The 72089-nt window shown below is 36.0% G+C and overlaps 1 long non-coding RNA gene across 1 annotated transcript; it reads right to left on the bottom strand.

The window, feature by feature from the left end:
* Positions 1-27759: 27759 nt before the first annotated feature.
* On the bottom strand, positions 27760-64220 carry LOC116575172. Its single transcript, XR_004279629.1, has 6 exons — positions 64156-64220; positions 52591-52740; positions 51963-52120; positions 41993-42065; positions 28401-28492; positions 27760-27887 (listed from the first exon to the last, which is right to left on the bottom strand). It is a non-coding gene; the product is annotated as an uncharacterized LOC116575172 (long non-coding RNA).
* Between the last annotated feature and the right edge of the window lie 7869 nt (positions 64221-72089).

Genomic DNA, 72089 nt, shown 5'->3' with positions numbered 1-72089 from the left:
TCCCTTTATAGCTTTCAATGGACAAGGGGCTAATTTTCCAGCATCAGTTTTTGGCCCTCTTTATTTGTAAGTCATATGCCAGTAGTCTTTCTTACTTCATTTTATGTGGCAGAACAGGTAGAATTTGTCTGTGGACATCTGGTCGAACCTGAGACCATAAGAGTTCTATGTTAACATCAGTTACTCTCCTCAAAAGAGAAGAAACTGAATTCCTTCTTTCAACAATAAATCCATCTTCTTATCTCTAAACTCTTCATAAACTTCACTTTTTCACTGCTGGTTATACAACAGTAGATCTGTGATGAGGGTAATGACTTCCATTGTAAAGCTATGCAAATGAATTCTAAGTGTGCTGTCAGATGATGAAAGGAAAAATGATGACAATTTTATTCTACTTGTTCTAGAGTAAACATTGGTAAACTAATTACACGATACACCTTCACTGAATATCTATGAATGGAGCAAGAGTCTCTGATTACCGATTTTGTCTTTATTTCTATTTGATAAATTACATTTAATTATACTGTAATTAGATAACACCTTTAGCATTAAAAAAAAATAAGCCATGTAATAAGGTATAATTTCTGAAAACAGCATAAATTCTAAAGATTGTAAATAAAGAGACCACATGATAACTGTGAATTCATCAGAATAGTTTGGTTTATGTATTTTTTAAAAAGACTGCTTTGCATAATATGGAACTTTATTCAAAGTGTCAATTCTAGAATTCTTTATGAAAAAGCAATTGAAGAAACCAGTCTTACATGCAAATGCATTTTATAAAAGATAAAATTTACCTAGCTACTAAATGAAGCCTTGGAAATTAAAAAAAAAAATCAAATTCTCCTCTAATTGAAACAACTACTAATTAAATCAAGTGCTTAACTAGTTAATCAGAATTAAACAGTGAATTTCAAAGCCTCTCCTAGTTGACATTTACCAGAAATTATCTACTTTTCTCTCTTCAGTCCCCTCCCAGCACACACTGCTTTCCTGCATTTCACATCTAGATCAGTATGGTGAGTCATCTAGAAAAAACTGTCAGCAAGGTCCTTTTGTCCAAGGATATTTCAGTATGTTTTTCTGATCAAAACACAAGAAAACGACAGTGGCTGCTTTCACAACTCACTTCCCTATTCTGTTATGTAAAATGCCAACAAAGAGCAGACATGGCTGTTGGCAATAACAGCGGAGACACCAAATCTGGTAACTACCAGATGAGAGGCAAAGTCGCAGAGGAGGCACAGGTATCTTGGTAACTTTCATCCAATTACTCATCTAGAGTTTTCCTATCTATTATATATTTAGAAGAAAACTTTTACCCCAAGCCAGAGTAACATTTGGGGAACAGTGACAAAAATTCCAGAATACATCAGAGATCCTATCTTCCTTAGCAAGTCTTGGCACAAAAGTTCTAACATTGTTCTCTTTGATCACTTTCTAGTTATAAATTCCCCTTTTCATGCTACCTCTAAAAAGCATCCTTACTATATTTTCTCCCTTCAATTTTATCATTCTAGGGTGATCAGAGTCTCTACTGAAAATGATATTTAAAATCCATTTACCACAGCCATCTGGAATACTTGTCTCATTAACTGAAGATTTTTGGATCATGGCTGCAATCTCCATTCCAACTCCTATGTTTGTCTTAGATGATTCCAAGTCAGTGTTGATGATCCAAACGACATACCAGTCTTTCATTTCCATCATGTGGTCTCCAAGATCACCATTTTATCTCATCTAACAACTCCTTTGGACATATTCTGGACACTGCCATCTACAAAACTTCCCCAGCTTTGGAATACTAAGTTTAGACATCATCCTTCCTGAACACATCTTCCTATCCTTTCATCTTGTTTCCTGAACTACTTCTGCTACATCTGTTTTCCTATCACAGTGGGACCATTAATCCACCAACCCCTCTACTTTATTCCTATTATAGCAGCTCCACTTTTCATAATATTTTCCCTGCATAAAGAAGATGTGGTGACACGGCAGTAGTTCCTATTAAGATAAGACACTGAAGTAAGCATTTCTAGCTATTGAGAGAAGTAGCCAAGGAGATTGGGAGAAAATGAGAAGAATAAGGACAAAAGTAGACTGAACTGTCTTTTTCCCCCAACTAACCAGTGTTAAACTCCTTTATCAACAGGCCACCTGAGAAAGAAGAAAAGAGGCAAGACACATTTAGATGAAGAGAAACATTCACATCTTATACAATGACAGCCTCTTCTCTCATCCCTCCACTGTCCATACTTCCAAACTCCTCCTCATTCCCCAACACCATAAAACTTCTTTGTGCTGTTAGAAGACCCTCCTTACTTTACTGTTTTCTTCAAGGTCTTCTCATTTGCATATCTTTATGCAATGGAAGAGTAGTCTCCACAGCTGACAAAGTTCCAACCTCAGATTTAGAGGGCCAAGCTCTAATTTTGGCTAGGCCTTTAACTATCCAAAAATGGAATATTACCTTAAAACCATGTTAGTGTGTGAATTTTACTAATTATAGATTAAATACAATTTAAGTCACACATTTATAAACCTTACACATTCCACCATAGGGATCAACTTTCATAAGGTAAACACAGCAACCATGTATCTAAGTCCAGAAGGAATTTTTATTATTATTACCTTATTTTAAGAGGTATCTGATACAATTTATCAGTTTACCCTTTCCTGTATACTCATCCTTTTACAAGCAAACAAATCCCCTAAATCCTGTGACCATGTGACCGCACTCTCTCCTGATTTTTTCCTCTGTCTTAGGCTACTCTTTTTGGGTTCCTTTCTTAGCTCTTCCTCCTCAAATTGATTTTTAATATTTGATTTGCACAAGGCTCCAAACTAAATCTCATTTTCTTTTATTCTATCTTCTCTTTCCAGATGTTCTCACTCAGTCTATATGCTTTAATTCTTACCTATGCATGGATCACTCCCAGTTTTATCTATAGTCCAAATAATTCTTCTGAGCTCAGATCCACATAGAAACATCTCGAGTTCATGATCAAACTCAACATCAAACTCATCTCCCCCGTATTTCTTCTCCAAAAGACTTCTCCATTATTCTTTATTACACTTTATGGCACTAGCCTTTACCTCATTATTAAGCGAACAATCTGAGAAGTGTTGTTTCATAAAAACATGTGTGTATATGATAACAGAAAATGGGTTTTAAATATGAGTTACATTCAGAAAAATGTTTGAAAGCCAAATTTAACATATAAATTGCTTGGAAAAGTATCGGACACACAGGAACTACTCCAAAATGTTCATAATCATTACAATTATTGTCTTTAATCCATCATTCTCTTTCACCTGCCTCTCCATAACCAATCCATTACCAAATCCTCTTGTTTTTATTCTCCAAATATATCTTTATCTCACCTACTTCCCTCCAATTCTTCTGTGCTAGTCTATTCTAAGCAAATTTATCTCTCACCCAGTCTGTTGTAACATCTCCTTCCTAACTGTTCTTTGGGTATCCACTCTTGCCTTTCTTCAGATTTTTCTCCACCTTGCTTTCAGGGTGAGGTCTTCACGAGGCCAACCTGATCAAGTCAACATCACTCACTCCTTGAGTAGCATCCTTCAAAATATCCTTTATGAATATGGTCGATATGGCTTCCAAGTCATATGCATATAGATTTACTCATATCACTCTCCCACTTTGCCAATATATTCTAGCTTCACTGCCCCTTCTCTCAAGTTTCCTAAGCTCACCAAACTCCTTTCCAAATCCGGGTGAGTTTCCATACCTTCTGTTTTCACTGCCCAGAACACAACTGTATACCACCTCCCATAGCCTTTCTTTTGTTGGCTACCTTCCATTTATTTTTTTTGGCCCAAGTTTACAGTTTAAAGTTATATTCCCCAGAAGCTTTGTCTGATATCTTCTAATCAGTAATTTCTTTCTTTTTTTCTTAATTTATTTATTTGACAGGCAGAGATCACAAGCAGGCAGAGAGGCAGGCAGAGAGAGAGAGAGAGAGAGAGAGAGAAGGAGGAAGCAGGCTCCCTGCAGAGCAGAGAGCCCGAGGCAGGACTCGATCCCAGGACCCTGAGATCATGACCTGAGCCAAAGGCAGAGGCTTTAACCCACTGAGCCACCCAGGCGCCCTAATCAGCAATTTCAAACTATAAATCATGGCCTTTACTATGTTATGAAGTCAATTCAGTGTGTCCATAACCACTGTATTTCTTTGTTAAGTGGTGGAATGTTTTGTCAGGATATGAATTGGGATGGGATGGGATATATAAGGCATTTCATGTAGTTAAAGTACTATTTTATAAATTTGTGTATGTGTATGTTGGTGATATAAGTGTATTTTTCTCTTTTTTTAAATTTTTTATTTTTTATAAACATATATTTTTATCCCCAGGGGTACAGGTCTGTGAATCGCCAGGTTTACATACTTCACAGCACTCACCAAAGCACATACCCTCCCCAATGTCCATAACCCCACCCCCCTTCTCCCAACCCCCCTCCCCCCAGCAATCCTCAGTTTGTTTTGTGAGATTAAGAGTCATAAGTGTATTTTTCTTACAGTGAGTCACATTCAAACATAATTTGAAAGCACAAATTTATAAACCACTGTTCTAACATTAATATGTTTTCATAACACCAACACTTGTGTTTTAGTAAATTTAGTTTAGATTAGTAAAATGAACACACTCAGGCTGTTATCTGTGTATATGCAATGTAAGCATTTGTCTTATGTAAAATTTAGGCAATAAAGTAAGCTAAGACTTAACCTCCATTAAATAATGTATACAAACACATTACATAAATAAACATAATGTGTCAAAACCTCCATTGAATAATTGATTATCTTCTAAAATTGAGCCTACATTAATGAGGGTTTCTTTTCTCAGCATCTATCAGAAAGCTATAAAACGAGAAACATAATGATGGATCTTTTGCCACAGGTGCTGAAACCGCTTGTAATTTCAGGTTCAGCAACCATTATAAGGCAGACATAGCTGTATTCTGATGCCTTCTCTCCAGGGTACCAGTTTACAAAGTTTTGCAAGAAAAAATTCTCCAGAAAAAGTATCTTTACACAGCTCCTTGAAGTTTCTTGTTTTTCCTCATTTAGTTGCTGGAGATGACACTCCCTGCCTTACTGGGCTATACATGTTAAATGGTATAATGTACATCTAGAATAGTTTCTGTCAAGTGGTAGCCTTTTGAAAAATGTTGTGCCATTCTTCTTTTCTATTCCTTTTCCTTCTCCAATCTACAGACACACTTCCTTTTCTAAATACAATATGCATTCTGAGACTCCTGGCTCAGTCTCCTAAGAAAGGCTTTTCTAACATACATGATCATATTTCATATTGGTTTTCTAATGTAATTAAAATTGAGTTATTTTCAAGTACACTTCAAGTCGAACTAATGCTATCATGAAATGTTTCTTAATTTTTTTTCATCTTATTCATCTATTCTTCTATTGTCCTATTCATAGCCAAACAGTTCACCTGTTTAGTCCAGTCTCTCTCAGTAACTCACATTCAAATGTTCCAAGATATATTCAAACATTCCAAGTCAAGTCTGGAAATCTTCTATATAAATGGGGTTTACTATCTGATATAGGTATGCTGTCAGTTTTTAGAGGGTTATGTCCATAGGTTGAGGTAAAATAAAGCAGGTCTCAAAAGGAAGATTCTATGATAGCTGCACCAAAATATGTTTTATGAAATAATGGAAATGGATATCATGATTTGGTTAACCTAACAAAAACTTACTCTTTTACTCCACTTCAATTCAAGACTAAAGAGTCTGTAAGATTTTGTAGAATGTCCATGAAATTCTATATAGGTGATCTATTAAAGAAATGGGATGGGAAGAAGCAGTTAGGGATTTAACAATTCAATGGAAGTTGTAAGTCAAGAAGCATCTCTAATACTAATAAAAGTCCTATTATTAAAATGCAGATAAATGTGGTTAGGAACTTACATAAGGTGGGATGTTACAGTTTGATTCTCTTCTGTACATCTGAAACCACTGATTTCACATGTCCTTCAATGTGGAAGAGAACTGTAAGAAATGACCAAAGGTGAGTTAGCCCCACTAACTAACAAAATATCCCCAGAAATTCATATTAAAGCATCAAGTATCTATACCAATTCTTTAAAGATTTTTTTCTTGCCATTTAAGTGAAACTCTTTTCATCTAGACATGTCTGTGTTTCTGGATGTCAAAAAGAAAAAGAAAATTGAGAGTAATGGTTTTAAGAGACGTAACTTTGAAAGCAGCATCACCTTTTGAGCAATCTAGTCCTCAATTTATAACAATCCTGATTTCTAAATGTGCTTATTTCATAACATGTTGAAACATTTCTAAAACCTGGTAACAATATTTATCTGAGTAGATTCTTTATTTTAGAAAAGATTAGGCAGACAGTTTGCTCTTGAACAAGGTTACATATTTTAAAAGCTGCTGCACAGAGAATACATAATAATCATCATCATGATTTTATGCTAGACATAAATAACTTGATGTTTCATAATTTAAAGTATTTTTATTTTATTATTATTTTTTGTTATTGATTACCAGCAAATTCATGTGTGCTCTGAAATCCTTTATACATGAAAAATATAAAGATATATTCCTTGGATGATTTTCCCAAGAGACAAATTAAGTCCTATGCTCAGTTTTTTAAGTCTATAATAACTAAGCAGGTGTCAGCTCTGTGAACTGAATACAAAATTCAAGTTTATATAAACAGAATGTTTGGTTCAAATTAGAGAAAAAATTATGGTATTTTTTAGTTGATTTGTTAAATCACTGTCACTATAGAACTCTACCTGGCTTATCAACCTTACGTACTTTATTTCAGTTAAGTTCTCCAAGTTCTGTTATCTTATAATAGAAATCAAACAGAAATACCAGAATCATAATTCTAGATGGGAATTTGACAAAATTCTCTTTTGTAAAAATGTTGAATTTCAATATATATCTTCTCTGTTTTTATCTTATCCCAACAACTGAAAATTCAATGGAAAATCTCTTAATTTGTGAAAGAGTACATCCAATACAAAACACACACACACACACACACACACACACAATATTGATTTTGTTAAATTTTGATTTGCATTTTCCCACTGAGGGGTACCTGAGTGGCTCAGTTAGTTAAGAATCTCTTTAGCCATTTTGAGTTTATCTTTGTGTACGGTGTAAGAGAATGGTTGAATTTCATTCTTCTACATATAGCTGTCCAGTTTTCCCAGCACCATTTATTGAAGAGACTGTCTTTTTTCCACTGTATATTTTTTCCTGTTTTGTCGAAGATTAATTGACCATAGAGTTGGGGGTCCATATCTGGGCTCTCTACTCTGTTCCACTGGTCTATGTGTCTGTTTTTATGCCAGTACCATGCTGTCTTGGTGACCACAGCTTTGTAATAAAGCTTGAAATCAGGTAACGTGATGCCCCCAGTTTTATTTTTGTTTTTCAACATTTCCTTAGCGATTTGGGGTCTCTTCTGATTCCATACAGATTTCTGGATTATTTGCTCCAGCTCTTTGAAGAATACTGGTGGAATTTTGATCAGAATGGCATTAAAAGTATAGATTGCTCTAGGCAGTATAGACATTTTAACAATGTTTATTCTTCTGATCCAAGAGCATGGAATGGTCTTCCATCTTTTTGTGTCTTCTTCAATTTCCTTCATGAGTGTTCTGTAGTTCCTCAAGTACAGATCCTTTACCTCTTTGGTTAGGTTTATTCCCAGGTATCTTATGGTTCTCGGTGCTATAGTAAATGGAATCGATTCTCTAATTTCCCTTTCTGTATTTTCATTGTTAGTGTATAAGGAAGCCACTGATTTCTGCACATTGACTTTGTATCCTGCCACGTTGCTGAATTGCTATATGAGTTCTAGTACTTTGGGGGTGGAGTCTTTTGGGTTTTCCATATAAAGAATCATGTCATCTGCGAAGAGAGAGAGTTTGACTTCTTCATTGCCAATTTGGATACCTTTTATTTCTCTTTGTTGTCTGATTGCTGTTGCTAGGACTTCTAATACTATGTATAAAAGACCTCAACATGAGACAAGAATCCATCAGAATCCTAGAGGAGAACATAGGCAGTAATCACTTCGATATCAGCCACAGCAACTTCTTTCAAGATATGTCTCCAAAGGCAAAGGAAACAAAAGCGAAAATAAACTTTGGGGACTTCATCAAAATCAAAAGCTTCTGCACAGCAAAGGAAACAGTCAAGAAAACAAAGAGGCAACCCACGGAATGGGAGAAGATATTTGCAAATGACAGTACAGACAAAAGGTTGATATCCAGGATCTATAATGAACTCCTCAAACTCAACACACACAAAACAGGCAATCATATAAAAAAAAAATGGGCAGAAGATATGAACAGAGACTTCTCCAATCAAGACATACAAATGGCTATCAGACACATGAAAAAATGTTCATCATCACTAGCCCTCAGGGAGATTCAAATTAAAACCACATTGCGATATTACCTTACACCAGTTAGAATGGCCAAAATTAACAAAACAGGAAACAACATGTGTTGTAAAGGATGTGGAGAAAGGGGAACCCTCTTACACTGTTGGTGGGAATGCAAGTTGGTGCAGCCTCTTTGGAGAACAGTGTGGAGATTCCTCAAGAAATTAAAAATAGAACTTCCCTATAACCCTGCAATTGTACTCCTGGGTATTTACCCCAAAGATACAGATGTCGTGAAAAGAAGGGCCATCTGTACCCCCAATGTTTATAGCAGCAATGGCCACGGTCACCAAACTACGGAAAGAACTAAGATGCCCTTCAGCGAACGAATGGATAAGGAAAATGTGATCCATATACACTATGGAGTATTATGCCTCCATCAGAAAGGATGAATACCCAACTTTTGTAGCAACATGGATGGGACTGGAAGAGATTATGCTGAGTGAAATAAGTCAAGCAGAGAGAGTCAATTATCATATGGTTTCACTTATGGTGGAGCATAACAAATAGCATGGAGGACATGGGGACTTAGAGTGGAGAAGGGAGTTGGGGGAAATTGGAAGGGGAGGTGAATCATGACAGACTATGGACTCTGAAAAAAAATCTGAGGGGTTTAAAGTGGCAGGGTCGTGGGAGCTTGGGGTACCAGGTGGTGAGTATTATAGAGGGCACGGATTGCATGGAGCACCGGGTGTAGTGAAAAAATAATGAATACTGTTATGCTGAAAATAAATAAATTTAATTAAAAAAAAAAAAAGAATCTCTTTAGTTCAGGTCATGATCCCAGGGTCCTGGGATCAAGTGCTCATCTGGCTCCCTGTTCAGCAGGGAGTCTGATTCTCCCTCTGACAAATCCCCCAACCCCACTTGTGCTCTCTGGCTCTATCAGTCTGTCAAATGAATAAATAAAATCTTTCAAAAAAATAAATTTTTCCAATGAAAAACTAAACTAATCAAAGATAATTTTTTTAAATTATTTTTTCCACAACTCCTCATTTGAGGAATAAAAATCGGATCTCTGAAATATATGCTTTAAAATTTTTGTTTGAAAACAAATGATTAAACAATGTATTTTTGTTTCCTGGCCATCTAAAAGACAATTTTTGTTGTTTCTTCTTCGGTATGTTTGCAATGATCCGTCTTTAACCAAAACCAAAATATTCACTTACTCCTTATATTATTGATTATTAAGAAGGAGAGTAAAAACAGAGAGAGACTAACATCATGGGAATTTATAACTGGGAAATAGGCACTATGCTGGACACTTTATTATATTTAATGTTTTTGCATTATGACATCAGAAAATAAAAATTAATAAAATAATATGTAATATAAATACTTTTAAAAAATCATTTGCCATGAATTAGATTTTACACCAGATTTCTAAACTGTAGTCTCTCTCTTAACATCATTTCCATCACTGGTGACATATTTTGGTGTTATGCTAGAATCATGTATTATAAGTCATTTGCATTTATTGTCCTCAGTAGCTTGAAATGTGTATATTTTAAATTAATTATATTTCAATTAATTTTGATTTGCAGCTTCTTTTCAATCATAATGAATTTAGAAAATTAATTAACAAGATGACAATATTCAAGAATGGGATTAGGTAAAAGACCCATATCTAAAAACACATAAGAAATAAAATGTCAGCTGTCATTTTAATTTATTGTCCCTTACCACTTAACTATCAAAAGATATAGTTCTGACATTTAGAAGAAAGATGACGCACATAATAAATGTCAAGGCTTTTTCTTCCCCCTCCAAATGCAACTTTATTTTCAAAAAGCATAACAACAAAAATGCAGGTGTCATCTAATTTGTCCTTTTTTTCACACTATAAGCTTTGCCTAGAAACATGCATCAGCCAAACCTGATATCTGTTGCCTAGCAACCATCTGACAATTGTATGACTTAGATGACCTGGATATATTTCTGATTGTTAACCCTTACACAGCTGAGTTAATTAAACACTTAGAAACTTACAGGGTTCCCAGGTAAAAAACATTGAAGTGAAATTTAATTTTAACTGTCAACAATTTAGTTAGGTGATTTTCTTATAAAAGGAATTAAATAATTGAAATAAACATGGTAAAGTTTTTAAAATAGCAATAAATTATGGGGAAAAAAACAGAATAATGGCTTGAATCCTCTCATCTTATTAGACTTAAGAATAAAATGTACACTGTGTAAGTCTTATAATTGAAGCCTCAGTTTCTACCATTATCATCCAATTTATATACATGCTCGTTCTTTCAACATTTCAATGTCACAAAAAAACTCTGAAAAATAAAATCACTAACATTAGCTCAGTTTTGTCAATGACAGCCTTTTCCAGTGCTTAAAACAAAAATCATAAAGTTAAACAAAGAGACGTTAATCTGCCAAGCAATCAGGTAAACATGTTAATCTCTAATGTAAATATAGAACAATAAAATTAATGACTACATTTGTTAAATATAGTTATACTTCCATTACTGGATATATAATGTCTAGGCATTCATAAAAGATAAAAAGACAAAGAAGAGACTGAAAGTTTCTGCAAAACAGTGACATTTAAATAAAAACAATTTTGCCACATCTTGGGGCTAAAAAATAAATGCTTGCTGAACTCTCTGACACTGTAATCTTTAAAATGTTAATTTCCACTAGGAAGCAAGTGTTCAAAGTTCTTCTGAAAAATTCAAAGTAATTATAAATAGAATAACTTTTATCACATCGGTCAAACTATTATTACATTTTATATGAGTTGGAGTCAGCAAAATAAATTGTGTCTGCATGTCTGTGAAAGTACAGTAATTAAGAATAAAACTGAGTATTCATATATTTAAAATTTGAAATTATTAAGATTTGTCATTAAGAATATCTTTCTATTATAATTAAATACATTTATTATAAAAATAAATTTATAAAACCCTGAGTGAAAGAGTAGACCCATTTGTAAATGGGCTCATATTGCAATATTGACACATGACCTCTGCTAACTGCAGAGAAAAACTTTGATTCTCTCAAGATAAAATATAATACAGTTCACTGTAAAGGCTTATTTAAATATATGAGATATATATATATATATATATATGAATTTCCCAAAATTTAAATTGTATAATTTAGAAGGTGATAAGAGAAAAATTAAGATAACCTGATCTTCTAAAAGATTTGCATCAAATTGAAAAATAGAAGATGACAATTAAAAGAAAAATCAGAATCAAGACAAGATGTTAGTTGTTATTTTTATTATAGAAAGAAAAAAGAATATTCTTAAAGATAGAGAGAACAGGGCAATAATAACAATGAGGAAAAAGACATGAGTGACAGAATGGGACGATAATTATTGTGGAAGTAAATGTGAGAAAAGAAGGAAGGGAAAGTTTCCCAAATACAGGGGGGAAGAACATCATCTGGTATTAGGATTAAGGAGTGAAAGTTAATTTAGGTACACAATTTATATATTGAGATGAGCAGTGGGGAGGGAGACAATTATATATCCAGCTCAACAGTGGAGAGGGAGAAGTATGGAGATGTAAGGCAAGTTTCATCTTTGCTTTCTCCCTTTACCTAGATGTAGCCAGCTGGGTCTTCTCAGACCTTAAAGATGAATGAAAGATGAACAACTTTCCCAATAGAAATTCTCCAGGACAATCTGACCAAAGTCTGTTCAGGAAGGACTTTAGAGCAGCCAGGGCTTTGTTCCATCTCTGCCCAGGGTATGAATGCCCACCTGTGGAAGGGTGAGGAGGTCAATATAAATGAGACCGAGCCAAAGCAGTTGAAGCAAATATCTTTGCATGTCTGGTAGAAAGGCCTTTAAATTGTCCCTACCATGTTCCCCTAAACATTATACCCTCTGTGCATGTGCAAACATAAAGGACATAGAGCAGTAGACCACTGATCTTCAGGACAAGAAGGAGAAAGAAATGAAATTTTAATGGAGCCAGACTTTATTTTGTCTTAAAATCAGTTATGACCACTGAATTTTGGTATTGGATAAACCCAGATGCCAGTGTAGTCTTTGGAACCCCATAGCTGTGTAAACTTGGGCAAGTTATTGAATCTTTATGAAATGAGATTCTCTTTGTCAATTGAAAAGACCAATACTTTATTAAAATGAAATTAAACAACATATGTAAACAGTAAAATGAAATTAAACAATATATGTAAACAATATATGTAAAACAATATATGTAAACAAGGATTATGCTTGGCACAGTTTTTAAAATACTTTTGAAGCAAATACAGTTACTGTCACTTACTAAATGAGAAGCCCACTGTTAGAGTAGGCAGTTAGGTTCTAACAGGATACCTGGAGGCTAGCAAAGAGGAGATCATGTTCAGCTACTGGGTAAGTCAGAAGCCTGTCCTGGGGAGCACTCCACAAGAAGCCGGATCAAATTGGATGGGCCCAAGATGGCAGGTGCCATGACAGGAAGCCCTGATGAATAAAAAAGAAAAAGTACAAAATTCTGCATGCCCCAAGTAATATTCTGCCCCCTAGTTAACAACTGTCAATAAGACCTAAAAACCCAACCTCCAGAGTACATAGCTCTCTCTTGAGCTCTCCTGCTCACCTATCTTGAGAGTGTACTTTCCCTTTAATAAATTCTCCCTCTTGTGCCACTCATCCATTTTGTTGTTATGTCTGCCCTTGAAGTCTTTCTTATGACAGGACCAAGAATCCTAAGCAACACCTTTGAGAGGGGCTGGGTTGAGGCCCCAGAGCCTGGGGTCTCCCTAGTTCACCTGACAAGACTGTGGCTAAAACATTTTTTGTAACTTATCAGAGTTTGACTCATTTAGCAATTTTTAGAACCTATTTCATGCCCAGTATTTTTCTAGATACTCAGTATACAAAAACCAATAACTAAGTCAAAATGAAGGCAAACAACTCTAGTCTAACCTGGACTGTGTTTTACTCCAAAGCCCCTGCTCCTTTCCTACACTACTTTTTAATTTCAAACAGCTAAATTGAATGCCCTTTTCCCTGGTGGTGAGCAACAAAGAGAATTCTAACAAGGTAGCCACAGTTTTAATCAGCATAAAATATCTAAACCACAGATTGAGTGGGTTTAGTGTATAAATCCCCAGAGGAAAGTTAATGAAACCAGAATGTTGAATACTGTTACATATATATTCAGCCATAATTGGCCAGAAGTAAATGTTAGTTTTATATAAGTGATCAGGCTAAAATAATTATATTGTTTTAATATTAGTAAGAATTCAAGTTAAAGGTTAATAGAATAGCTCATACATTCCACATAAACTCATTAAGCACCTCAGAAGTATCAAAGTGTATTTCCTAATTCCTAAAGTAGGAATTACAGAGGTAAGAATGAGCAAGATCTTATGTCTTGTATGGACATAAGTAAATAGGCAATGGTGATATGGTGTGGTAGGTGCTACGACAGAGAAAGACACAGATAAGAGAATAAAAATGCAATCTCATCAGGACTTGTGGGATTTGGGAGAGAGGAGATGGAATTTTTCTTGAAAAAAGTTATCTAGAATGAGACCAGAAGGGTATGATGATTAATTTTGTCAACTTGACTGGTCCACAAAGTGCTCAAATATTACACTGGGTGTTATATGCAACTAATGAATCATTGAACACTACAACAAAAACTAATGAGGTACTATATACTGGCTAATTGAACATAATAATTAAAAAAAAATTAAAAGAAAAATAAATTAAAAAAAAACCATTATTCTGGATGTGTCTGTGAGGCTATCTCTGGATGAGATTAACATTTGAATTGGTAGACTGAACAAAGCCTATTGCTCTTCCTAATCTGAAGTGCCTCATCCAATCCATTGAAGGCCTGGATAGGACAAACAGGTAAAGTAAAGGAAAATGCGTTCATTCTTTCTGCCTGTCTTTGAGCTGGGACATTGGTTTTCTCTTTTGGACTTGGACTCAGACTGGAATTTATACCATATATATTCTATTGACTCTGTCTCTCTAGAGAACCCAAATAATACAAAGGGAGAATAATAAAAATGGAGCAGAGGAAGGCATGTCTTAGGCAATGAATATGGCAGGGTAAAACCTCTGAAGCAGGACAGTGAATGAGCTATTCCAGGAACTGGAGGTGTTTTGGTGTGTAGCAGGGAATGTCAGGGAGGAAGAACCAAGAGATAAGGCTAGAGTAGATGGAACCAGACCATAAAGTAAACTGTGACCCATGTTTAAAAGTTTAAACTTTAATTTTAGGGCAGAAGGGAGCCATTCACATGTGTAGGCACAGGAGTAACATGAAATAAGTAGCTTTGTCTGCGTTTGTATTAATGCAAGAAGCAGGCTAACAAAATAGGATGCTGTTGCTGTCAACTGGGTAGATGATGCTGATGGCTTAGAAGGGCTGCAGAGATGGAGAGAAGGACTGGATTCAGTTAAGGAGGCAGAATTGAGAAGATAACAGTAATTGAATGGATGCAGGTCTGTTTATGGAGAAGGAACCATTTGGATGATACCCAGTTTTTGCTTTTGTTTTCAGAAAGTAAGCAATTATATGGGTGGTGATGTCTTTCCTTAAGATTTGTGTGGAAGAAAATTAATGAGTTCAGCTCTTCATAATTATTGTTTAAATGTCTGTAGCAGGGAACAGTAGACAGTTTAGAATGTAGACACAAAACCCAGGAACAAGACCCAAGTTGGTAGCTCAGACCCACAAGTCTTTGGAACAATTTGCGAATGTGTAATTACAGCTCTTGCAGAGAATGAGATCTTTCCAGGTGAGCGTATTCACATGGCATCCATATATAATAAGCTGAATGAATATTAAAAATATGTGTAAGGGTCAATAAGGCATCTCATAAAAATACTTCCCATTTTTTATGCAACATTGCTGGTTAAAGAGAGGTCCATAAACAATGAATCTTGGAACACTGAAAAATAAAATAAAATTTTCTAAAAAAGAGAGAGGATTTCATGTAGACTGGAATCAAATCTGAAAGTCATTCTGTGACAACAACTCATATAGAAAAAAAAAGAGAAGGGAACAGCCAGCACTGATAAGAAGATATAAAAAATTATTATACCTAATATTACCTAGAGCAGGTATTCAAGAATATACTGATATCAAATAAGATGTATTTTCTGTTAACTTCGTGTAATTTAATGAACACACAAGTAGCCATGATTTATTCCTTTTCTTTGAAATGTATTTGAACAATATATCTAGCTACCTGTAGTGAACTGACTACACACTTCATCTCAAGGTGAAATGTGAAGTTCTCATTTCAAAAAACTTCATCATTCATGAAATAAAATTGTATCTTGATGGTAATCACACAGCAGATTTCATGCATCATGTTACATTCAATTACTGTTAAATTGGTCAAACACCAGTATGTACTAATAATACAATGGATCAGTCAAAAGGCCAAATAGTGAGTTTAAAAATATCAGTATCACAACAATTCATTATTGAGTGCACATTGCTCTCCAAAAATTGTATTTCTTAAATACTATCCAAATAAGGCAAATATAGCTTTTTTTTCTTTTTTTTTTTTTTCCTTTCTAACTTTCCCTTGTTTCTTAATGTTCTGGCCCACTTACCTTTTCTCACTCCTCTTTCCACCTTTAGGAAATTAGCCTCTTGAGAATTATGGTAAACAATCCAGTTCCTAGACAAGAACTTTCTCAGCATATATTTAAAGAAAAGCAATAAATATATTAGCTATTTTTAAAAAGACTTATTTGTTCATTTGTCAGAGAGCGATCGAGCACAAGCAGGGGGCAGAGGGAGAAGGTTCCCCTCTGAACAAGGAGCCCAATGTGGAACTTGATCCCATGACTCTAAGATCATGACCTGAGCTGAAGGCAAACACTTAACCAACTAAACCACTCAGACATCCTAATATATTTGCTATTGAAAGCATAAAGTACTTCACAGGAAATGGAAATTAAAACCAAAATTACAAACAATAAAATGGTTCAGAAAGAATGGTGGCCAGAAATAAAGAGACAGAACATACTATATCTTGAACACCAACACAGTACCAGAATCTTTGTTCCTTTCAACAACCTTATCAAGTAAAAACAGGATACAAAGATGGGTCCTCATGCTTTCCTCTGACTCTGCTGCCTTTACCTGTGTTCTGTAGCTTCATGCGGAGGGAGAGATCCTGGACCTAGACCTAAGGTAGCTCTAAATCCTGCTGCTAGGGAAACCAACAAGAGAGAAAAAATATTTTGGAATTAAAAAGGAAAGACTGATTTAAAACAAAACAAAACAAAACAAAAAGTCAAGCAGAGAGAGTCAAGTATCATATGGTTTCACTTATTTGTGGGGCATAACAAATAGCATGGAGGACATGGGGAGATAGAGAGGAGATGGGAGTTGGGGGACATTGGAAGGGGAGGTGAACCATGAGAGACTATGGACTCTGAAAAACAATCTGAGGGTTTTGAAGGGGCGGGGGGGTGGGAGGTCGGGGTACCAGGTGGTGGGTATTATAGAGGGCACGGATTGCATGGAGCATTGGGTGTGGTAGAAAAACAATGAATACTGTTATGCTGAAAATAAATTTAAAAAAATAAAAAAAAATGCAACAAAGATGTCAGAATTGATGGCTTACTAAATAAAGGAAAACAAAAAAGGACCTAGTTAGTGAAACAGCCAAATTAAGAACCAATGAGGAATTTTCAGTAGTGAAAAATGAGGTGCTACTGTTTTGAACAGAAGCATAAATGTGCTCATATAACCTGAGACACTGAAGGTCATCTTTATTGACAAACAAGGGTCTGCAGAAGGAAAGCACCTGGAAGACACACTGCTAGCTAGCCTCTTTCTATAAGAGTAAAGTATTGTTAATATTAAAAAATACTGGACCTTTCAACAAAATCTACCATATATATTTTAAATGATCTGGTAGTAGTTTGAAATATGCAAATATGGTGATTTTTAGTTGCATTTAAAGCACAAGTGTTTAAAGAACTTGGCCTAAAATAAGAAAAAAATACAGCTAAAGTCCAGGTCTTGTCTTACATAGATGTAGAAATATCATATGATCTCCCTGATATGAGGAAGTGGTGATGCAACATGGGGGCTTAAGTGGGTAGGAGAAGAATAAAGGAAACAAGATGGGATTGGGAGGGAGACAAACCATAAGTGACTTTTAATCTCACAAAACAAACTGAGGGTTGCTGGGGGGAGGGGGTTTGGGAGAAGGGGGTGGGATTATGGACATTGGGGAGGGTATGTGCTTTGGTGAGTGCTGTGAAGTGTGTAAACCTGGTGATTCACAGACCTGTACCCCTGGGGATAGAGTATTATGCCTCCATCAGAAAGGATGAATACCCAACTTTTGTAGCAACATGGACGGGACTGGAAGAGATTATGCTGAGTGAAATAAGTCAAGCAGAGAGAGTCAATTATCATATGGTTTCACTTATTTGTGGAGCATAACAAATAGCATGGAGGACATGGGGACTTAGAGTGGAGAAGGGAGTTGGGGGAAATTGGAAGGGGAGGTGAACCATGAGAGACTATGGACTCTGAAAAACAATCTGAGGGTTTTGAAGGGACGGGGGGTGGGAGGTTGGGGTACCAGGTGGTGGGTATTATAGAGGGCACGGATTGCATGGAGCACGGGGTGTGGTGCAAAAATAATGAATACTGTTATGCTGGAAATAAAAAAAAATAATAAAAAATAAATAAAGAAAGAAAGAAAGAAAGAAAGAAAGAAAGAAAGAAACCACAGGTTCTAATTCCAGGATAAGGAAAGGCCAAATCAGGCCATTAAGAGCTAATTTCGGTTATATAGGTCAAGGAGAATTCTACCCTGAGATCCACTATATTGTGAAAGATCCTTTTAAGAGAAGACATGACTCTAAGTACTGCTACTGGATTTTAAAAATACATCTCATAGGGGAAAAATATATCTCATGAAATAAAATTAGAGGCCAAAACCTCTCCTATGACAAATGTATATTAAAAAAATGTTATTGAACATCAGGGCTAGGAAGAGAGATATTTCCCATTGGTGGCAGAAATAAAGTCCAGAATTTTTCTCGGGGTATATTATTGAAAGAATATATGGTGGGTATGGGGGGGGGGGGGCACCTGGGTGGCTCAGTTGGTTAAGAGTCTGACTTGGTTTCAGCTCAGGTCTTGATCCCAGGGTCGTGAGTTCAAGCCCTGTATCAGGGACCATGCTGAGTCTGGACATTACTTTAAAAAAAGAAAGTGATATATGGGAAAATATTGAGTCATTATTCTTTCATTTTGGGTGAAAATAAAATGCTTATCTCTCATTCTAGTTAAAATAAGATTGCCACTGGGGTTTCATTTTAAAGGACCAGAAGCTGACAGATCAGAGGATAAGATGAGAAATTTTTCTTGACACTAACAGTGCAATGAGCACTAGAATACAATATTAAAGAAGCACCAAAAGACAGGATGAGTTTGAGTTGGTTCTCTCCATTCAATTGTTAGGAATACATAAAATTCATCCCTGTACCACATCTGCTACTCCGATACATCTACTTGAAGAAAAAACACCATTAAGGGAAATAGCATAAAACTGCAATGTACTTTTCTATTATTCCATTAATTTCCCTTAAATTTGCAAGTATGTAATTTAACTATCCTTAAATTTATCATCTTAATAAGTAGAAAAACATTTTTAAATGCAAAAACAGAATTTGTGAATTTCTTCAAGATAGTCATAGGTTTTTAAAAAAAGAAATGCAAAGGGGAAAGTTATTTAAAACAGAGAACAGAATTTAAATAACCATACCTATCTATATCTGCAAATATCTAGACCTGCATACATTTTATATAATGAATTGATTTTCAGCCTAGCTTTTCCTTGTTTTAATGCATTCCACATCCTTCTCCATCACTTGATTTAAATGCTCAGAATTTTACTGTTTTTATAGAAAAGATCTCTTGACATTATGCCTTTGACTGAATGACATGCAGAGCATACACCTACAAAAAATTTTTTAAGAAGGATGTCAAAGAACATGACATGATAACATCAAACAAAGTTTAATATCTTTTTGATAATTTCAAAATTTCAAACTCCACAGAATTTGCTTTGCCTCTGACAGTTTAACCTTGTGAACTACAGCATGTTCTTTATTTAATTATGGAAATTTTCAAACATACACAAATGTGAGAAAATAGTATAATGAATACACATTTTACCTACTACTTGCCCTAACAATTATTAAGTTTATCAATCTCAGCATGTCAAAATTATATGCCCTTATTAAAGAAAGAAAACTCTAAACCACAAATAAACATACTACTATATATTACCTTGTACCTTACAATTTAGATTTAAACTGGACCCCATAAACCTAAGAGTTTAATACATTTCCCTATCATTAAACTACTGAGTTTATGGGATCTAGTTAAATCTAAATTTTATGTATGTAGATACATATATAATTATATATTATATAATATTTATAAATGAGGATGTGTATATATCTACTGCCTTCTCTCTCTCTCTTTTTTTTTTAATATCTCAAGTTTCTATTTAAATTCCAGTTAGTTAACACAGGGTATAATATTAGTTTCAGGAGCACAATTTAGTGATTCATCACTTACACCTAACACCCAGTGCTCATCACAAGTGCCCTCCTTAATACCCATCTACAATTTATCCACTCCCCCTGCCCACCTCCCCTCCAGCATTCCTCAGTTTGTTTTCTATAGTTAAGAGTCTCTTGTGATTTGCCTCCTTTTTTTCCAAATTCCCCTAGGCTCATCTGTTTTGTTTCTTAAATTCCACATGAATTTAAGAAATTCATATGGTTATTTGTGAAATACCATATGGTATTTTCTTTAACTGACTTACTTAGCATAATGCATTCTAGCTCCATTTATGTCATTGCAAATCTCTGCCCTCTTTCTTTTTTTATTAAAAAAAATATTTTTAAGTAGACTCCATACCCAGCATGGAGCTCAATGTGGGGCCTGAAACCACGACCCTGAGATCAACAGCTGAGCTGAGATCAAGAGTCTGACGCTTAACCAACTGAGCCACCCAGGCACCTCCTCTACCCTCTCTTTTAAAGAATGAGATGTTTAGTGGGTTCTGACTTCAACTGGAAAATGTAATACAGGAATTCTAGCTTTGGGTCTACCATAGCAAACCAGATAAACCCATGCAAGTCACTTGTATTTTATATCTTGTTTCTTCCTTTCAAAGGTTAAGAGGTTACAATCATCTTCAGCTCTAAAATATTTTCTCAAAAAAATACATCATAAAAAAAAAGAATACATCATGGTGGTATTTATATCAAGTCTATCATTATTATTTAAGATCCTGCTCTAATTTATGTCACTATCACAAAATTTGTATTTTTTGTTAAAAGACGCAAATTAATTGTTCAAATGTGCAGAATATATGTAAAGCTAAAGGAAAAACAGCTGACAACCAGGAAATATATTGTACACCACATCTTAAACTTTTTTTTAAAGATTTTATTTATTTATTTGAGAGAGAAAGAGAGAGTGTGTGAGTGCACAAGTGGGAGGAGGGTCAGAGGGAGAAGAACAAGCAGGCTCCCCACTCAGCAGGGAGTCCAATGTGGGGCTTGATCCCAGGACCCTGAGATCACGACCTGAGCCAAAGGCAGATGCTTAACCGACTGAGCCACCCAGGCTCCCCAAATTAAATACTTTTTGAATATTATTTCAGTGTGTCATGAGGACAATTCTTCAAGAATGTAGTAGAACTTTCTGTGAACTCTTTTGTCAGTAGTATAAGACTGCAAAAAATATATACAAATGAATAAGATAAAAAAAATGATTGAGTGTTTCCCAATCTAAGGACAGTAAAGAACATTATCCCCAGATTAAGAGAAAAGTATTCAATTTTGAAGACCCCGTTCCAGCTCAGAACTGGATAGGAATTTGTATTCATTATCTATGTTCCAGTATCCACACACTTAGTGGCTTAAAACGACATGAATTTATTATCTTACAGTTCTGTAGGTAGAAAGACTGACACAAATCTCACAGGGCTAAAATCAAAGTGTTCACATGACTGCTTTCCTTTCTGTAGGTTGTGGGAGATTCCATTTCCGGCTCATTCTAGTGTTGGCAGAATTCAATTCCATATGATTGTAGGACTGAAGACTTGTCCTGGCTGTTAAAAACTGGGGCCACACTCGGGTCCTAGAAACCTCTCCTTAGCCCTCGCACATAAACCACTACATCTCTGAATAGGTAATGGGGCATCAAATCCTTCACACATGGTCAACTCTCTCTTGGCATAGCCAGTTAAAATTCTCTGACTCTAAAGTCATGTGTGATAAAATTGGGCATACTTGAATAATCTAGGATAATCTCCCTACCTCAAGGTCAATGACCTGAATCACATCTGCAATCTGAGATAACACATTCACAGGTTCTGAGGATTAGGGCATGGACATCTTTAGGGCAGGGGACATTATTCCACCTACCACAGAATTGTATTTTCAAAAGGAACAGCAAGATTAGCAAGAAAAAATTAGGAAAAATTCTGATCTCATGGAGATATTGCCACTTATTGGTTGTCTGTTTATTTGTTCATTCATTGACCCATCTATTAAATGTTCATTGTGTGCCAGGCACTATACCAGATGATAAGGAAACAGTTATAAATAAAACAGATAATATGCCAACTGCCACAGAACTTACGTCTAGAAGTTACTACATACATTATACACTATATAAGATTAAGTGCTGTGAGTATGTATTATGTAGGAAAACATACTGGGGTTTTCCTCAGGCCTGTTATTGAGGCTACCATAACGCATGCTCTCAAGATAAGGTGTTTGAAAGATGAGGAGTTTGCCTGAAAGGGTAGTGACCAGAGAATTAAGAATCTGAGGGTAAAATGAAGCCATGCAAGACAAAGAGAACAGCATGGGAAACGGTTCTTAGTTATAAAGAGCATTTCAGAAATAAATAAAGGACAAGAGAAATAAAGGACAAGACCAGAACTGCCTTAATATTTGTAGAGTCCAGGTTAGACTACCAGTGCAGACCCCTAACCAGCTCTCCTCCCCATTCCAGATCCATCATGCCCTTTGTAGTTTTACACACATGAGTATGGACTCCCCAATCTTCATGTCCAAGTTCTAGCCATCCTCCCCAAACATTCATGTTTAAGGATAAGAAGACTTATTATTGTTAAATGGCAATACTCCCAAATTTAATCTGCAGATTCAACACAATTGCTAACAAAATGCCAGTTAGTAGTTTTTTTGCAGAAATTAACACATTGATCTTAAAGTTCATATGGGAATTCAAGGGACCCAGAAGATTTAAAATAACCTAGAAAAAATAATGCAGTTGGAGGACTCACACTTCCAGATTTCACAATTTACTATAAAGCTGTAGTCATCAAGACACTGTGCTATTGCTATAAGGTAGAACTATAGATAAATTCAAAAGATTTTGGGGGATGGGGGGTGCTTGGGTGGCTCAGTCAGTTCAGCTCAGGTCATGATCCCAGGTTTCTGGGATTAAGCCCTACTGGCTTCCTGCTCAGCAGAAAGCCTGTATCTCCCTCTTCCTCTGTTGCTTTCCTTGCTTGTATGTGTACTCTCTCTGTCTCTGTCAAATAACTTAAAAAGAAAAAAAAGGAAAAGATTTTAGGTCCACAAATAAAGTATCACACTTAGGATCAACTAATTTTTGACAAGGGTACCAAGAAAATCCAATGGGGGAAAGAATCATCTTTTTTCTTTTCTTTTTTTTTTTAAGATTTTGTTTATTTATTTGACAGAGAGAGAGATCACATGTAGGCAGAGAGGCAGGCAGAGAGAGAGCAGAGGAAGCAGGCTCCCTACCAAGCAGAGAAAGCCCGAGATTGTGACCTGAGCCAAAGGCAGAGGCTTAACCCTCTGAGCCATCCAGGCGCCCAAGAATCATCATTTTTTTTTAAATTTTTTACTTTTTATAAACATATATTTTTATCCCCAGGGGTACAGGTCTGTGAATCGCCAGGTTTACACACTTCAAAGCACATATGCTCCCCAATGTCCATAACCCCACCCCCCTTCTCCCCACCCCCCTCCCCCCAGCAATCCTCAGTTTGTTTTGTGAGATTAAGGGTCACTTATGGTTTGTCTCCCTCCCAATCCCATCTTGTTTCATTGCTTCTTCTCCTACCCACTTAAGCCCCCATGTTGCATCACCACTTCCTCATATCAGGGAGATCATATGATAGTTGTCTTTCTCTGCTTGACTTATTTCGCTAAGCATGATACGCTCTAGTTCCATCCATGTTGTCGCAAATGGCAAGATTTCATTTCTTTTGATGGCTGCATAGTATTCCATTGTGTATATATACCACATCTTCTTGATCCATTCATCTGTTGATGGATATCTAGGTTCTTTCCATAGTTTGGCTATTGTGGACATTGCTGCTATAAACATTCGGGTGCACGTGCGCCTTTGGATCACTACGTTTGTATCTTTAGGGTAAATACCCAATAGTGCAATTGCTGGGTCATAGGGCAGTTCTATTTTCAACATTTTGAGGAACCTCCATGCTGTTTTCCAGAGTGGCTGCACCAGCTTGCATTCCCACCAACAGTGTAGGAGGGTTCCCCTTTCTCTACATCCTCGCCAGCATCTGTCATTTCTTGACTTGTTGATTTTAGCCATTCTGACTGGTGTGAGGTGATATCTCATAGAGAGCCCAGAAATAGACCCTCAACTCTATGGTCAACTCATCTTCGACAAAGCAGGAAAGAATGTCCAATGGAAAAAAGACAGCCTCTTCAATAAATGGTGTTGGGAAAATTGGACAGCCACATACAAAAAAATGAAATTGGACCATTTCCTTACACCACACATGAAAATAGACTCAAAATGGATGAAGGACCTCAATGTGCGAAAGGAATCCATCAAAATCCTTGAGGAGAACACAGGCAGCAACCTCTTCGACCTCAGCCGCAGCAACATCTTCCTAGGAACATCGCCAAAGGCAAGGGAAGCAAGGGCAAAAATGAACTATTGGGATTTCATCAAGATCAAAAGCTTTTGCACAGCAAAGGAAACAGTTAACAAAATCAAAAGACAACTGACAGAATGGGAGAAGATATTCGCAAACGACATATCAGATAAAGGACTAGTGTCCAGAATCTATAAAGAACTTAGCAAACTCAACACCCAAAGAACAAATAATCCAATCAAGAAATGGGCAGAGGACATGAACAGACATTTCTGCAAAGAAGACATCCAGATGGCCAACAGACACATGAAAAAGTGCTCCATATCACTCGGCATCAGGGAAATACAAATCAAAACCAAGAATCATCTTTTAAACAAACGATCAAATGGTGCTGAAACAAATAGAGAACCACATGAAAGAGAGAGATGGAGGGAGATAGAGAGAGAATTTGGACACCTTATTCAGATCATATACAAAATTAACTCAAAATAAAATAAAATAAATGTGAGAGCTAAAACGAAGTTTTAGAAGAAAATATAGAAATAAATCTTTGTAACTTCGGACTAAGTGATAGATTCTTAAGATATGACTCAAAAACACAACAAAAAAGGTACTACATAGATTGGATTTCCTCAAAATTAAAAACTTCTGCTCAAGGAACACATCAAGAAAGTGAAAAGCAATCCACACAAGATGGGAAATAATATTTGCAAGTCATATATCTGATAAGGGACTTGCATCCACAATACATGAAGAGCCCTTACAAGCCAACAACAAAAAGATAAATAAACCAATTAAAAAATAGGCAAAGGATTAGAATAGACATTTCTCCACAGATCATATACGAACAGCTAATAACTACATGAAAATATGTGCTATCACTATTAGTTATCACAGACAGGCAAATCAAAACCAGGAGGCATCACTTCATACCTACGAGATTGTGATCAAAAAGATAAAAGTTTTCAGTGAAGACATAGAGAAATTAGAAATTGCACCTACCACTGGTGAGTATGGAAAACAGTCTGGCAGTTCCTCAAATGGCTAAGCATAGTGTTACCATATGGCCAAGCACCTCCACCTAACCAAGAGAAATAAAAACATATCCTCTACACAAGAACTTGTACATGAATACTTAGAGCAGCATTAATCATAATAGCCAAAATGTGGAAACAACCCTCCTCCTTATTAAAAGAAAATAAAATTTGGCTTATGTATGTAATAGAATATTATTTGGTGATAAAAAGTGAAAAGTAATGAAATGCTGATCTATTACATACTACAAAATGGATGAAACTCAAAACATAATCTTCAGTGAAAGAAGTCAGTCACAATTAGACCACATATTGTATTATTCCATTTATATGAAGCATCCATTACAGGCAAATTTTAGAGATAGAAATAAATTGTTTTCCAAAGCTGGGGTGTGTGGGATAAGGGTACAGGACTTCTTTTTTATAATGATACAGGCTTTCTTTTTTTATTTATTTTATTTTTTTATAAACATATAATGTATTTTTAGCCCCAGGGTACAGGTCTGTGAATCACCAGGTTTACACACTTCACAGCACTCACCATAGCACATGCCCTCCTCAATGTCCATAACAGGGTTTCTTTTTTGATTGATGAAAAGGTTCTAAAATTAGATTACGATGACAGTCATACAATTGTGAGTATACTCAAATTAATATAAAAATTAACTGAACTGTCTACTTTAAATAAGGTTGATTTGTATGATATATAAACTCTATCTCATGAAAGCTATTTAGAAACATGTCTATTACAGATTTGCGTCCAGCATCCTGGCTGTTTTGAATGTTGTTCTTAAAGTCTCATTCTTTTATTGCTTTTAATCATAATATGTTTACAAGGACCCCTAGCCCAATGTTAAATAGAATCAATCATGATGGCTATACTTACCTCATTGCTCATATGAAAGGAATGTTTCTAACTCTTCATCAGTAGGTATTATGCTTGCCATAGATTTAAGAAGATACTTGACTCATATCTTACATCCTCTAGAAAGAATTTTCAGACCATTCCAGCCCTCAATCATGTCTTCTTTGAGAGCCTTTGGTATTTATTGTCTGCCTAGTGGATGTAAAGATAATAATCTTTTCTGTTCTAATACTTCTTAACACAAAACAACCTTCAAAGAATAAACTAAATGCCCATCAAACTTCCCAGACCAGACCACAGCAGCCTAGAATGAGCTACTTCACCTTTAAATAGCCACACCAGTCACTCAGCATGTAGCACGGAACAGATTTAAAACTGCTTTTGTGTGATTATTAATTAAGTTTTATGCATATTTTATGACCAGATCTTATTTCTCTGATTAAGGTCCTGGTGGACATGGACTGTGTTTGTTTGTAGTTCCATGATATCCTCAATAAACAGTAGTCAAATTGATGTAATACAGTCCTTTTAAAGGTCTGTACTGTCATTACAACCCCCAGGGTTTTATATTATATCCATTGCTTCCATTTCCTCATAGGACACACATGATTTTCGGAGATGAAGGACTATATACTGAGAGCACTGATTTAATCAGCGTGGGCCTAGGGTGGGAGAGTCTGCTGTACTTATCAATTAGCACGACTTCAAAATCAGCAGTAAAGCAGACTTGCAGATGAGACCCTGCAGAATACCAGTCCATCTGGAAATGAGGGACATCCTTACTTACTTTTTTCATTTTTTTGTTTGTTTGTTTTTAATTTCACCATTCTGTTTTAATGGTCAACTGCTTCAGCTCCAATTCTGAGCAACCACAGAATCAAAGCAATTTTAAGAAGCTCTTCTTCAGGCCTAAACTCTCATTCTGAGGGTGAATAAGGAGGAGAATAAATCATTCATGAAGTTCTTGTAGTGACATGATATTAGTGCTGGAGTTAAACCTCCCCAGTTGTGTTCTATTGATTGGGGAACTAAACTACGATCTCCTTGTTTGGCTTTCCCTTTCTCATTCAAGATTTTCATTTAATGAACTGGTTCGTGAGATATGAACTGTTGCCATTCCTTGGGCTACTGAGTTAAAAATATCCAGGCTTTATCAATAAGAATTATAGAGTTGGATTTTTAAAGTCTGCCAGTATCACCATAAAAATGTGAAAAACATCTTTAGATCAAATAGTACATAAAAGAAACTTTAGCAATAAAAATTAATAGTGTATCCATTTACTGCCTTATGGTCTGCTGCTTATTGAATTAGTCCAGTTGCTGAGGATAAAATCATAAAGCTTACTAAAGAAAAATAACATAAAAACGTATTTGTTTATGATCTTTCAGTACCAAGAGAGGAATCAAATTTGTGATTTGAAAACCATTTTTCAAAAATATAACAGAATACAGAATAAAAAGCAATTTACCTTTACTCAGTAGGGTATGTTAAGACTGCAGGAATAAAGTGAAGAAACTCTCCACTATGTGCAGTTTTTCAAGGTGAAATAAAATCCTTGTCAAATCCCAGCAGTGAAAGGAAATGAGGAACGATGATTAATAACACTGTTGGCAGAACAAAATAAACCTTGAAATCTAAACAATCTTCTATCACACAGAAAGCACATGAATCTGTTATCTCTTTGCATTTTAATTATTGGTTATTTCTTAAGTACTGTTGAACTCCGTTTAAATGTGTGCAAATATTTTTCAGCATTAAAGTAGAATTATGGAAATTATTAGTGAGCCATATAAATACCTGATAGCTCCTATTGCTTTTAAGTACATATAAATCCTTTAGCTTCTCAGGTAGTCACTTAGCAATTCCTCTATCAACATTGCTTATACACTGTGTCTGACAAAGTTACTATGTGTCTGTGTAAAGTCTGACACACTTTACTATGAGTAAAGTGTCTAGCTACATAAACTAATTTCATTGCTGTTTGAAATGTCCAATTATTCTGGACCATTACTTGGATTACCAAGTTTATCCTTAAACAACCAAACACAATCACAAATATCCTCCTGTTGAATTTTTCACCTGATTAACAACTCTTAAAAATTATTTTTCTTTTTTACCTTGGATTCATAGGGTTTTTAATCATAAATTGTGTCCTCTCAAATAGGATACTTCCACTTGGAATTGCTCAAATGTGAACACTGATTTTTTTCTAAGAAGAAAATTAAAAGTACTATTAAAGGAGAACTCTCATCGTATCAAATTTATGTACTAGCTATTATTAACAAATGTATCCCCAAATGATCAAAACAATTGAGATTATTTTGTTTTTCATACACCATTACTGAAAGACAAATGTATTGGTAGGGTACCCTCATCTATGTAATAATTCAGAAACCTAGGCTCAGAGCAGCTTTGTAATCTTCAAGGTCACCACTGATTGTCTCCATGCCCGCTAGCCTGAAGGGGAATAAAACAAGAACTGCGCATAAGGGGTCCTTAGGAACCGGGAACGGAAATATCATGCAATACTTCCTCTCACATTACACAGGCTCAAATTCAGTCACAAAGCCACAAATGCCTCCAAGGGAGGCTGAGAAATAAAATCTTACTATGTACCCAGAAAGCAAACACTATTTTTGATGAACAACTAGGTTCTTTCTCATAGTTATATAACTTAAACCTTTGATGTTTCTTTAATTTGATGAAAAATGTTTATATTTCAATAAAACAACTAGATTGTTTTATTGTTTGTTTTGACCTAAACAATTAGGTCTTTCATAAATTAGTTATAAGTTCAGGACACTTTATCTGATGTAACATTTTATGATGCATTATATCCATTTACTTAGAAAACTTGGGCTCAAAGGTGTCCAATGACTTAATCTAACGTCACAAGTGTATCTAATCTTTAACTATAAATCTAACTTTTCTACCAGAAGTTTTCAGTATCCTCATCAAAATATCAAGAATACTAACAGATTTGTGTTCAGTTTGAATCAAGTATTTCATGTTAACTTAAGTCAAAACTTATTGTAGAGGTAAAAAAAAATATATTACAGAAATTGAGAAAATGTCTGAAAAAGAAATGAATATTTCAGATACATAATAGGTGCTCAATTATATGTTTTAAACATTATTCTGATATTTTAACAAAGATAAATCCAGGCTAAGATGGTTTCAATGGTCAGGTCTTCTAAACATTTAAGGAAGAAATAGTATACCAATAGTATACCAATCATATACAATATCTTCCCAAGAATATAAAAATTGATTACTTTCCATCTTATTTTGTGAAACCACCACTACATCAATACTAAAAAAGCAAAGACATTAAAAGAAAACTACAGACCAATATCCCTCATGAACATAGACACAAAAAATTTCAAAAAAATACAACAAATTAAATACAGAAATACAGAAAAATTATGTTAGAACCAAGTGGTTGTATCCTGGAAATGCAAGGCTGGTTCAACATTCAAAAATCAATCAATATAATCCATCATATAAACAAGCTAAAAGAGAAAAACCATAAGATCTTTTCAAACAATGCAGAGAAAGCATTTTATAAAATTCTACATTCACTGATAGTAAAAAACCTAATAAATAGCAATTTTCTAAAAACACATACAGCAAATAACATAATTAATGGTAAAAGACTGAATGTTTTCCCCCAACCCGGGGAAAAGGAAGAGTGTCCACTTGCTCCTATTCAACATCATATCAATAAGGAAGGAAAAGAAATAGACATAGATTAGAATGGAAGAAAAAAAAACTATCACTGTTTATAAACATTATTATCTACTTAGAAAGTCCTTATAGAATCTAAAAAAGGTATAAGTGGAGAACTCCTAGAATTATCAGAGTTACCAAATCACCAATTAGAGGGTTAATATATAAAATTCAATTATTTTTCAATATGCTAGCAATTAACAATTAGAAATTAAAGTTTAAAAAGCAATATTATTTATAACAGCCTTAAATAATGAAATATGTACTTATAAATTTCATAAAATATGTGCAGGATATGCATGCTGAAAGCATGAAACACTGATAAAAGATATCAAAGTGAACCTAAATTAATTAAGAGAAAGAACAAAGCTGGAGGTATCACAATTCCAAATTTCAAGATATACTACAAAGCTGTAGTAGTAACTAAAAAAAGTATGGTACTGGCACAAAAATGGACTCATAAATCACTGGAACACAGAAGAGACCACTCTTACATGGTCAATTAACCCACAACAAAGGAGGCAAGAATATACAATAAGGAAATACAGTCTCTTCAATAAATGGTGCTGGCAAAACTGGACAGCTACATGCAAAAGAATGAAAGTAGACCACTTTCCAACACCACACACAAGAATAAACTCAAAATAGATTAAAGACCTAAATGTGAAACCTGAAATAATAAAAATCCTAGAAGAGAACACAGGCAGTTATTTCTCTGACATCATCCATAGCAACATTTTTCTAGATATGTCTCCTAAGTCAAGGGAAAAAAAAGCACAAATTAACTACTGGAACTACACCAAAATAAAAAGCTTTTGCACAATAAAGGAAACCATCAACAAAAGTATAAGCTAAGTAAATAGAAGAATATACTCGCAAATGATATATCTGATAAGAGTTTATTATCTAAAATATATAAAGAACTTTATACAACTCAACATCAAAAAAACAAACAACCTGATTAAAAAATGGGCAGAGGATCCAAACATTTTTCCACGGAAGACATGCAGATGGCTAGAGACACACATAAAGATGCTAAACATGACAAATAATCAGGCAAATGTAAATCAAAATCACAATGAGATATTACCCCACACATTCTGAATGCTTAAAATAAAAAGGACAAGAAATAAAAACTGTTGGCAAGGATGTGGGAAAAAATGCTCATGCACTCTTGGTGGGAGTGTAAATTGGTACAGCCACTGTGGAAAAAATATGGAGGTTCCTCAGAAAATTAAAAACAGAAATACCATATGATCCAATAATTCCACTACTGAGTATTTACCCAAAGAAAATGAAAACACTAATTCAAAAAGATATATGCACCCCTATGTTTATCGCAGCATTATCTATAATAGCCAAGATGTGGAAGCAACTTAAGTGTCCATCAGTGGACAAATGCAGAAGGGAAATGTGATGTGTACACACACTCAAAATGGATTATTATACAGCTATAAGATAGGATGAGAGCATGCAATTTTCGACAATATGGATTAACCTAGAGGGTATTATGGTAAGTGAAATAAGTCAGACCAAGAAAGACAAATATATGATTTCACTCATGTGTGGGATCTAAAAAACAAGACAAATGAATAAGCAAACAAACAAAAAGCAGAATCAGACCTACAAGTATAGAAAATAAACTGAGGGCTCCCAGAAGGAAGGGGTTGAGGGTAAAATGGGTAAAGGAGAGTGGGAGATACAAACTTCCAGTTATGGAATGAATAAGTCCTGGGAATAATAAACACAGCATAGTTCTAGTCAGTGATACTGTAATAGTGCTGTAAGATGACAGTGCTACACTCATGGTGAGCACAGTATAATGCACAGAGAAGTTGAATCATTATGTAATTTATCAGTTGCGTATAATAGCCAGTGCTCATCACATCATGTGCCCTCCTTAATGTCCATCCCCTCCACCCCACCTCCCCTCCAGCAACCCTCAGTTTTTTTCCTACAGTTAAGGGTCTCTCATGGTTTTTCTCCCTCTTTGGTGACTTCCCATTCAGTTTTCTCTTTCTCCCCCTATGATCCTCTGCATTGTTTCTTATATTCCACATATGAGTGAAACCACATGATAATTATTTCCCTCAGCATAATTTACCCTCTAGTTCCATCCATGTTGATGTATATGGCAAGTATACCTGAAATTAATGTAATATTGGATGTCAACTGTACACAAAATTTTTTTAAAAATATAAATGTGTTCATGGGTTAAAACTTTATATTATAAAGACATTAAAATATTCCAAATAGATAATAAATTCAATGCAATCCCAGTAAAAAAATCCCAGCACGATTTTTTTGTCAACAAGCTAAATCTAAATTTTTTAAAGATATTTATTTATTTAGCACGATCAATGGAAGGGACAGAGAGAGGGTGGAGGGAGAGGGAGAGAGAGAACCTCAAGCAGACTCTGTGCTGAGCATGGAGCCTGACGTGGGGCTCGACCTCACAACCCTGAGATCATGACCTGAGCTGAAACCAAGAGTCAGATGCTTAACCAACTGAGCCATCCAGGTGGCCCTAATTCTAAAATTTATAATGTAAATATAAAATAATTAGAATTGCCAAAATAATTTTGAAGAAAAACAATAAATATCTCAATATCTAATTCCGAGGTTTAATATAAAGCTACCCTAACTAAACAGTGTAGTATTAGAAAAGTAGTAACATACAGATCAATGGAATAGAATAAAGTCCAGAAGTAGATCAACACATAAATGGCTAACTTATATTTTACAAAGATGTAAGGGCAATTCTATCAAGTAATGACAGACTTTCAACATATGGCTCTGAAACTATTGGACACTTATCTATCTATCCATCAACTTACATCATATACCCTTCACAAAAATTAATTCAAAATGGATCATAGACCTACATGTAAAATGTAAAACTATAAAATTTCTAGAAGAAAATCTGCATCATTTTATGTTAGACAAAAAGATTTTAGATTCAACACCAAAAGCATGACCCATAAAGAAAAAAAATAATAAATTAAATTTGTTAAAATCTAAAACATTTGCTCTGCCAAAGATACACTTTTTTCTTAAGATTTTTTTTTTTTAATTCATGACAGAGAGAGAAAGGCAGAGGCAGAGGGAGAAGCAGGCTCCCTGTTCAAAAGCCTGATACCAGACTCATGTGGGACTTAATGAGGGATTCAATGTAGGACTCGGTTCCACAAACCTGGGATCATGACCCTGGGATCATGACCTGCGCAGAAGGCAGATGCTTAGTGGACTGAGCCACCCAGGCAGCCCCAAAATAACCTTAAGAGAGTGAAGAGACAAGCCATATACTAAGAGGAAACATCTGCAAGTCACATATTTCACAATGGATTTATATCCAGAATATAGGAAGAACTCTCAAAACTCAATAATAAGAAATCAAATAACTCAATTTTTAAAAGACTTTTCTTTATTTTTTAAATTATTTATTTGACAGAGAGAGAGATGCAGCTAGAAAGGGAACACAGGCAGAGGGAATGGGAGAAAGCAGGCCTCCCACCAAACAGGGAGCCCAATGTGGGGCTCGATCCCATGACCCTGGGATCATGACCCAAGCCAAAGGCAGATGCTTAATGACTTAGCCACCCAGGCATCCCAAGGCTTTTCTTTATTTTTTATGTAATCTATACACCCAATATAGGGCTCGAACCCATACACCCAAGATCAAAAGTCGCATGCTTTACCAACTGAGCCAACTGGGCTTAAACAACCCAATTTTAAACAAATGAGTGAAATATTTGAGCAGAAATATCTTCACCAAAGAAAATATAGGGATGCCAAATAAGTAGATGAAAAGATGCTCAGAATCATTAGTTATTAGGGCAATGCAAATTACAACCTCAGTGAGATACCACTACATATACATACCAATACAAACCTATTAAAATAGCTAAAGTCAGAAAAGCTGATAATATTAATCACTGGGAAGGAGTGGGCAACTGCAATCCCCATATATTCCTAGTGAGAATATAAAATGGTACAGTAGCTTTAGAAAATAGTTTGGCATTTTCTTATAAAGGTAACATATACTCACCACATGCTCTCATAATATAATCAATCCTAATTATTCACATCTGTATTTGTGAGTTTGACCACTTGCTGAAATTTATGTATAAGCTCAAACCAATACTTTCTTTTATAATTTTCTTCTCATTTTTTAAAGATTTTATTTATGTATTTGACAGAGAGAGACAGAGACAGAGCAGAAGCAGGGGGAGAGGAAGAGGGAGAAGCAGGTTCCCAGCTGAACAGGGAGCCTGATGCAGGGCTCCATCCCAGGACCCTAAGAGATGAGCTGAAGGCAGACCTGTAACTGACTGAGCCGCCCAGGGCCACCCCCCGCCCCAATCAATACTTGTGGGACATATGCAGTCCTTCAATGGCATGTGAAGAACAATGAAAAACTAGTCTAGGCCAACATTCGTGTGCCTGGCTGAGAATGAACAAGGCAGTGCTATGGATTCTTGTTTTTATTCTCATATTGTAAGTAAATATCTTTTTTCTTGGTTTATTTAGTTGTACATTTTTTTTGTTTTTTTGGTGGGTTTGTTTTTGTTTTTGTTTTTGCATTTGTGTGCTTTTTGTTGGTAATTCTGCTGTTTAAAATGGTATCAAACGGGGTGCCTGGGTGGCTCAGTTGGTTAAGCAGCTGCCTTTGGCTCAGGTCATGATTCTAGGGACCTGGCATTGAGCCCCACATCAGGCTCCCTGCTTTGCAGAGAGCCTGCTTCTCTCTCTCCCTCTGCCTGCTGTTCTGCTTAATTGTGCTCTCTCTCTCTCTCTCTCTGTCAAATAAATAAATAAAATATTTTTTAAAATAAAAAATAAATAAATAAAATAAAAATAAAATGGTATCCAAGTGTGTAATGCTTAAGTGCATTTAGTATTTTCAAACACAAGAAAGCTATGATGTGCTTTATGGAGAAAATACATATGTTAGATCAGTTTCATTCAGCCATGAGTTACAATGCTGTTGGTTGTGAGTTCAAGGTTAATGAATCAACAATATATATTCAATAAGGTGTTTTTAAACAGAAAACACACATATAATAAGGTTATGTATTGATCAGTTGACAAAACTGTCATTGTGGCCAGAGGCTCACAGGAACATAACTCTGCATTTCCCCTAGGAGCAATGTCTTATTACTTGCTAATTCGGTGTTCAAGATGACTTTATAGAACATTACTACCACAAACAATTAGAATTGATTGTGACACTCCTAGGTATTTTCCCAAGATAAATGAACACTCGGGTTCCATATTTAAGTTTTATAACAGCTTTTTTTCATAATTGTCCCAAGCTGGAAACTACCTATTACTTTTCTGTTATTGTCATAACAAACTACCACAAAAGTAGCTAATTAAGCAACACAAACTTATTATCTCACAATTTCTTTTTTTGGAGGGTGTTTAAATGAATTTAATTAACTAAATATGCACACATATTTGAAAAGTTGGGGCACACACATACATGAGATCTTATTTGTCTGGTCTCTGTGCAATGCTCAGAACACTTAGGGATTCTAGGATTGCTTAAAGTAAAGCAGTGGGATTCTTGGGATCCATGACCCAAAAGCTGGGATTCCAGAATTGGAATAGATTCTTCAGTAAAGTATTGGTAGTGCCTTTTTGCCTTAATCGACATAAGGCTCCTAATTGAAAACTAAATCTTTCATTAGTAAGAGAGAGAAATTTGACGGGGCCTTTCTTTCAGCTTTTACCTTCCATATGATGAACATAATGAAGTCAAAAACTTTGGTTTCATGTATGTTGAGATAATTGATGAATTATAGTTATGTCCTCTCTCTCCCTCCCTCTTGCTCTCTGCAGTTTGTGGTAATAAAGGAACACCAAAATCTCAGGAAGGGAAATCAACCTGCGGCCCTCAAAGACAGTGAGGCAGCAGATGTTAGCCAGTTCTCCTCTCCAGAGCCAGGTGAGTGGCTATCTTTATCCAGAACCCGAATGTTTTCCCAAGTTATCTCACAATTTCCATAGGTCAGATGTCCAGCAGATTCCACTTGGTTTCTGTTTAGCATCTCAGAATCTCACTAAAATCAAGGTGTTGATAAAGTTAAGTTCTTTTCTGAGGATTCTAAGGGAAAAATCTGTTTCCTTGTTCATTTAAGTTGTTGGAAGAATTCAATGCATTGCAATTGTAGGACTGAGGTTCCTGTTTTTGGTTGGTTATTAGCTGAGAGCTATTATTACTTTTTAAGGTTAGCTCACATCTCCCTTCCTCTATCTTCAAAGCCAACAACAGCAAGTCAAATTCTTCTCACGTCATATCTGTTTGACTGACTTCTGCCTTCCTCATTTACACTTAAGAACCTGTGATTACATTGGACTCACAAGGAAAGTCTTCCTGTTTTAAAGTCAGCTAATTAGCAATCTTAATTCCATCTGCAACCTATAACACTAATTCCATCTACAAATATTCCCTTTTGCCATGTAATATATTCATGAGCTTAATACCAGGCGGCAAAGCTCAGGGGAACCCAAATCTTGTCTACCACACTAACCAAATGTCCTCCAACTAGTGAATAAACAAACTATGGTACATCCATGCAGTGGAACACTGCTCAAGAGTAGAAAAGAAAAAGCTATTGATAAACTCAGCAATATGGATGAATCTCAAATATATTATGCTAAGTGAAAGAAGACAGAGTCAAGAAGGTCACACCCTCTCTGTGCCTATTTATATAGAAAGCTAAAAACAGATCAGTGATTGCCTGGGTTAAGGATAAGCAGAGGGTTTGACTACAAAAGGGCAGAATGAGGGAGTTTTTGGAGGGAAATGTTATGTACCTTGACTCTGATTTGGTCAAAACTCAAAGAATTGTAAACTGAAAGGATAATTTTTTCTGCATGCAAAGTTAAAAATAAATTTTAATGATTATTCCGTTTGGGGCACCTGGGTGGCTCAGTTGGTTAGGTGTCTGACTATTGATCTCAGCTCAGGTCTTTATCTCAGGGTTGTGAGCTCAAGACTCATGCTGAGCTCCATGTTGGGCATGGAGCCTCCTTAAAATTATTCTGTTTGGTTACTAATACTCTTCCTTCACTTTCAAAGTCCTTACCATTTGACTTGGTAGATACAACACCAATATAAAGATGTAATATAAGAGAGTAAGTTTCATCAGTATAAAGAAGTTTTTTTCTTCTTCTTTTTTCCTGGCTTAGACATATAATACTGGAAGAAGAAAGGCCACTATTACTCGGTTTCTTTTTCTATTCATAGGACCCACATTCTTTACCAAATGCCTCAGACCAGTTCCATCAATCTCTTCTCATCCTAATGTCAAAGCTCATGCAAAGAACCTGCATAATTCTAATCAACTTTGGTTTCCACAAGATTTCCTTCATTTTAAGCCATACAGAACTTAACCTGTGCTTGACCAGGAATAACCCTTGGTAGCCAGGCTCCAAATACTCTCTAAAAATCAAGAAGAATATGTGAAGGAAGTAGCCCATTTTGACAGTGGGTGAAGTTCACAGTCACCAAGAACCTTTCTGAAAATTACTCTGAAGCTTCTTCTAAAAGGAAATAGGTCATTGAGATAATTTTTGATATTATTTCTGAGAATTCCCATGCTAGTGTCTCTACAGTCTGTAACTGGTAGTGTGGCTACAGAGGAACAGAAGGTGTCAGATTTTGGGCAGGGATTAAATGAAATTCCTATGATATGATCCAAGAGTTGACTCCTCCAATTCTCACCAGCCATGGAGGGCACAATTATCAGAACAGCACAAACCTCCAGGTTGTGCTGTTTGCTGGTGACAAGATTTCTAGTCTTCAGCCATCATTCTGTCATGCTGGACTTAATGAGGGGAACAGAGTGAGAAAGAAAATAAAAACTCAGCTACAAATCTCCATGACTCAAATGACTTTGTTATTATTGAAGGGAGTTGTCCTCGCAAAGAAGGAAAATTGAAATGGGAGTTCTGGGGTTACAGTATTCCCATATATATGATTGCCAACAGAAATTGAGCTGAAGCCTCCTCAACCTTGACTAGAATTTCCCTCCCTTCAAGCTTTATTAACTCATTCTCATACTTCCAATATTTTCTGTAAAATTTTCTGCATGACAGAGATAGTGGGTCTGTAATTGTCTGTTTCTTCAAAATTTCCAAAAGGTAAAAGGGAATTTTATAATACAGACTGGTCCTCAGCTTCCACACCCCTTCTCATTCCCATATCAAAAACCAAAAGCTCTGCTGAGAAAGAGTCATTAACTAGCTCTAGCTTCAGTCTCTGGGAGTCAGCATCATGATCCTCGTTCTAAAATAACCTTAATTCAGCATCTCAGTTTTGATAACTGAATTGCTTTCTTGTTCTGAAGCATCATTTTATTTTGTATGCCTCCATTTCTTAAGTCTGTCTTTCTACTTGGTTGCTATTCCTGAATTCCCCTTCTGGCAGTACACTAATCCATGTACTAATCACCTATTAAGGCAATGGTATTTTCCCTAAGAGACAGGTTGGCACTTAAATAGCCTTTTATCCAGTAACAGATTTTTTTTTTTTTTTTTTTTTTTTTTTTTGGTGCTTGTTGCAAGGACTTCTGGATATATTGCTCTTTCTTGCTAGGTTTCATTTCCAAATCTCACCCTCCCACATAATGGAATATCCCTCTTCTTCATTGTGCCCCCTTTTCCATTTCCTTTTTCAACTGTTGTCTTGCAGATATCATTAGCATTAGATGTTATTAAAGAGGAGATTAGAGCAATTTGGTCTTTGCATTGGCTGGGGACCAATGGGATATAATGATCCCAGTAAGAGCACTATCAGAATGAGGATGGGGCTCTAGGCGGTAAGTCTGGATGAGGCTGACCAAACTGAACTCAGTTGAGATGGCACTGAGCATGAGGTCTTGAGTAAGCCTCCCCCCCCACCTTTGAAGAAATTAATATAATTCCATATTCCTATCCCTTTCTCTCTAAGTCTTCCCAATCTTTCTAAGAACTTAGTCCCTACTTACACAATTCCATTTGTTCCACTCTCAAGAAAAAAAAAAAAGTAAAAGCAGCTTTATAGAATTGCATTTTTTTCTTATAGATCCACTTTTACTAGGTAAGGAGCTCAGAAAGGGGACGTGCTCAATTTAAACTATGGGATGGGCACAAACTTTGCCTCCTATGTAGGATTAAACCTTCACCTCACACCTGCAAATGTATCACACTTGCCCTGGGACATAAGTAGGTTCCAAAATAACTCACAGAAAACTAAGATGAAAATTTCATCACTCATGCCCAATCCATGTAACTATTTGTATATGTACATTTATGTGTGTATAAAGTACTAAATCTTGAAAACCTCACTTAGTTCCTCGATATTTACCAAAATGTAAGGAGAGTTATGATACAGTAGTTTTTAAATATGGAATATTTAACTCAAAATTCATTTATTTATATCAATCTCAGCAACAAGAACATGGGAAGAAACCTCCCTTTTTCCTGTCTTGTATCTTCCTCCATCCAATCAGATGATCCCCTGGCCATTGTATCATTCTTCCCTTTCTTCCATATAGCCCCAAATGGCAATCAATGCCATCAGCTGAAGGTTTCTACCATTATCTGCATATTTTTTGAGAATCAAAGACTTGCTCTTTCTCTACTGACCACCTGCCCCTCTGGTTTTATTATTTCAGCAGTTTCACTGTTCACTTAATAACACTAATTCCTGAGGGGTGCCTGGGTGGCTCAGTCATTAAGCATCTGCCTTCAGCTCAGGTCATGATCTCAGGGTCCTGGGATCGAGCCCTGCATCGGGCTCTCTGCTCAGCCTGCTCCTTCCTCTCTCCCTGCCTCTCTGCCTACTTGTGATCTCGGTCTGTCAAATAAATAAACAAAATCTTAAAAAAAAAAAAAAAAAGAACACTAATTCTTGAATCTTCTTTCATTTCTTTCTTTTGCTTATCTCACATACACTCACTTAGTCAACTTTAAAAACATGTTCCTCAGTCCATTCTTTATTTTTATTCCCCTTGCTACCACCTTAATCTAGTTCCTTTGTTGTCTATTCTTTGGCCATTAAATAACCTCCAAAGCAGTCTCCCTGGCTTCAGGGCTGTTGTTTTGGGTTGTTGCTGTTGGTTTTTTTTTTTTAATTAAAGATTTATTTATGTATTTGAGGGAGAGAAAAAGAGCTCGAACACACGCTAGCAGGAGGGGGGCAGAGGGAGAGGATACCCAAGGAAAGCCCCCACCACGCATGGAGCCCAAGGTGGTCTTGATCGCAAGACCCAGGAGATCACCATCTGTGAGATCATGAGAAGTCCAAACCAAGAGTCGGATGCCCAGCTGACTGTGCCATGCAGGCTCCCCCTGGCTTTAGTTTTATTTCTTTCCCCATCAATCATCCCAGTTTACCACAGGCAGATTGGCCTGCTTTCCTAATAAACAGAAGAGATTGAGCAAGAGAAACTTTCCAGTGACTCACAACAGAAAAGACTCGACATATATTTGTGAAATGGAAGAATAAGTATTACTTAGAATATCTATCAGGGCACTTTGATTATGAGAGGCACTCAATAATTAGAATAAATTTTCCAATTGATGTTAATTTTTAATAGATCTTAAAAGAGAGGGTTCGAGTGTACAGAAATCTAAATATTTTCCACATAAAGAAGGTAATCAGAATCAGCTCTTAAAACATGCCTGAATAATATTCCAGCAATGTTCATAGATCTTTAAAATGATCCTTTTAGAGCAACTTTAGTTCTAACTTTATCATTGTCAATGAATTCATACTTTGCTTAGTTTCATCTAAGGTTTTCCACAAAGTGAAATCTCTCATAGATTCAAATGTTTCCCCCTAACTCCTGATTCTTTCTGTAACATTTCAGGCATGCATGTCACCACCATAGCCTGTGTTAAGTACAAATACACATATACGTATGCACACATACTTGTATTTAACAAAGGAATTTCAAAAAACATAAAAGTGAATTTTCATGTTTATTGCAATATTTCATTCCTTAAATAGTCTTTAAAATGTAAAAGTTGAGCAGTTTTACTTATTTTGCGAATAAATTAGAACTGAAATCCCTCATTAGAATTCTAAATTCCTAAAAGTCAAAACATAAAAATAACACTATTTAGTCTATTAGGCAGTTTAATAATTGCTAAAGCTAATTACTTGGGTAATATAAATCTCAAAAAGTGAGTATCAAGCAGAAGAAGAGAGGAAACAACAAAACTACACAGCAAAGATAGAAAGTGATTTTTTAAAGACCTCTTTTCTTCAACTTTCATGTTACAGGCCAATCTTGTATGATCGTTCTTTAATTTTATCTCTCTAACCAGCAATGACCATTTTTTGCAGCGAAGAATGAGTTCCATACAAGGTGAGAAGCAGTGTGAGTGGTTTTCTAAGGAAACGTTCTTCAAACAAAGTTCATTTAAGACCATTTACTACCACAGAGGTTGAAAACCGTTTCCATTATCCACATGAACCAGCACTGCTGCTGTAAATCCAAAGCACCACTGCCAGGAGTGATGTGGGTCATTAAGCCCCAAGCAGATGCCAAGACTTGGAAGACCCAGGGCGTTGCACAGTGTTCCAGTGAAGAACAGCCCATAACTTATGGGCAATCAAAGGTCAAATGAAGAGAGCACAAGTCTACTATTATGGGAGATTATTTGGCACACAGCCTCAATTGTTCTGTCTTCCCTGGTGGTCAACAGCATTATCCTGAAATGCAATGCATTTCATACAGAACACACCATAGGAACCATGATTCCTTTAAACAAAACAGGAAAGTGGATTGTCTCTAAAATGAATACATTGCTATTGCATGCCGATTTACTCCTTTGGAATGATTACAGATGCGCTATCTTTAGTGAAAAGAGACCTAATAATTTCACTAGTCTCAACCCTCACATCATCACAATCTGGTCTCTGTATAAACAATATGAACACAGAGAACGTCCAGTCAGAAAAACGCACATCACCTTGTCTTACCTCCTCACGGACAGAGCCAGAAGGGATGGGATATGAAAGGGAGCGCCACAGACTTCTCTTTGCAAGCTGCATCCTAGATGTGAGCCAGAGGAATGAATATTTATTATGCTGACTTTAAAAAGGAAATAAAATTTAAGAAGCGATGAGAAACAGAATGCAAACATACTAAAATCCATCACATAATTTAGTGGTTTTCTAGTATCCTCAGTCTTTTCCTTTTCTCTCTTCAAACAGTTTAATTACTACTTTATTAAAAAACAATTTTCAATTCATGCTATTCGTAGTACTAACAATGCTTCTCTCTGTTTCTAACACTCGAATTCTCCCTTCTTTTATGCCCTCTTCCCTAACTGTTCTCTCTTAGAACTCCATATTCTAACCATACCAAACTAGGGATAATTTCTCAGTGAGGCCCACTCTATCATTCTTGGCCTTTGCAAATGATGCTCTCCCACTTAAAAGGTTTTCCATGCTCACTTTCACTTCTTAACTAATTTATAATCAAATCACTTCCTTTTTCAGACCAGTTATGACCATCCAGTTAGATTCAACTTCTCTATACTTCTGTTGTATCCTATCCTTACTTCTATTTCATCATTTTCCATACTGTCTTATACTTGTCATTATTATTTGACTCAAGATTATTTTCTCCTTGAAGATAAGAACTGTCTTTTATCTCTCTATCCCTGTCCTGAGAATAGTCCCCAGCATGCAACACTTACTAGATACCTACTGAATAGATGAGTACAAATAAATAAAATGTATCCAAAGCAATGATTTCACTTTTGATCCAGAAATCTAGTCTCTAGGAATTTACCTAAAGTAGTCAATTATGGAACTATATAAAGATGTCAGTACAAATAGGGGACCTAATTCGATAGTATTGTCCTAAGTCTTTAGCTTGGCAGTGGGTATATGTGTGTCCACTACATTTTCCTTTATGTATTTTTATATATCTGAAATACATCCTAATTTTAAAAATTAAAATTAAAATATAAGTATATATACAAAAGCCACACATGAAAATATTATATGTAATAGTGAAAAATTAGGAAAAACTAGAGTACATTTTAATAGAATATGGATAAAATCACGATATATGAATATAAATTCAGTCTACATATATGTTAGAAAGGGTAGTTTGGATATGTTTCATGGAAAAATGACCACAATATATTATTCAGTGGGAAAAACAAGTAGATTACAAGATACAAATTATATTATGATCCCATTTATTTTAAATTGTGTGTTAATACAAAAGATACCTTAGAAGGCGCCTGGGTGGCTCAGTGGGTTGAGCCGCTGCCTTCTGCTCAGGTCATGATCTCAGGGTCCTGGGACCGAGTCCCGCATCGGGCTCTCTGCTCAGCGGAGAGCCTGCTTCCCTCTCTCTCTCTCTGCCTGCCTCTCCATCTACTTGTGATTTCTCTCTGTCAAATAAATACATAAAATCTTTAAAAAAAAAAAAAAAGATACCTTAGAGAATTTTTTTTTTTTCTGTAAGATTCACTTGGGATTCACTCTGGATGGTAGGATTTCAGGATATATACATTTTCTATCTAAGTGTAGCCTGGGTGGCTCAGTTGGTTAAGCATCCAACTCTTTTTTGTTTGTTTGTTTTTAATTAATTTATTTTTTTTAAGCGCCCAACTCTTGATCTCAGCTTAGGTCCTGATCTCAGGGTCATGAGTTCAAGCCCCATGCGAGTTCAAGCTACAAAATTAAAAAAAAAAAATTTAAAATACTTAATGACCTAGAGTTAAATAATAAGGCAAGGAACACAGAACAAAATTTTATTTTTAAAAGATATATAAAATTTTTCATTCTTCTTCATGCTATCATCAGAAAGCAAAGTTTAAAAAAAAAAGAAAGCAAAGTTTTTCTATGTTCATATATTTTCTTAATATGGAAAGAGAAAGACACAAGAAGAGAAAGGAGAAAATGAGGAGTTGATGAGACAGAATAAGGCTGACATACAAAGATAGAACAAGAATTCTCAAATTTATTCAATCTCATTTCTCTTTAAAAATCTCATAATAATATGGATCTTCTCCAGAAAAAAATGCCTATTCAGCAGCATATACGTATAAGTTCAGTGGATCTGAGAACAAAAATTATTACCTAGAAAGACAAGAAAAGCAGAGAACCGCACAGAGTTAGGCACCAAATAAAGAGAAGCAAAATCCAGATGCAAATTTTCTGTATGACAAACCTTTCTTAATGCTAGAAATTGTTAAGTCGGAGAGTCTTTATAACTCACAGGAGTAGGCAATAGAATTTCTCATCACTTGTCTTAAAAAATATTTTTTAAAGATGAACTCCAGATTAGAAATGCTGATGTGAACACCTGCATGGAAGTTTTAATAATTATAAAAGATACGAACATAGTAGGTTCACAGTAGATGACATTCTTTAAGTGAAATTTTGTCAAGCCAAGCTCTGATGTTGAAAGTCTGGTTTCCCATAATTTAGTACTGAAAACATTAGAAGGAGGAGCTGCAAGGGGAGGGGAGTTGAGGGAGAGAGGTTGAGGTGTGAAGAAAAGAGGGATAAAATGAGAAGACAGTTCAAGTAACTGAACTGTTTTCACTTTAATCAGAATTTAATTTTTTTATAAAAAATCCAAAGGAAACATAGATAATCTTGCAGAATGACATCTGTGGGCTAACTTCAATAATCTACATCTAAAGAACAGTTGTCAAATTTTATTTATACTATAACCTAAAGAACTAAAAGTTTGTGTGTTAACTTTTTTATAGGCTTAATTTGTTATTCTGTCTATAACTAAACTATTCTTCCTACTATGACCCACATTGTTTATGTAAGTAAATACCCAATCTAACCTAAAGTTTAGTCTAATACCAAAAAAGAGTCCTTCGGGATATATTCAGTCTTTTAGATAAAAATGGTCAATGTTGGGATGCCTGGGTGGCTCAGTCAGTTAAGCAACCACCTGTGGCTCAGGTCATGATCTCAGCATTCTGGGATCGATCCCCCCATGGAGCTCCCTGCTCTGTGGGAAGCCTGCTCTCCATCTCCACCTGCTTGTGCTCTCTCTGTCAAAATAAATAAATAAAACTTTGAAAAAAAAAAAAAGTCAGTCTTGCAAATAACTTTTCTCTAGCTGTTTCTCTACCTATGACAAGACAGTTGTATTGTTTACATGTTCTGGACTAAAAGGCAGAGCAGAACAATCTACAATTTTGGAATGTAGATTCCTTACCAGCCTACTGTTGGGCTCCTCTAGTCTTCAATACAAAAGTTGGTCCCTGGTAAACTTTTGGTCCATTCTTCTTTGCGTGGACCCTGTTTCTGTTCAGAGTTCAGGTCCAGAAGGTCTCATCTTATATCATGCTGGTCCTAAAGATAGTTCTAAGGTCTTTGATCCTACTCCTTCCTGGAAAGACAATACAACCCATGGCCAAGACTGAAGAGTCATGTTGCTAGACCAGTGCTTTTGGGTCTCTCCCAAGCATGTTTTCAGTGATGTGACATGGGTCAAATTTAGCTTTGCCCCAGAGTTGCAAACAAGGGCATGGATAAGACTTGTCCCTCTGTACTTGGTGATATCCTTATTTATATGGCATACTACCACTCTAGGTTGAAGAATAGAAATAGAGGTCCCTGTATTTGACCATTGCACATGCTACTTTGTCTCCTTCTCCTTGCTACAAGCATTCAAGACTGGGAAAGGGAGTTTCCTTTTTCTCCTTCTTCTTCTACCTACCAAAATTTCCACTATCTAAAACTCAGTGATCTTGGGTGGTGCTTGAGTGGTTCAGTCGTTAAGCGTCTGCCTTCAGCTCAGGTCATGATCCCAGGGTCCTGGGATCAAGCCCCATGTCAGGCTTCCTGCTCAACAGGAAGCCTGCTTCTCTCTCTCCCACTCCCCCTGCTGTGGTCCCTCTCTCACTATCTCTCTCTGTCAAACAAATAAACATAAGCTTTAAAAAAAATAAAAATAAAACTCACTGATTTAGCTTTCCAAACACTATTTCTTTCATGCCTGAATGGATATAAACTTTAACCAATTCACCAAACAATAGCCTGGTTTGCAAGGCAAAGTATAGATGCAAACACCCTCTTTTTGAATTTCAGAACCTGAAATCTTTTTCTGGATGTCATGGGTGCTTAGGTGAACGAGAATGAAGGAAGACTTAGAAGGTCAAAAAAGGAATCCTATAAAAATCATATAAAAATTTAATCTATTAACATTGTTCTATATCCTAAGTCAACTTTCCCTGGTCCATCTGCACAATTAAGTAAAGCACCATTTAATAGCAAAAGTTAATTTATAGAAAGCACTGACCAAATGTAACAGAAGCGATACCAGCACCTGTCCTCTTCTCTACTTTTCTGCCCCCAGCTCCAAGGTATGCTGGGATGGATGTAGTACAAAGCTAAATCAAAGATCTTTGTTTCTGCTGAAACATAGTTCAGCACTCAACTGAGTTCTGGACAGGGGAGATTCAGGGGGGTTGTGTTGAGTCTCAGGGCATCACCTTGACTGGAAGCAGAGGAACAATTAACACTACTTAAATTAACTTCAGTCAACATACAAAATTATATAGTCCCTCTCCCCGTGTCTTCCCATCAGAGCAGAACGTGTTTTTATAGTTCTCTCTCTCCCAGGACTCTTAAAGCGGAATTATTTCCTTCTGAAACTCAGGAAGAAGAAACACATATTGTCTATTAGCTCAACTACTTTATCTTACTTAGAAAGACAAGTTTAATAAATCAGAACATTCTTCTATCTGAATCCTGTCTACCAATACTATGTTATCTTTAATTCATGAGTGTATGTACTATCTGAACTTTGAACAGTAGGATGGCCTTGACTATTTTTTTTAATCTCTAGGGGGAAATTCCCATACACAAATTAAAATCCTGTTTCACCTTTTTCATCCCAACTCTCAAACTGATATATTCACACACAGAATCTTTAAGAAATCAAAAGAAGGTAAAAGAGATTAATGAGGGGGAGCAGAGAAAAAGAAGGCAAAGTTCAAGACTCCTTTCTTCAACCCCCTAGGAAAACTGGATGTTCTGTGAAGGATGACATTTGAAAACATAGTAAAAATGAAAAAGCAATTTGCAGGTGTTGAGAATTGGGGCAAAGAGATGCTCCTATACATACCTAAGAGTGAATGAAAAGAAGAAGTGTTTTTTTATGGGTCAGGATATGCCAGAAAACACTTTCAGGGGATATATCTTGGTCTGTTTGAGCTGCTGTAACAAAACACTATGGACAGGTGGCTTATAAACAAAAGAAATTTATTTCTGACAGGGCTGGAGACTGGGAAATCCAAGATGAAGGCACTGATAGATTTAGTGTCTAGTGAGGGTCCACTTCCTCAAAAATGGCGGCCTTTTCATGGTACCTTCACATGGGGGAGGAGGTGAGAAATCTCTCTGGAATCTGTTATATAAGGGAACTAATACATTCGTAAAGGACTGCACCCTCATGACCTTATCACCTGCCCCACCACCTCCTACTACCATCACATTGGGGATTAGGTTTCAAATAACCCATTTTAGGGGAACAGAAGCATTCAGTCTGTGGAAGGATATTGGTGAAAAGAGATTCCAATTTGCTAGGATATGGTTTGCAAATTGATCATTATACCCAGAGATTTTGCTCCATAGTAATAGGTTTGTCATAGAGTAAGGTAAGTTGCCTGGCTTCTATTGAAGTATTCTTTCCATACATTTGAAATTTTCATTATCTTTCTTACTAAAACCCTGTGAGAGTTATTCCATTTAATCCTTGCAAAGTATTATTTCATAAAACTTCTGAAAACACAAAGCATTTTAATGGCAAATTTTATTTTATGTACAAGTATTCCCTCAAGTATCTCTTAGCTCGTTGAAGGCATGTTAAGAGGTTTGCTTTGTCATTAGCCAACACCAAGAGTTAACATTTGGCATACTGAGCAGAGAAGGGATAGAGAGGGAGGGAGGGAAAAAGGAAGAAAAGAACTAAATATAAAGAGAGAGAGTGGGGAGAACAAAGGAAAGGGGGATCAAAAGAATAGGGTGGGAGGAAGAATAAGTTTTAGACAGACATAGCAATGTCTTCTTCTTGACTTACAAGAAATAGTAAATCTTACATCACTCGCTGACAGTGAACTCCTCAAGGAGTAACCAATGATACAGTGTGAAAAATAAATATCTTCTAAACCAACAGAATTCTGAGTACTTGAGAATGGTCATATTTGGGTCTGAAGGAAATCCCTCAGATAACAGGTGTGTCCATAGCAGACAAAATCTCTCTTCACCAAGTAGTCTCAAATGTTTTCCATGCCTCATGTGGCTGGGGATACACGCTAAGAATTGTCCAAATATTTCACATGTGTCACAGATGCTGTAGCTCTTGAAGCCTATTAATTCACAGTTAATGCTAAAAGGACTGATGCTACAAAACAAAGACATCTGTACCCTGGGAGGTATGAGTGTGTGCATGAACACATGTGCATAATAAACATGTGCTCACATAAGAGCATGCAAGCAAAAGGATAGCTGTTGTTTTTATCACCTTTATCTAAAATATTTAGTAATTTTGAACAGCTTTCTTCTGATTACAAAAGTAAAACAGTGACTAAAATATTTTGAAAAATACAGAAAATCACTAAAAAAAGAAATAAAAATCACCCATAATCCCATATGCAAGAAATAAGTACTATTAATATAGTCTTTATTTTTATATGCATTTTATAAATATTCAGTTGTTTGTTGATCTTAATACTTTTGAGTTATTTCGAGTTTTTGGATAACAAATCATATTTATCTACAAACAATGATAAGTTTGCATCATCCTTTCAAATATTTTAACTTCAAATTTATATTTCTTTATAGCATTTGGTAATGGATTTCAGAACAGGATAAGTGTATTAGTAAGCTTTGAATTAACTATCAATTCAAATGGCATTCTTTATGTCTATGTTTTCTCTGTTTTATGTAACTTTTATTTAAGAGAGCTTTGTTAATTTCATTAGACTTTTCAAGGGAGTAATTTTTGGTATTAATCTATCATTTTTGTGGTGCTTTTCAAATTACTAAATTCTTCCTTTGCCTTATCATTTATGTGTATGTTCTCCTTAATTTTTTTTGTGGACTTAAAAAAATATTTTGAGTAGGGCACTTAATTATTTCACTTTTGTTCTTCCTATTTCAATAGTAAGGGTTTTTAAGGTATGAGGTTTTTTTCATATGTATGGAGGCATCTCCTAAATTTGGGGTGTTCAAAATGACCTAATTTTTTAATTTCTAAAAATAAATTTAATTTCTGACTAGGAGCTACTGGCCTGATGGGTACAAACAACTTTTTCAAGTTCCTTACTGTGTTAGACATTACAGTGTTGGCTCTCAATGAATCATGTTCCTAGTTTTCAAGCCTTGTATAGTTCTCTCCCATATTGATTCTGGACTTGGACATGAGACCTTGGCCATTTATCAACATGCATGATGTGAACAGAGGGTTGACAAGCATTTGTACACTAGGATTTATCTTCTTGGAACATATGGAAATATGGAAATCCATTCTCTGAAGGATAAGATACCACAATGGAGAGCCAGGGTAGCCTGGCCAATCTCCCAGCTTAAAGCAGCTGACACTACGTGGAGTAATGAACCACCCAGTCAACCAAAGAAATCATAAAAAATAATAAATAATAAATGCTATTATTTTATGACACTAAGTGCTGGGAATGTTTGCTCTGCAACAATAGAAGACTGATAATTTTTCTGTTTAAACTTGACCTGACTCAATGAATTTTCTACTTACCTAAGTTTCAGAGATTATTGAGAAGGAAGATATTTAAGTCTCCATGTATCAAATATGCCACGCCACCAAGAAGGCAGTAATGTCTACACCTAAGTGTGGATTAGAAAGGCTTTTTTTTTTCTCTCTTTTATTTTCAGTTGCAAATGAATCCTTGCTTCATTTCGGTATCACTTTATTTGTGATCCAATAGAAATATCAGACATGATTTATTAAATATCAATATTCTCAAAATTCTTGTGGGTAATTTTTAAATCCTATCTTATTTTGAAAACACAAGATGTCATGCGTAATATTTAACCAATGGTGATTAATTTCTTGTGAGTTATAGACCTTTTTATTTTTTTTTTAAAGATTTTATTTATTTATCAGAGAGAGAGAGGGGGAGAGAGCAAGCACAGGCAGGCAGAATGGCAGGCAGAGGCAGAGGGAGAAGCAGGCTCCCCGCTGAGCAAGGAGCCCGATGTGGGACTCGATCCCAGGACGCTGGGATCATGACCTGAGCCGAAGGCAGCTGCTTAACCAACTGAGCCACCCAGGCGTCCCTAGACCTTTTTAAATAAATGAGAAAGTTGTGTGGCTCTCTTCAGAAAAATACAACTTTACAAAGAAATTATTACGTACAATTTCAGCAGTGTCATGGATCATCTGAGGCAAAATCATAGACTCATTAAGGAAAATATGAAGTGATTTTCAAATACATTTGAGCCAACTAATTTGTCCTCAGATAAAAGTTTACTGGGAAGAAAAATCAAATAAAAGAATAAATAACAGAGCTACCATCGTTGAAGCAAAGGTGGTGCCTGACAACCCACCTGTTTCCTTTAGTCTTCCATTTACCTATGCCCACACCATATCCCTCCAAAGAGTATAGTTTGTAAGTCACTGTTTTAAAAATGACATGATAAAATCAAATACCTAGATGGGTGCCTGGGTAGCTCAGTCAGTTAAATGTCTGCTTTCAACTCAGGTCATGATTCCAGGGTCCTGGGATCGAGTTCCGCATCCGACTCTCCACTCAGTGGGGAGTCTGCTTCTCCCTTTGCTGCCCCCCACCCCCGCTTGTGTGTGCTTTTGTGTGTGCTCTCTTATACATAAACAAAAAAACAAATAAATCTATCTTTGGAAAAAAAAATTAAATACCAAGAAGAGAAATAAATAAACATAATTGGGCTGGATCCAGAGAAGTTCTGACATAAACCTAGAGCAAGTATAGAATAAGGAGAGACTGGATTCATTGGAGTAAATGTAAAAGAAACTTCGGTGTGAATCACTGTGGACAGAGGCTCAACATGAGACAGCAAATTATCTGCTGCTTTGAAATCAATTGGGTGGCCACTCCAATTAATTTTATGTATCAGCCTGACTGAACCTTGGAGTGCCCAGATATTTGTTGTTACATTTTTCTGGATGTTTCTGTGAGGATGGTTTTAGAGAAGATTAACATTTAGATTGGTAGACTAATAAAGCAGTTTAACTCATCCAATCAGTTATTTAGATAGAACCTTAAAAAGTCTGGCCCTCCCAGCATAAGAGAGAATTCTGCCTGATGACCTTCAAATTGGGACCTCAGCTATCCTGGTTTTATGGCAGCTTCCAGACTTTGGACATGAATTGGGACTGGGCTTTACAGATGTTGGATTTGCCAGTCAATTTCTTATAATAAATCTCTTTGTATATACTACATACTATATAATATGCATCTATAAAACAAAGAGCATTGGCAAACCCTGATATAACCATATATCTCACTGTGTCCAGGACAGAGCAGGTTTATGCCTCGGATCCCACTGTAAATATTAATAGCTCCCCTTTTCCCTCACAGATGCATCCAGTGTTTTTGTTTTTGTTTCTATCATTTTTGTTTTCACAAGGCAGAGAGAAGTCATGTTTGTCTGAAATGTGTTACAAAAGGACCAGTGGTGGTCCCAGCTAAGTGGGTCATCTGTTTGTTAAGGGTTGCCCTGAGCAAGGCAAATGCACTGGGGACTAGGAACAAAAGCCCCAGTGGGTGCAAAAGCAAGAGGGGTGGCAGTGTGGACTCACGATAGGGTAGACTGGCTGAGGACAGGTGGTTGTTCACCCAGCCCAGGCTACTCTGGAAGCTGGTGGTGGCTAGTCACGGTGTGTCCTGATTTAATGCCCCTCCCAGCTTTGCCCTGTCCCTTGGACCTGTTGGGGATAAATTACCTGTTCATCCACAGAAAGTCCTGGTTCTCATCAGGTTCGTTCCAGAGGCACAGCAGTACCAAAATGTCCTTATTCCTCCCACGGTCAGTCTGTTACCTCTCAAGCAACCTGGCAGCGCTGGCAATGCAGGAGTAGAGCCACAAGTATGATAGAACATGCTACTTAATAACCAGAAAAAGAAAAAGTAAATTAGGTCGAGACAACTGTTCTTGTTAAATTAACAAGATTCTCAAAATTATTAAATTATTTCTTTCTCAGAGTTAGGCTTAGCATCATGGTTTAATGGAAATGCTTCACCTTAGATAGAAGGAAAAGCAAACTTTGTTTCACATTCACCTTTTCCTCCACACAAGTGAATCGAAAGTTCTAAAACCTGAAAACATATTACCATTTAAATTCCATCCTATAGGATTATATCTTCACACTTTGGTTCTTTTTCCAATTAATGGTCCATTTGTGGAATGCATATGTAGTTATTTCAGTTCTATATGGCTCATTAGAGAGCCTTCTCAGTGATGGGTTTCATTCCCCTTGGTCTGATATGAATGTATTCATTAAGGACATACCATAAAATAACTAATAAAGTAAATTTTGAACATTTAAAAAGAAGTAATATAGCACAACTTACCTTCCTTAAAAAAATAATTTAATCTGTTGTGGCTGTTTTAAAGATTTGAATTCAGGAGAAAATTCTTTACAAGTGGTTTTTATTGTAACTTGAAACCCGACTCCTCATTCAAATGTGCATATTAATATCTAATGCATATCAGAGTAACTCCTGTGGGAAGAATAAATGTGTTAAACTGTGCAAGTATAAAGAAGTAAGAATAAACATGAAAACTGGCAGAGGGTCAGGTGGGAGGAATCTCCATTCTATTTATCCTTCCCTGAGTAATTTCCCAGTTTGCAAGAAACTATTGTCCCATTTAAATAGTAGAACTGATCATGATTTAGTCTGACTTGTGGATAAAATCCTATGTAAATGTGTTGCTCATTTGAATTGAATCAATTGAATCAATTGAAAAAATTCAATTCTTTTTTACTTTCACTTTTCTGTTGTTTCAAGGAGCCAGTCTGCACCTTCCTGATTAAAAACGGATTTCTTCAGCAAAATTCGCCCACTTCAGACACACGGAAAGTTTTATACTGAGAAACAAAACCCCAGGTTTTTCACTGGCAAGCAAAAGTTAGGGTTTTTTCTTCCTCTACTGACAACAGAAAATTAACAGAAAAATATTTTTTAAAAAAGATACATATGAATTCTATATGATGTAAGACTAAGTTATTGACAAATTGTAAGACTGCTCATTTGACCACCAGCACTTATCACTTATAAGTAAATAATTCAGCTACGTGCCAGATAAGATGCCTTTCACTGCTTTAGACCATAATATGATTACCAACATGCCTTTTGTAAGGCAAACTCCTTTACATTTTCATACACATGCTGTTTGTTCAAGCTCAATTTCTTTTTTATTTTTAAATTTTTTTAAAGATTTTATTTATTCATTTGTCAGAGATAGAGAGAGAGCACAAGCAGGGGAGCAGCAGGCAGAGGTAGAGGAAGAAGTAGGCTCCCCACTGAGCAAAGAACACAAATGTGGGACTTGATCCCAGGACACTGGGATCATGACCTGAGCCAAAGGCAGCACTTAACCTACTTGAGCCACTCAGGCATCACTGATCAAGCTCAACTTCAATCCAACATTTAACATTCAACTTCACACCATACAGACAATAGTAAACAAAACCATCATATTATCTTTAAAGTGCAATGCTAAGAAACTTTTGAAGAAATTACCATTTTGAACCTATATTTAATTGGTTTATTGCTACTGAGCTAACATAGATATTTTTGGGGTTTTTCTTAAAGATTTTATTTATTTATTTGACAAACGGAGATCACAAGTAGACAGAGAGGCAGACAGAGAGAGAGGGAAGCAGGCTCCCTGTCGAGCAGAGAGCCCAATGCGGGACTCAGTCCCAGGACCCTGAGATCATGACCTGAGCAGAAGGCAGCAGCTTAACCCACTGAGCCACCCAGGCGCCCCTGTAGATATTTTTAAACAGATATTTCAGTATTGTTAGGTGATACGATGGTTCTCTTATTTTCAATATTGCCCAAATCACATGGAATTGAAAGAGAGACAGGAGACATGGATGAAAAAATCTATTATTCTTAGCCACATATTATGATGGTTATAGAAAACTGTAATAACAAAATATCAAAACATATTAACAATGCTATAATATTTATGAAATGTACATTAAAATAGACTTCAAAATATCTAAAGCAGACTATAAATAAATAACATGAAATAGTTTCCAATTTGTTCAGGTGAATTGGGTTTTTTAATTGACAGGATGGTGAGCTAAGAATAGTCAATTCAGGAGGGAGCTAAGTTGGCCATTTAAGAACCCTGACAGATTTTTGTTTCTCTAAATTTGTATGTGTTTTGTCTGTCTTACCTTTCCCATCTCCTCTTTCAACTATTTACGGCAAGACATTCAGCCTTAAATAGTCTTGCCTGTCATGAATAAACTATATTCCTAGCAATGCATTACATAACTCTTGCAAAGAAGCATATTTATTAAATACTTAAAATATTTATATTCTATTTTGGCAAGAGGCTGATTCATGGATGTAAGAACCACGGTCAGTTGATAAAGTGGGGTCATTCCTAATATTAGCCAACTGGTGTAAGACAGAAGGCAATGGGAGAAGGCCTTTTTTTTTTAAAAAAAAAAAAAAAGTAAAAATGCAGGGGCACCTGGGTGGCTCAGCTGGTTAGCCTCTGCCTCCAGCTCAGGTCTGATCCCAGGGTCCTGGGATTGAACCCTGCATGGGGAGCTTGGTTCTCCCTCTCCCTCTGCCACCCGCCCCCCTCCCCATGCTTGTGCACTCTAATAAATAAATAAAATCTTCAAAAAATAAGAATAAAAATACATACTAACAATATTTTGATTATAGAAACAAAAAGACAATGAGAAAAATAAAAGAAAATTGATTGAGAACTTGGGTTTGGAGCTCACCAAGCGGGATTCCCACATAGCTCTATTTCCTGCAAGCTGAGAAATCTCTCAAAGGAAAATCTATAAAATCTGCTTAAAAAATAATTAAACTTACTCCAGATATTAGTATTAAATGAAGTTATATGATTGTAATGTAGCTATATTTACTATACCTGAGAATGTCACCAGGTGATTTGGATCAAGTGTCTTAAGCAGAGGGATGTGGCAAGGAGCAGTTTTCAACCCCTAATTTTTTTACTTACAAATGTCCTTGGGATTTGTAGTAGGCAAATGCAGAGGCTGGGAAGTTGGCAACAGTAAAATAAACAGGAATAAAGCAAGTCATGGGGCAAGGACAAGCATCTCTCCTGCTGGGCAAAGAAAACTGGCATGAGACCCTGAATTACAAAGAAGTGAGGTCCTCATGCGACACTGACAGGAGCAATTGCTAAGACTGACACAGCTATTGGAAGCCCACGGAAGATGCATGCTCAAGTGCGGCCAGAACAGCTTGCAATGGCTCAGTTCCTATATGAAGCCAGAAAATCCAACAAATGCTTCTGCATTGATAATTTGCAGGTCCTTTTACTGGCTCTTCCCAGATATCAGGTTTCCTTCTTGGGAAACTTACATTGGGATCAGCTATCAGAGATTATGCTTTCTGAAAGCCCTCTCTTTTATATATTGTTTGTCCTCAAACCATGTATATATACAGACATATATAAATATATTCTTATATCATTTTCCATATTTCCATAAGTATCTATGGAAATATTTTCTTCTGCCAAAAACAGAAGACAACTTATCAAACCCTTTGACCAACCAAATGTCAAGTTTTGTCCTGTTTTGTCTGTTCTGCAAACCCACTCCTCCTTTCTCATTTTTTTTTTTTTTTTTTAGGATTTTATTTTTTTGACAGAGAGACAGAGACAGGGAGAGAGGGAATACAAGCAATGGGGGTTGGAGATGGAGAAGTAGGCTTCCTGCCGAGCGGGGGTTCTGATTCAGGGCTCATGCCAGGACCCTAGGATCATGACCTAACCCGAAGGCACACGTTTAACAACGGACCCACCCAGGCACCCCACCTTTCTCATTTCTAAGCAAAATCTTTTCTCTCTTTTCATATTCTTTAACAAATAGCACATAGTAGGTCTTAAAATTCAGTTTGAATGAAGGAAAATAAATTCTCTTTTGGCTTAATCTTCAAATCCAGCTAGGTACTAAGAGGAAAAATTAGTTGACTTCTAATGCAACAGAGAGAGAGAGAGAGGTGAGCATCTTTATCCTGCCATATATTTACTGAACTCTCTGTAGTTCTCTCTGCATGCAATAAATATTAAAACAATAGATAACATTCTGTGTTTGAGAACCCAAATTTGCTTCCCTGGGCTGTCATCCACAATAGAATAGAGCCATGGTCTTTGCAGTAAATTTTCAATGTTAAATTCAGACTGCTGTTATTCATAAGTAAAAACATGTTTCCCTCTATGTTTGCATATCTTTTATCTCCTTCTCTATCCTGTAACCACAGTACCAGAGTGAACCACACTTAGAACAAAGCATTACAATGTGACTGTGAGAGCCAAAAGTGTCCTTGAGTTCTCCACACAGAATTGCAGCAGCAGTGATAATTAAGGATTTCTAAACTTCCAAAAGTTGAATGAAATCCAGAAGCCTGAAGTATGGACTGCTAGAACCTGTGCTTTCATTTAGTACATTTGCTTCTAAGCAAAAACCAAAGAGGTACCAGTAAGACAACTTATCAAAGTTCTTACCTCATTGAATGGCAAGTTTTTAAAAAGTCTTTGTGCCTCCTTGACACTAGTCCTCTACATTTCTAAAACCATTTGTACATCTCCCATGGGGAAAACAGGTCACTTACTTGATGCCTACTTTCTATGCTTCTTAGATAACCAAGGCTTCTCTATCTTCTTTGAGCTTCAGAATTCTGTAGCTCTGATGGTCCAATGGCCCTGTGTCTCTGCAGCTCCTGAAGCCAATTTACTAGCACATTCCATTTCTCCCCCAACATTACATTAGGGAAGTTTCCCTTAGAGTTCCGTCATCTCACAAAGCTGTACCACTCCCCTGTCCCATCTATCACATTCCCCCTGAATTTCAACATGAATTTGTTGTGGATGAATTTCAACATCCACTAGAAAAAGACTAGATTGAAAAATCCTAGTCTGAACTTGATCTATAAAACTTTGGTTATGGACATTGGGGAGGGTATGTGCTATGGTGAGTGCTGTGAAGTGTGTAAACCTGGCGATTCACAGACCTGTACCCCTGGGGATAAAAATATATTACATGTTTATAAAATATTAAAAATTAAAAAAAAAAACTTTGGGCCCACTGAGAGTACTACTTCACCCGCATTTCCTCTGTATAGTTGCTTTCCATGAAGTCTCCTTCCTCACTTTGTCCATATTTGTTTACACATTACAGCGAGTTCTGACACAAAACTGTTACTAATAAAGAACATGATTATTTTCATTATTCACATTCTCTGCCCTTTAGAATTAGGTTCAGATAACAGTAACAGTGAATTATGATATATTCAAGTTTTCAAAAATTTTTAGCACTCCTCTCTTTCAACAAGAGATTGAGTGGAGAATTTGGCAATCTGAGAATTATATACAATTAAGGTAGAAACACAGGGGTTGGCAAACATTCGTGCTGCAAAATACCATTTGTTAATAGTATCACCTACGCCCTGGAGTGATAGGATTTCCTCATAAGCAAACATTTTTTCAGTTACTCCCATATTGGATCATACCTCTGTCAATGTTTGTAATGAAGGTGAGCAGTTTGTTTTTGGCCCCAGGACATGCTGTAAGAAATAAAATTTGCAACCTCCACTGTGCCTTGGGGAAGCATTTAGACATCTGTACATTTCACATAGTCTTTGCTATGTTGCCATAGAGAGTATCATCTTGTCTTCTTCTTTGGTAGCTCTGGGGTAATATACAAAGCTGGTTTTGAGTTATGAAATGCCAACTGGAGACCTCTTAAAGTGTTCTCAAATATAATTCACTTCTTTGGAAATAGCGATTATCAGTTCTTCCAAAATATGATTTAATTACGTACTTACATAAAATGTCATCATCCTAGTACACTTGACATTTTTAACACATATTCTATTCCTGTCATCTATATCAATGACAAATGACAGAATAAAGGCCTACTTAAAAATTATATCATCTGAGACATTTTATATAATTATGGGCAATTAGAATTTATAAAACAGTTAAATGAATTTAGCTTTTCTTTAAAAGCCCAGTAAGTTCATAAGAAAGCTAAAGCAAGCACTGAATATTCAATCTATTAATAAAGAAGCCTGGTGAGAAGCAGGTACTAGCGTGAGTTATGGTACAATCACTACCTCACCTTTGACTTTGGATGGGTACCTCATACTCCTCATGATTGTTTCTTCATCAGCAAGACTAAATGGCTAAATTAGATGCTTTCTAAGATTCTTTCAAGCAACAAATTTATAGTCTCTTTATATCTACTGGGTATCTGTAAGTCCAGAACTTCTAGATGTTATGAGGGGTCTAGACATAGCTCTTATCTTGAATTGCTTATAGACTACTTTTGTAAAAAAGAGGAAAAACATGAGGAACATGAGGACCACAATCAAGAACAATTAATAAATAATTACCAGAGTATTCACTAGAAAATGGATGGTAGATAACCAAAATTAAAAGAACTGAAAAAAGATAGGAAGAAGTAGCAGAAATCTCTATATTTAAGCTTAAGAAGAAAATATCCAGATTCTCTTCAGGTTGACTACAGCCTGCTTTTCCTAGAAAACCTACACTAGGTGAAATTACATCCAGTTCAAAATACATTTATTAAATATTTTCTACATTACTAGTTAACAACTTATTTCAACATGATTTTCCAATCTATTTCATTTCATCATTGTCAATTCTCCTGCTAAACTTTGAATCCCAACCTCTTTGGAGTTCTTAGTCCTTGCTCCCTTGGTCTGGGCAGTCACTCAAGTGTTATCCAGCAACAGAGTGGTGTGGGAGAGGTGGAATGCAGTTTCCTGACTCTGGTTTAATTCTCCCATTGGCCTGCTGTCTCTGGGACAACACGCTCCCAGGTGAGCTCCCTCTCAGCCGTGTTTCGGGCACAGCCTGCCACAATAAACTTCCTCAGATCACTCCTCTCTTACAGATCCCATCAGACTATACCAAGCCACCTCGGCAGGGAAGAACCTTAGAAATCATCTAATCCTATTTCTCTCCAGGAGGCAAAGACACAGCTGGTAGCAACTGCAGAACTGCAGGGTCTATACTGTAAAGTGTTTACTTAGTGTATGGATGCTGGCAGGACTTCATCAAAAATTGGGACTTTTACCACAATCAACCAACATTAACTCCTTATTTTATAAAATCAAAACATAATTCCTATCTTACCAGTTATCATGAAAAATAAATGAGACAGAGCCTGTGCCTGGTATACAGTTAAGCGTTTAATACTATATTAGCTGTTCTAGGAAGCATAGCAACTACTTGCCTGTGTAGGCACCTTTCAGATGCAAACCAATCAGTACAGATCCCACAAATCCAACTACTTTATCAGCCTCTCACATTCCAGGGCACTTTTCATATTCTGTTAGAGCCAAATACCAATTTAAGGGGGGAACAACCCCTACACCCTAAAGCCTACTGAAATCAAACTAACCAATCCTATGGCTGCTTATCTTGCCTTGCTCATTCTTTCCCACAAATAAAAGAACTTGTCCATATTTTCCTCTGCCTTCTAGCCATCCCTGGTACTTCCCTGTATGACTCTGCCTTGTGTGCCATGTCCCCTATTTCTAAGGATCTCTGAATACAATGAACTTCTTCCTTTATGACAGTCACTTCCAGGTCTGCATGCCTCACCTTACCGGATTAAAACAAATCCCAGCTCCCCTCAAAACAAATGCATATTCATTTTCCGTTTTCTGAGCCTTTCCAAGTGATGGATAGCCTATCTTTAAACTTGAGCATCCCCCAACTGTGCCTCCTAGAATTCTCTCTTGCTTTAGTAAACTGACAAGCAGGATATATTATGTTTTATACACCTATGACCTGGGTATCTTCCCTGTCCCTCTTTCCATCCATATATTCAGTCTTGGGGAGAGTTCCACATTTCATATGCGGTTTTGCCACATCTCAAGTCCTTTCTCTCTCTGTTCTGATGTTCTGACATATCTTGTATCTTATCCCTATGCATTTTTCTTTTTTTAGAATAAATAAAACTTGATTTCGGTCACAAGTCTAGAAGATTTGTCTATGCAGTTGGCTCTAAAACTCTCATCTTACCAAATCCAAACCTCTCAACACACCCAAAAATGAAAGTCAGAACTGTGTTAAAAGGAAGAACAATGGATTGAAAAAGATTTTATTTTAAAAACTGACTCAGACTATCTGCAGTTCTTAGAAAAATTGCTTAGCTTCTCTGAGACCTAATACTCTTACTTGTAAAGTGGAGATAATAATAATATTAATAGCGGTGGGTGATTATAAAAATTAAATGAGATAATATATGTAAAGGGCCTGAACATAATATACCCTAAGAATATTAGCTATTATTGGTGTGATTTTAATTGGGATTGCTTTTATGGCGATGTTAGTAGTAGCAGTTATTTTAAAACTAAGGCAATCTCTGAAAACACACTCTGGAAGCACCTTTAAAATGTTTCTAGTGTCACCTTGGAAAAGTGTGGCTTAATATATGGCTTTAAAATAAAGTATATTTTCACATATCTCCAACTATATTTAAAGACAAATCCAACTATTTAAGAATTTACAGTGCAGAGGCAATTTTTATTGGCTCAAATGTATTTATTAAAGGAATAAAGTACACATTCATTGTATCAGTGTAAATTGGTTAAAACATATCTACCTTCAAATATACAAAAGAAAAATAGAGGCATCTGTGTGGCTTGTCGGTTAAGTGTCCAACTCTTGGTTTCAGCTCAGGTCATGATCTCAGGGTTGTGAGATCAAGCCCCCAGTGGGCTCTGTGCTCACTGCAGAGTCTACTTGAGATTTTCTCTTTCCCTCTGCCCCTCTCCTCCATACACATTCTCTCTCTCTAAAATAATCTTTAAAAAAAAATAAAAGAAAAATAAACGCTATTTTATTTTTGTGTGTAACTCTACATAGGTCATTTTTTCATATGCATTGTCATTTGATCCTTACAAAAATCTAGTAATACGAGAGTAAAAAGAATGACATGGGCAAAAAAAACACCATTATCATCATTTTACACGTGAAGAAACTGAGGGAAAGTAATTTGAAATTAGTAGAATGTCTAACTTCATATATAAATGATTTTCATAATAATCTTGACTACTCTACTTAAATGACTCTTGTGAAGTCCACTTAATATCTCCAAATTACCAAGTCCATTAGTCAATTCTATGTCTTTATCTTACTAAAGGATTCGACAACATTGAGCACTTCTCCCTTCTGAAATATTTTCTTCATTTAATGTCTTTGACACTGAATTACCTAATTTTTGCTCCCACTTTCTCCTGCCTTCTTGGTCTCTTTTTGCTGGATGCACTTTCTACTCCTGATTTTGAAATTATGGGGTAGCTCAGATTCTTCTCTTCTTTCTGTAATTTCCCTTAGATGAATCATACTGCCTTAATCATACTGCCTTAAGCATCATCTAAAGCATCATCTAAAAGTTGTTGATACCCACCCAGATGTACACCCGAATCCCATGAGCTCCAGAAGGATATTTACTACTAATGGTACATCTCCACAAATGTTTTACAGACACTTCAAAACTTAACTTATCCAAAACACATATATTTCATTTCTGACCCCATTTCTAATACGATCTCTTCTCCCAATTTTCTCATGTCTAAAATGTCTCCCATCATCCAACCTCAGTCTGAAATAGATTCTTCATTTTTCCTAACTTCACAGAAACAACCCTTCAGAAAATCTTGCCTGCTTGAACTGCAAAGTGTATCGTCAACCTACAACTTCTTTTTTCCACAGTTGCCTCTCAAGTTCAAGTTTTGTTATTTCTTACTTGAACTACTGAAATCACTTTTTAACTGGTTGGTGTCTTGGCTTCTCTTTTTGCTCTCCCACATCCCATTCCCTACAGAACAGCTAGAGTCATCATTAGAAAACACACATTATGATATGATCTCCCTGATATGAGGAAGTGGTGATGCAACATGGGGGCTTAAGTGGGTAGGAGAAGAATAAATGAAACAAGATGGGATTGGGAGGGAGACAAACCATAAGTGACTCTTAATCTCACAAAACAAACTGAGGGTTGCTGGGGGGAGGGGGTTTGGGAGAAGGGGGTGGGATTATGGACATTGGGGAGGGTATGTGCTTTGGTGAGTGCTGTGAAGTGTGTAAACCTGTTGATTCACAGACCTGTACCCCTGGGGATAAAAACATATGTTTATAAAAAATAAAAAATTAAAAAAAAAAAAAAAGAAAAAGAAAACACACATTAGTTGTATCACTTATCTGATTAAACCTTCTAAAGACATCCCACTGATTCTCGTGCCTGGAACAGTAACCACCTTAGAGTAAGATTGCTGTGACAGACATTTTGTTGGATGAATAAAGAGTGAATGCATAAATTAGTTATGTCCATTTTACAGATGAAGAAGATGAGACTCAGAGAAGTTAAATAAATTTTCTAAGATTATATGGTCATGTACATTAGTGGTTCAACAAGGATTCCAACCTGAAACTGACTCAAATTCCTTTCTTTTTCCAAGAGGCCATGGTAAGTGGCAACTTGAGATCCAGACAAGTTGTGCAGGATCACTTCTCTCTGTTCCTCTTATAAGTTTAACTATAAATTCTACATAAATAAAAGGCAATCAAAGAAAAACTCTGGAAAATGAAAAGACGAAGCCAAACTGGTTTACAATACCAGAACTAAAAAAATAATACAAAAGGAGGGAAATTTACATGCACCTTCTTCCCAACTTAGCAATAGGAGACAGCCAAAGGAGGTTCTTTTTTCCCCCCAAAGTGAAGGGAGTCCCTCTGATAATACCAGCCAGTTGTAAGGAGGATGGACAGGGAACGCCATTAACAATAAGATGCTAGAGGAAGTGCTCTCCTCCTAGACACGACCTGAGATTCTTACTAAGACACAGAGCCCCTAAGCAACACTGGCTAGAGGGATATTGCCATAATCCCACCTGACCCAGGAAGCCTCAAAGTTCCTAAAGACTGAGGTTCCCCTACTTCTACACAGAGACAACTGCTTCCCAACCTCAGGAAACTGCTTTTGCCCCACACCCCCTTAGACAGCACCAGCAAGGACCAATAACAACCACATGAGTTCCTAATCAACCAAAGAGACCAAAAGAACATAGCAAATACTCTGAAAATTAAACTTCTATTAGAACTACAGCCCAAAACAATAGATACTAAACAACAGGAAAGCTGCTTATTAAATAAAAGATTTAAATAATATCCAGAGTCTCCTATCATAATAGATGTAATATCCAGAATAAAAAAAATCACTCCTCATCCCAAAAATCAAGAAATCACAATTTGCATGAGAAATGCGATCAACTAATGTTAACAAGAAGATAGAACAGGCAATGAAATTATTTGAGTAGGATTTTAAGGCTGTCATTGTAAAAATGCTTCAACAATCAATGACAAATTTTCTTGAAACAAATGGGAAAAACACAATTTCAGAAAATAATAAAAATTAAGTAAATGGAAATTATAGAACATAAAAATATAATAGAAGAATAAATATGGTAGATGGTCCCAATAGTAGTGGAGATAACAGAGTACTGAATCAGTGAACTTAAGGAAAGATCAATAGAATTTACTCAGCATGAAAAAATAGAACACAGACTGGAAAAAAATAAAAATGAACAGAGTCTTGGAAACTTGTGGGAATGTAACAGAAGGATCCAACATTCATATCATTGGAGTCCCAGAAGGTAAAGAAAAAGTGGGTCTGGAAAGGGTATTCATAGAAATAATGGCTGAAAGCATCTCTAATTTGGCAAAAGACACAAATCTACAGATTCAAGAAACTAAGTGAAACTTGAAAAGAATAAATCCAAAGAAATCTTGGGAGGACCCATCATAATTAAACTTCTGAAAAGTAACACAACATAAACATTTTGAGAGTATTAAGAGAGAAATGATGCATTACTTACAGGAGAACATTCATTGTAATGGCAGTGGTTTTTGTTGTTGTTGTTGTTGTTTTCATGTGGAACTGTAGAGAACAGAGGAAGTACCCAAATTTCAATATTGTGTTTTTCCCCCAACAAACAGGAAGAATCATTAACTCTCACTGGGTGTATAGAAAAATGTCTGCTGCTACTTACATAGTAGCAAACTAGATCAAGTTGGAATGTGAGAAGCGGCTCTCTGCAAATCAATGTTTACAGTTCCACTGGAGGCATTTCTTTGAGGGGTCTCCTGGGTCTTCCCAAGTGAATACCTTATTTAATACATAGCCTACATATTAAGTCCTAAGAAGCGTTTCTAAATTTCAGAAAATCTATCCAAACATTCTCACTATATGCAGTAACCATCAGAAAGAAACTTAATTTTATTTATGTAGATTATTCAGGATAGCAATTCTAGTTTGGGTTTCATGCCTTTAGCAGATGCATGCTCAATTTCCAATGTTGTACTAAAATCTTAAGTTTAGTGCTACCCTGCACTGGCTTGAAAAAGGATACTCAGGCTGGAAATATACACAGCCCTTCTTTTTGTGGATATATATCAAATATACTTTTCAGACTTCCTCATAAGATTAGAAACTCCCATGAAAGACTGCTTGGTATTCACATGATAGGGAACTACCTGGAAAGAGTGAGGGGAAAATAAGACTGCTAATTGTAGCTTCTTTAAAAGTTACTGCCATTATGTGGCTTTGGTATTTCATTTTATTTAAAGTATGTCTGTTTTATATCTCAAAAATTCTTTAGAAATGATTAGGCAGTTAATAAGTCTTTCAAGAACTAAAGGCAGTCTTTTAAGTGTGCAGGGTATCCCAGCTTTGCCCCTGATAGTATATCCTCAATGAAATGTAACTCGAAAATGGATTTTCTTATCATCCATGAAAAAGTATAACCTTAATCTAGTTTCAATTTCTTTATCTCAATACCCTTTTAATTGACACTTTGCCTCACCTAATGAAAAAGCACCCTCTCCACAATCACAACTATTAGAATCTTATTTTGGCCTTGTCGAGACTAACTGACAGCAAGTTGAGGCTTAAACACTAATCCAAAAGCCAGTAAAAATCTTCAGTATCCTGACTGAATATATATCTATTATTCTTTATACCTAACTTCAAGAGGATTTAAAATGACAGATAACAAGATTCAAGGAAGCCTCAATGTACTTTAACTCTAGCTTTAAAAGTCTTAGGCACTGTGATTCTTTTTCCTCTAAAATATATTTAAATGTAGAAAAGGAGCTAAAGGTAAGTTGTATAGACGTCTTAAAGCATACCATTTACTGTGCTTTAAAAAATAATTCAATTTGTCCACCATCCATGAAAAAAAAGTATGAGCCCAAAGCTATGATTGAGCATATCAAAAATCCCAGACCAGAAAGAACATACACTCAAGATATCGAGCATATCCATGGAGATATAACTGATTGTAACTCTCCATTAGCAGCCAAAAGAAAATTAAACCCACAAACAAGGGAGCATACAAGTTTCTGAAATGCTCAATCCTATTTTGTTAAATAGCATAAAATTGTGATGCTGGTGGTGAAAACATAGCTCCACCAGTGATTAGAAAATGTGTTAAATAACACATAACTCATCTAAATCATACAATACCACATTTATATAAAAAGTCACAGCATGGGGCACCTGGGTGGCACAGTTGCTTTAGGCATCTGACTCTTGGTTTCAGCTCAGATCATAGTCTCACGGTCATGAGACTGGATCCCTTGTCGGGCTCGGCACTCAGCAGAAAGTCTAGTTGGGACTCTTTCTCCCTCTCCTTCTTCCCCTCCCTGCCACACACTCTCTCTCTCTCTGTTTCTCTGAAATAAAATAAATCTTTTTTAAAAATCACAGTACACACGAAGGTAGGAAAGCACTTATTCTATACTGCTAAGGAAAAAAAATGAAATTGTGGCCCCAGCAACTTCTTGCCAGATACGACACCAAAGGCAAGAGAAACAAAGGCAAAAATGAACTACTGGGACTTCATCAAGATAAAAAGATTTTACACAGCAAACAGTCAATAAAACCAAAAGACAACCAACAGAATGGGAGAAGATATTTGCAAATGTTTTATCAGATAAAGAGCTAATATGTAAAATCTATAAAGAACTTATCAAACTCAACACCCAAAGAACAAATAACCCAATCAAGAAATGGGCAGAAGACATGAACAGACATTTCTGCAAAGAAGACATCCAAATGGTCAACAAACATGAAAACATGCTCCACATCACTTGGCATCAGGGAGTACAAATCAAAACCTCAATGAGATACCACCTCCCACCAGTCAGAACGGCTAAAATTAACCACTCAGGGAACAACACACATTAGTGAGGATGCAGATAAAGGGAAACCCTCTTACATTGTTGGTGGGAATGCAAGCTAGCACAGCCACTCTGGAAAATAGTATGGAGGTTCCTCAAAAAGTTGAAAAGAGAGCTACCTTATACAAATGTAGTGATCCGAAGGGGTACCTACACCCCGATGTTTATAGCAACAATGTTCACAACAGCCAAACTATGGAAAAAGTCCAGATGCCCGTCCGCAGATGATGGATAAAAAAAGATGTTTTTTACATATATATATATACACATATATATTTTTTTACATGATAGAATACTACTCAGTCATCAAAAAATAAAATCTCTCCATTTGCAATGATGGGGATAGAATTAAAGGGTATTACGTTAAGTGAAATAAGTCTAACAGAGAAAGACAATTATCATATGATCTCACTCATATGTGGAATTTAAGAAACCAAACAAGGATCATAGAGGAAGGAAGAGAAAAATAAAACAAGATGAAATCAGGGAGACAAGCCGTAAGAGACTCTTAATCATAGGAAACAAACTGAAGGTTCCTGGAGGGGAGGGGGGTAGAGGGATACGGTAATTGGGTGATGGGCATTAAGGAGGGCATGTGATATAATGAGCACTGGGTATTATATATAAGACTGATGAGTCATCGAACTCGACTTCTGAAACTAATAATATACTATTTGTTAACTAATTAAATTTAAATGAAAAAAAAGAAAAACTATGAAACTATTTCTAGTAGCATCCAGATTTTTAATATCTCTCTTATTCTCATTTATTGCTTTGCATTCATATATGATTAAAATATGTATATGTAAATATACATGCAAACACTGATTGCGAGTCATGGCCGAGTTTTCACCAGTTTCCCCAAAAGACCAGTTGTCTCATTTTACTGAGTTTATCATACTATTCTTTGCCTCTAGGAGTGATGATTTTCCTTTAGTAAATTAAAAAGACAGAATTTACAAGTGACATAAACAAGACAGATGAATGTCCTTTGATGGATTAATGGATTTTAAAATGTGATACATATATATATGTATATATACACATATATATTCACATATATTTTTTTTCACACACATACACATGTGTACACACACATGGAAATATTCAGCTATAAAAAAGAAGGAAATCCTGCTATCCTCCAGGATGGACCTTGAGGGTATTATGCTAAGTGAACTATATCAAACAGAGAAAGAAAAATACTGCATGACCTCACTTAAATGTGGAATCTAAGCATCAAATTCATCAAAACAATATAGAATGGTGGTTACCAGGGGCTGAGAGGCGGGAATATAAATAGGGAAAAGTTGGTCATATGGTACAAACATTCACTTACAAGATGAATAAGGTCTAGAGATCTAATGTGCAGCATGATGACTACAATTAACAATACTATAAGATATACTTGAAAGTTGCTAGGATGGGGCCCCTGGGTAGCTCAGTTGGTTAAGTAACTGCCTGTGGCTAAGGTCATGATCACAGGGTCCTGGGATGGAGCCTCACATCGGGCTTCCCACTGAGCTGGGAGCCGGGAGTCTGCTTCTCCCTCTACCTCTGCCCTTCCCCCTGGCTTGTGCTCTCCTGTCAAATAAATAAAATCTTTTTTTAAAAAAGCTGCTAGGATAGAATAGCTTTAATGTTCTCACCATAACAACAGAATGGTAATTATGTGATGCAAAGGATGTATTAACTAATCTTATTGTGGTAGATATTTCATATTATATACAGGTTTCAAATCATTGCATTGTACACCTTAAACTTACAATTATATCTCAATAGAGCTGAAGGGGAAAAAGGAAGACACATACCCTGGCAAGTCAGAAGAGAAAATAATTTTTCCAATATGGTCATGTTGTTGTGAGTTGATAAACACTTGCTCTAAAGAAGTAAATTCAAATGGCAGTTACAGTTCAAGATAGGCTTATCTTCAAATAGATGTTATAAAAATCCTCAGAGCCCTCCATCATTTCAGATAAACTCTACTAAAATGCACATAAGTGACAACCTTGAATAGAGCCATATAAGCCATAAGAATAAAGTCCTGTCATAGGGGCCAGAATACAGCTGGGGAAGGTTTGAACTCATATGATTTGAAGAACTATGCTCTTATTAGGTACAGATCCTCTGCTATATACATTCATAATCTCATCTAATGCTTTAATTACAAATCTATGCAAACTTCCCAGTGGTCACGGGTGGTAAAGGGCAGAGCTTAAATGTCTCACAATCAACTCTTCGCTACATAAGACTGATGGTGAGATCCCAAATCAAAATGACTGAGAGAGTTATAAAGGAAGAATGGGTATGTGACAGGCTATTGTCAGAACTTACATCTGAGTAAACAGCATGACCATTCCCACAGTTGCTCAGAACATACATTTTTTTAATGCTTCTCTTTCCCTGAATACCGTTATCAATCTAACAGCAAGTCTTGTCTAGTCTACCTTGAAAATCACATTTCAAATCCCCATACTTTGCTCTGTTCCCACTAACTATCACTCTACTCCATGGCATGACCATGTCTTGCTTGGCCAATGCAATAGACCCGTAACTGGGCTTCCTAATTTTATTTAGTGCTCCTTCTAGTATGTTCTTTGCACAGCAGTCAAACAATAGAGATTAAATAATGCCACTCTTTACCTACAAACATCCTATTTTGGTTTACAAGTAATTCTTGTAAAAACCAATGAGATTTAGCCCCTGTTTTTACCATTTCTCTGTACTCTCACTTATTATATTACTAATTTCCCGACACTAATCTTTTTTTGACTTCTCAAATGACCAGGCTCATCCTCAGACTTAACGGCCTTTGCACTAAACTGCTCCCTTCTCTCAGAACATTTTTCCCCCCTGATCTTTTGCAAACCTGCCTTCTGGTAAACCAATTCTGTTCTTAAATGTTACTTTTTCAGAGAGATTTTTCTAACCTCCTAACACAGAGTGGCCCCACAGACACTTCCTATCATATCTTCCTATTAAATCTCCCTTTGTAACACTTACCACTATTTTATTAGTATTTATTTATTATCTCTGTGTTAATTACTGATCATCTCTGTCTCCCCACCAGCATGAATCTAATCCTGATGAGCAAAGACCTGTCCTCAAGACCTGTCCTCTTTTGCTTACCTCTGCATCATCCAAACAGCCTGGTGGAATAAATCCCCCCCAATAATTGTTGACTTAATCAATGACCTAAATTATTTTTCAGCAACAAAGCCTTCTTTTCTCATCCTGTAATCCCCTTTAAACACGCAAACTTCAGAGGCAGTTTTGACTTCTAAAATCCTATCAAAATATCTCCTATTTTCAGAGTTAGCCAAAGAACAGTAGCTTCATTCTTATTATCATTTTAGTATTTTCTCTTCTATATCTGTTCAGGAAATCCATTTGATCCTTGTTAAGGAAAAACCATCCATAATCAATGAAGATCAAAGTAGATAAGGCCAGTAGCTTAAGATCCAAAATTACTAACTATTAACTCAGAAGAGCAATTGCATTTTGAATGTGGGAGGCAGACATATGGCAAAGCACCTCTAGGTACAACACATGCTATCAACACGGTAACACTGCATTCATGACTCAAAATAAATTAGCAAACAATGAATAGCAAGCTAAATGTGAAATGATGAAAGGGAGGAGAGAGGAAAAGGAAGATAAGAAGGAAGGGGAAGATATTACAAAAACTCAACTGTAAATGAAAAAAATCATGAGCAGTTGGTATATGTACAAGTATCATAATGTCTGTTCCAATGGTTTCCAAATCAGAACTACCTAAGAAATCCACAGTCCCAGGTCCAAGTCATTGATATTCATATTTCAAAGGCTTAGAATGGAAACCTGGAATCTATGTTTTTGACAACCATCTAATACTTTCTGAGTTTGAAAAGCTCTGATTTGTTCCACAACCTGCATTTTGCAGATGAGAAAGCAAAGATCCACAAAAATTCTTGATGCCCAACCCAATAAACGGTGAATATTAAGTTCCCAAAGATTTTTTTCTTCTTTTAGATATTAAAAATCTTTTTAGAAGAATTTCAAGTACTTCAGAAAAGCAGATGAGTGAAATGGATGGGTAGTGCAATTAACAATGAAGACTGAACATACCTGTGGACATATTTCCCAAGGAGTATTTTACTGTTTGAAAGCACCTCTCAACAAGCAAGGACCACCCTCTAACTCAAATGCTGGTTTCTTTTACTTGAATTCCAAGAAGAAAATCGAGTAAAGGAAATGCATAGAGGCCAGTTATGGAGAAATTAAGATGTGACCATATCTTAGATTCATGGGACTGCTATATGGGCTATAAAGAACAGTGATGCTGAGAATAGAATCACTCCAGGGGGCTCCAGTCACAGAGACTGCAGCATGAATGGTTCACCTGAAATAGTACAAGGAAACACACCTATAGGCTGAAATGGAGAAGGAAGGGAAAGCCGGAGTGAGAAAGGTAAACCACTGAGACTAAGATATATTTAGGGTATAAAATGCATATGATTTACATATACAAGTAAATTATAAGTTTATGTGAAGTTGCATTATTGCTATTTCTAATACTGTATGTTCCTAGGATTATATTCTCTATTTTTTGACTTAAATTTCTTCATTATTTTTTATATAAGTCATAGCTTACATATTTGACCCAGAGAGTGGAAATAAGAAGGGAAGAGAAATTCATCTTATTAGGATTTAGGATTTATGCTTCATTATGAATAAATGTTCTTATACATATTTTCCAGTGATTCCTGTAGCAATAAAGATATTCTATTATCTTCACTTCTAAAATAGCTCAAAAAGAAATGTTTCTAATAATAAACTAATAAATCAAGGAGTAAGCAGTATAAAAAATAAATATTTCCAAAAAAACCCTTTTTTAAGGCTTCTTTTTAAATGTAGTATTTGCTATTTCATCTCTGCTGAATTCCAAATCACTATCAAATATTTTCTACTTAAACTAATTTGACAGGGAAAAGAAACTAATGATATAAATAACAGTGTCCTTTAAAATAAGTATTTGAGAATCTATTATCAGTGTTCAAAAAGTCAGAAAAGGAGGGAAAAATCTTGCCGCACTGAAGCCATCACCTAAATTAATTTTGTTTATGGTCTCTCTGCTAATGTAGACCAGCTAAAAGAAACTCCAAATTTAGTATATACAATATAGTCTTCTCAGTCCCTAATTTAGTATCTTTAAGAAAAACAACAATCAGGTTTGCATGCATTGTTTTTTTTTTCCCCACTAGACTCTCATGTAGTTCATTGTTCATGACTTAATTATCCATAGTTCTATAACTTTAATAAAACCTTGTGCAATTAAGGAAGTTTTATTCCAAATCAGTTTGCAACACTTGCAAAAAGGAGTTTATGAGAAAGAAGTTAACAAGAGCAAAGGTTGTCCTGTAAGAAGACCTTTTGGTTGTTAATTTAAAAATTTTTAAAGGCAAATTAAAGGTCATTTGTAAAATAAATGACCAAGAAAAAATTCTGATGCTTGTGAGAATGAGCAAGTGTTTTAAAGAACTAGCAAAGGAAACATTCTTATGAAAAGAATGGATTAAATTTATACCTTATC

Source organism: Mustela erminea, chromosome 16 (assembly GCF_009829155.1).
Source record: "Mustela erminea isolate mMusErm1 chromosome 16, mMusErm1.Pri, whole genome shotgun sequence".
Lineage (NCBI taxonomy): Eukaryota > Metazoa > Chordata > Mammalia > Carnivora > Mustelidae > Mustela > Mustela erminea.
The sequence above is the reverse complement of the archived record's forward strand: the minus strand, read 5'-3'. Positions and strand labels throughout refer to the sequence as shown.